The sequence below is a fragment of the Mytilus californianus genome, unplaced genomic scaffold (assembly GCF_021869535.1).
Source record: "Mytilus californianus isolate M0D057914Y unplaced genomic scaffold, xbMytCali1.0.p SCAF_6, whole genome shotgun sequence".
Classification (NCBI taxonomy): Eukaryota; Metazoa; Mollusca; class Bivalvia; order Mytilida; family Mytilidae; genus Mytilus; species Mytilus californianus.
In genome coordinates this window covers 81,887,374-81,959,462 of record NW_026262712.1, presented here as the reverse complement: position 1 = coordinate 81,959,462, position 72,089 = coordinate 81,887,374, and the positions used below count along the sequence as shown (strand labels likewise).

The following is a 72,089-nucleotide window of genomic DNA, read 5'->3' as shown; positions in this document are numbered from 1 at the left end:
TATAAGGTCAACTTTGTATAAAGAAATTGCTACCTAGGTATTGTTGATAATTTCAAATGCCATTTTTTAACCCTTGAAATAAAAATTCTAAAAGTTTTATGAATCTACCATATAACATTCTTTATGTAACATAGAAGATAACAATATGTCATAGTTTTGAATTCTGTTTCACATGGTTCCGTTATGGCATTTAAAACTTCTTGAACTTAGTTCAAAACTGCTAAGAACGGTCGAAATAATATTTTAATATGAGCAAAGCTCCGCCCCAAAAGATAGTATGCTTAAAAATATATTTTATAAACAATTTAATTTGTGTAAAATATCTTTTTAAATAAAACCTTTTCTCATTTCTATCTGGGACCAATAGATTAGAGGACATGCAACTAAATTAATTTTTTCGATTTTATTGTCCGGCAAAGTTTACCTATACATGTCTGTTTGGGGGGGCATTGCTCTGTATAAACATTCGCCAACAAATTTGCAGGCTCATCATATGACTGCCAATTGAAATTGATAAAAATATATGACATTGAAGATGAATGATTGTAGGATACTGAGAGCTATTTTGTATTTCCGTAATTCATCTATAAAGTTGTTATTATGGTGTCCAACATTGGAGATTTGTTCATTTTCGAAGCATTAAAATCACAAATCGCTCAAACGTGTCCGATTGCTACCTCGCCCAAACGTATCATCTTTAAGACACCAAAATGTTTCAAAACTTTTAGCGCTAATATATCCTCTCTGACGTCAATAATGTCTACGGCAAAGGGACTGGAGTGAAAACATCGATTTTTTGCTGGAGTCACAGAAAGATAGTCAAAGATACATACAATTGTATTTTTACAAGTAATCTTGACGTAGAGAAAATCAATTAGTGCTGGTCAAAAGAAGAAATAAAAGACCAAATTTTAAAAACCTACATATTGTATGTTATCACAAATCTTTTCTATAAAATTAAATTGTATTACATTTCTATATAATTTCTTCCTAGTTGTCATTATTTCATTCTGTTACCTGTCTTTCAACGTCCCTACTTATATTACGTAATATGAACTGTATTTGCAGACCTTGATATTATCTGGTATAGGTTTTGGTATATTACGAACGATAAAAATATTCTGTTCTCATTTACTTCAATTCCCGATAAAAGAATCGGCAAATTTTGACTGATCATGTTGTATTTTTCTAAATATAATGGTAAAGATTAATTCTGTAAGACCTCCAACGAATCACGATAGATTTACGGAGTTTTGATTGACTGTTGTTTACTTAACATCCAGTGGCAATCATTTCATGCATGTACAGGACGATCACGATAAAGATTTAATCAATTTGCCGCTAACAGTAGCCAAAAGACCTTTCGACAACTGACAACTGACGATAAAGAGTTTTCATACCCTCGCAACGTATCACATTTCATTACTTGATGTGCACGTTTGGGCATTTTAAAGTATGGCAGTAGCCACATACTCTTCTTCCTTTCCCTCGATAATGACATAACCGAGTCCAACTTTTCACTAAATAGAACTTTTTAACGTCTCCTTGCCGTTTTCATTTTAGGTGCGGTTTTTCTGTTATCAAAAGGCTACTCGCTGAGCCATGTGTTTGAAAATAAAATGAAGGGATTTGGTATAAATTCTAATGGGACAACTATCCAACAGACTTAACGGATTTAAGTAGCTACAGGTCACCATCCTGCCTTTCAACAATTAGCAAAACCCGTATGGTCATCCATAAAAAGCTCCAACATCACACCATTTGAATCTTTTTAAAAGAAGAAATCATTTATGGCATAATTTTTTTACAAAAAAAAATAAAGAAAAACAAATATGACAGACAGCAAACAACGACAACCTCTGAATTATAGCCTTTAGACTTGGGACAGGAACATATAGAATGTGGCGGGTTTAAACATGTTTGCGCGCGCTCTACACTTCCTTTTACCATGTAGAGTGGCGTAACAGGACCAAATAAGAACGAAATGTAAAAACAGTTGGAAATGCTTGACTCATCGGATCAACATGAAGCACAAAACCGATATAAGAGTACTCGCTGTTAATGTAAGCTTGTCCAAAACTAGAGATAGCTACTAAATAAATCATGTTCTCCCTGAATCAATCAGTACACATCCAACGGAGTTAGTGTAAATACGTCAAAACAGCCAAAGAAAAGCATGAAATTTTGCAAGGCCAAAATTTAAGTACATAATATCGATATAATATGTAGGACCATAAATTTTCATTTAGGCATTACGACATTTCTGTAAAAATTAGGATGTGATATCCCGTCTTTGAAATGATTCACAATCAAAACGTTTGTATCGATAAAGACAATAGTACAACATACCGTCTGATTTAGATTATTTATTCGCCCTGTTAAATCCCCATCACCCATCCATCCCCCAGCATATGTAGATAGAAAGATCTTATTACAGTGTTAATTTGATAACCTTTTTAAATAAGTGTTTTCATGATATCCCGTTTATAATAAGACAGTCAGAATACAAAATGAAATCTTTGTATCTATGAAAGAATTTAGTAGAAACGTTTTTTGTTGAAAACGTCACTGCAAACATGAGCACAGCGAACAATTTCGAAATATACATACCATTAGAAGGGCCACAGGAACATCATCATAAAAAAAAATCAAAATCAAAAATAGGGAATGATAAATCGTCTCTTTTGTCATAAATTTTTGTTTTTGTTTTCCCATACAACAAACTGAAATATTGAAACAAAGAAAAGGACAAGCTATTTACATGTCCGTCCACATTTTTATACATGATGCATTTCCATAACAACATAACATATAGAAATGACAGGCATATTCCATTCCTTATATCTCTCAGATATCGTTTTCTTCTGATTTATAACATGTTTGTAATCAATAAAAGACATTTGTGTTCAATAGTCGACAAGGAACAACTCATATGTTAACTTGATATCTCCGTCTCTTTTCATAACGATTTATACTGAGTCCATGTAATCAATGGCCGATTGTAATTACTGATGCTAAAACTTACGATACACAATGTTGTTATATAGTGCTTGTTTTACATAAACACAGTTCTGACTAATATCGTTTTTTCTCAAGAAGATGTCAGGAAGACTTACCACGTTTGAAAAAAAATTACACATACATTGTTAAAAATAAATTTTATGTTGAGACATTTCCGTTATTCTCTACACTTCTTTGTTGTTAGATATGTTGTAGTACAAAAACAAAATCCGAATACATTTTGCAAATCAAAAACGGCAATTGTTGGTAGAAATTGCACTATGCTTTAAATTTTTTAATAACATTTATTACATATTATGGTATAACAATGAGTTCCGACAACAATTTTTGTTATTTTTGCTTATGTTTTTGTCTTTTTTATTTTGGTCATGAGTTTGTCGGTTTTTATTGGACTTATGATTTCGGATTGTCCCCTTGTTTTTTTTCTCTCTCTTTCAAAACGTTGCATTACTGAATTAATATATAATTTAGGAAAACCAAGTCATCAAATTCTAAATTGCTTGCTGAAGGATCCTTTAATAATATTGAATTTCAAAATGACATGCTGTTTGTAATTCTAAATACAATGGAAACATGTCGTTATAAAGATATTTTTACAATCCCCTGTGGATAATGAATAACTCAATTACCTGTATTAGGAAGTATGTCATGTATTGGATGATGTGTTACAAATCATTACAGTCATTATTTCTTGGTTGAGGAAGAAACATTTAAAAACTTAAAATGGAATTGTCAAAGCAGAATGCGAATGAATTACTTGCAATATCATTACTTGTAAACTTGGATTCTGGTCCTCAGAAAATAAGCGTATAACTAAAATGGGTAGGTGTAATATTTGAAATATTGTCACATTAGAATATTTCGTTTCAAATGTTGTAGAGGAATCGTTTAGTCTGTGTCCGTTATTGCATGGCAATCTTCAATTACAGGCTTCTTTGTGATGTTATATGCCATGAAGGCTATTTGTTTATTCATTCATGGGCTCTTTGATGGTCCCACAGGCCGACACGAGGATGATTTCTTCAGAAGATAACAAGAACAGTATACACGTTTTATTAAAGAAACTTACTTTCTTATCACAAAATGTTTTGCTGACCATTAACGAACTTTGACATAAAAGTTTTCGTACGTTGTTATACGTAAAGCAGAAGGTGAAAACCTTAACTTTGCAGAAACATATATAATTAATCAGCACTATTCCATTTTGAAAGTACGGTATTGGGTTGAAACTGAAAGTTTTAAAATATTGTAAATCTTCTGTTATAAATGTCCTAGGCATCATTGATATTGGTAACAATGATGTCTTTAAAATATGTAATATAAATGCACTATACTGTTGAAAGGCGAATTAAACGTAATCGGGGGATATTTTAGATTTTTATGAAATTTTTATGCATTCATTTCAGCTGCATCTAGATATCTACAAAATGTATACGTGTAGCATTTATACCTCAGAGATACCATCAATAAAAATTACATTTACGGTACAAAGTTTGCTGCACAAGATGCCCATTTCGACAATTAATGTCTATTCAGTATGGCTTGAGGTCAAAATATTTGAAAGAATTAGGAAATAGTAGGAAAAAGTTAAAGAATATATTTAAAACAATTTTGTTCGAATATGACATGTTATTGCTGGCAATCCAACACAACAGTAGTTTACTGATTTATGAATTTCTTATATCCATTAAAAATATACCAATCAAGGTACAGACACAAACTGAAGGACTTCATCAGGAGCATGGCTGGGTGCGTCGACGGGATAAAAGTCAATCGTGAATAGAACAAATCAGTAGATTTATAAGTCAGACGTCTATTCTGCTATATAAAGATCTTAGACTGCAAAAAATGTAACTAGAGAATTGACACACAGACAAATCGTATCAATCAACCATTTCGTGACGGTTACATTTCCGTTCAAATAAGTAATGAAAATATAAAGGGGTCAATGAATACATTTTGTGTATTTTTGTAGGCGTAGGAATGCACACTTAAAATAATGATCACCATATATCTATACTACATAAGTTTAACACAATTGTGTTTTAGATTGTCTTTACATTACTTTAATTGCCTTAACCTTAGTTGCTTAATCTTAATAAGTTTTCTATGAATTGTGTTTTGCTGTTATGGTATTTTCGTCTAGTATTTGTTCTTTTTGTTGTCGGTTTTGATGATTTTGTGATTTTGGGTTGACCCCTTTGCATCTGATTTCTCTCTTTTTTTTTTATAAAGTTTAATAGTTCACAGTTGCAATTAACGAAAGCCTATAGAGTTAAGATCACGATACTACTAAGAGTGATAATTTCTGAATAAACATTTTTATAACGATGCCCACGTTTCATAAAACACTACATATGTTTAATGTTGCCTATTGTCATTGATTCCTTAATGCACATCAAAAGCGATTTCTTGGACTTTGAAGCATTACACAAAGGAGAATAGAGAACGAAAACGGGGAATGTGTCGAGGAGAAAGCAACTCTACCAAAGAGTAGAAAACAGCCTAATGCCAGCAATAGATCTTCAACGCAGCAAGAAATTCAGTTTGCGATATAACTTCATAAAGTAAAACACAATACCATTTGGATACTGTCAACGTGGAAAAATTCGCGAGGTGGTTTGTTTTCATCACACACAAAAATAGTCCCTGGGCAAATACTAAAAACAAACGCGAAATGTACACCCGTGAGAAAATGTATGCATTGCAATAAAAAAAATAACAATTAACGCAAATATCTACTTTTACAATAATTTTTCAACAGATAATTAGACTACATTTTCTCTCGTAAAAAACATAAAGATTTCGAAATACAGAAATAATAATCTCCTACCTGATTTTACTATTAAAATATCTTAAGAGATCGTTATCTTTTTATAGGCCTGGAAATTAAAAGTGTTCCCTTATAAAACGTATGACAAAGGGTCGACTGTTGCATCATACCGATACAGTTCTTCATTTAATGGTTATGTCCGTATTCTGACCACTAATTGTGTATTTAAGTTTTCCTCTCATTTGGTTGTTGTCTCATTGACGAATACATCACAATACCTTTTATTCGTATTTTTGAATAACAAACACAAAACTGAAGATTGTGCAATACGAGAGGGACGAAAGATACCAGAGGGACAGTCAGACTCATAGATCGAAAACAAACTGACAACGCCATGGCCAAAAATAAAAAGACAAACAGAAAAATAACAGTACAGATGACACAACATAGAAAACTAAAGACTAAGCAATACGAACCCCACCAAAAACTTGGGGTGATCTCAGGGGCTCCGGAAGGGTAAGCAGATCCTGCTCCATTTAGAACTTCGTTTTAGAACTTCATTCTAAAACGGCCGCTATATCAGGATTTCTGGAAGGTTGAACTTAATGTTCGTCTTTGCAGGTGACGCCTGTTGTTTAGGCAAGTGGTTACCATTGGTATAAATAAAGATTTAAGAATCACAATAATGTTAAAAACAAAGATTATATTTCTGCGATTAATTGTGATATACTGAATAACGATCGAACCCATTGACAACTTATGGGTATACATAGGTCTTTATTTGAATAAATAAGTCAGAGATCAGCAGTCCGAAAAGTGTCTGAATGCGATCAAGATGATTACTTGTCTAGTATCAATACTTGTAGAAAACTATTCAGATGGTAATTTCGATTTTCATATGTTCAACTTTTTATACGAATTGTATCTATAAACGCAATACATTAACAAAAGATGAATATGTGTGAAAGAAATTGTTTTTCACAACGAAACTAAATGTAATGTCAAGCAAATAATTACAGTGTGCATGGAACAGTAGTTTGTACTAAAATTTTATCTCAATCCATTATATAAACTTTCTTGATCAGTTAAAATGATATATGCACTTTGTTATATAGGCACCTACGTTTTAATATTGTATGTATATTGTGTCATAGATCAAACGTATTCGTTTCGTGTATCTCTACTTGTTTTTTGTTAAAATGTCTATTTGATCGAGTTAAGCCATTTCAATTGATATTTTATAGTGTGTCTTTTTAAGTTGTAATGTTACACTACTGTCTCAGGTTAGGGTAAAGGTTGGCGCCTGTTAAAACGTTTGATCCCTCTGCATTTTTATGCATCTGTCCTAAGTCAGAAGCCTGTTGTTCAGTGGTTGTCGTTTGTTTGTGTGGTTTATAGGTGTGTCTCGTTTCTTGTTTTTTATATAGATTGGACCGTTGGTTTTCCTGTTTGAATTGTTTTACAGTAGTCACTTTGGGGCCCGTTATCAAATATTATAAGTAATAACATCTACATTCATTTAGATGCTGTGAATACACATAAAGTATAGAATTTCATGGTACAAATCAGGTGTTTACGGAACATCAATTTTCTCTCCGAAATTGTGCTCATTGTCCCATATTTATTTCGATCATTGCCACAGTTATATTTTGTTCTTGACCTTTTGTGTCGGATTGGTTAACCTGTTTACTAATTCATTATTCAAAAACTAGAGCAAACAAGCACGTGTCTGAATTAGCTCTTTGTAGTTTTGTTGGATTAGATTAAAATATTTTGGTAAGTATTATAGACTATTCCTTAGTCTATAATTATGTCTCAGAAACGAACGTATATAAAAAATAAAATGTTTGAATAAAAAAAGATATAGTAGAAAAAAAAAACAACATGTGATTTGATACCAACATACTCAAAATTACATGATATGTTTTTTTTATACTCCATCAGATAATATCTGTATTTATATTCTTGTTCAAATATTTAATAAACATTAACGTGCTTTGTCTTACTATTTGAAATGCATTTATATTTGTGCAGAGTGAATAAGTTAACTGTCAAGAGATAATTAACATCATTTAATGAGTCGTCTTATATTTTATATCCTACCATCAAATGTTTAAATTTATTGTATGTTTATCAGTATGAAGTTTATTTAATAGAATACAAATCTTATTCCAAAAATGTTTAAAATAACTACAATCTATAAAATTATGTTGATCTATCAGGCAGGGTTTCTGGTACCCTACACACTGAACACACATTGGTGTTCTTATTTTTTCATATGAAAAGATGTGTACCTACAGGCAATATAAAATGTAATAACATCCATCGAAACATTTTTAATTTATCGTCCTCTAAGTAATTAAAAATGAAATTCAATGCGTATTTGATAATCTGTATTTAGTTCTTTCAGCCATCTTGTAAACTCTATAGGACTATCTTTAGTATATAAATATCTTTATTATTATGTTTTTGTAAATCAAGTATAATTGCACCTTGCTTTAAGGAAAATTGTTTTTTTACAGTTAACGATAATTTTTGATTAGTCTTCTTTTTGCAATATGTTTTTCCAACGATTTGGTATACTCTATCTTATTTGCATTAATTCAGCAATCCAATTTCTTTTACATTTTAACTTATTTAAGATTTTTTCTTTTGATATTCTACATTTGTTACCAATTATGTCATTTACATAGATTATATTATCTTGTATCCAATGATTTAAGATCAAACTTTGCCTGTTTATCTTTATATATTTATAACTCCTATTATTTGTTGTATGATGGTTCTTAGTGTTCTGCTTTGTTAGTTTGACCGCCGCCATAACTCACCCACGTTTAAAAGTATTCAAAAAAGAAATAAGGGATGTTGCTTTTTTTCGGTAATTAATGGATTTTAAATTATCCAGATTCATGTTTAATATTAGAAAATTTGATCCGTACTGATAAAAGTAAAATGTTGGAATAATTTTTACCTTCCATTAATCTTTTCACCCTTTTATTTTTTATTGAAACAATAAACTTATCAAAATCTACAATTCCAAGTCCTCCTTCCGTTTTTTCATATTTATTGAATTTCTTTTAATGTTTTCTTGTGTATGGTCTCAAATGACATCACAAAGCATTTTTTTTTTAAACTTATATAATGAGTCTTTGTCATGTTAAGAAACTGAATCTCAGTATGTAATATTGGGTATAACCAGAGATTTCACAACTGTTCCTTTCCTAAGTATTGTTGACTTTCTTTTCTTCCATGAGTTAAGATTTTTGTTCAGATTTTTGAAGTGGTTTTTCTATATTTAATTCATTCATTGAGATTTATTACGTCCAAAATAAATACCTAAGCTTTTAACAGTATCTTTGCTTCAGTTAAAATTTTCTAAACTTTCCTGAAGTCCTGATAAAGAACCAAATACCTTAACTATATTAAGCGATTGAATAATTTAATCTTAAGAGCAGAGAAAAAATTTAGTATCGTCGGCTAACTGACTTATTATAAGGCTGTGTTTGTCCATCTATCTTTTTGTTTATTCCTTTAAGATTATTGTCAGTTCTTATTCTACAAGCTAATATTTCAACTGCAAACACAAATAAAATGGCTCTTAAAGTACATCCTTGACAAATTCCTCTACAAATGTTCAGAGAGCTTAAAATCTTTCCATTATTTGAAATACATGCCTTAATATCTGCATACAATGTGTTAACCGATCTAAGAATAGAATTTTCAAAACCAAATTTTGTAAGTGATTGATACATGAATTCCAACTCTAGGAAATCAAAGGCATTGATCAAGTCTAGAAAAAGTATCGCTCCGTCTATTTTAATTTTTTCTGCATGGTCAATAATGTCTTGTATCTGACGTATATTAAAACCTATATAACGGTTTTTGATGTGTCCATTTTGGTCGGTGTGTATAATTTTTGACATTAGAGGTTTTAATCTTTGGGCTAATGTATATGCAATGTTTTTAACATCAACATTCAATAGAGAAATTGATCTGTAATTATTTTACTTAATGAGGTCTCCTTTTTTTAAATATTAGAGAAATAAGGCCTATATGTTTTGTGATTTAGATAACATTCCTTATTTATAGCAATAATTGAAGCTTCGAATTGCAAAATCTTTTAATTTGTGCCAAAATTCTCTGTAAATTTCTACTGAAAATCCATCCAAGCCAGGGGATTAATTCAATTTTATTTGAAAAAATTATTTTGTACATTCTTCTGTTGTAAAAAGACCGTTTAAAGAATTGCTTTCCTCTTTACTCAATGATTGTTTTATATTTGTATCTTTTATATATTCGTTCATAAATTTTTTATCTGGTTCAGTGTTAGTGTAAAGTTTTTCATAATATTTCTTTTCAAAATTAAGTATTTCTGATTGCTTTTTAAATATCTCCCCTTCTTTATTCTTTGATTTTATTATATTTTTTCTTGTTTGTCTACTCTTTTCTAATTATTGAAAAAATAGTGTTTTTCCCCAACTTTTATTCATTTTATCGTGGAACGTATCTGTGCACCTTTTGCTTTAAAAAGAGATTTTTTCTTACTTTCTATCAACTTGATTTCATTTTTTCTACCTCACTTTATGTTTCGTTATCATTTTGTTCATGTAATATTATAATTTTTTTATCTTCTAAATCCTGAATTTCATTTTCTGCAAGCTTAGCTCTATTTTTACAAAACTGTATTTTAATTCTTTTACCTCAATTTCAAACAAATCCCGTAATTGTGATAAATTTTCAGTGGAATTGCTCTTGAGTATAAAATAATCAACGACATTTTCTATTCTATCTTTATAAGATTTATCAGTTAGTCAACTATTGCTTATTTTAAAGAACCCTTTACCTTTATTGTCATTGGACATGTTAATTTCAGTGAAATTGCCTGATGGTCTGTACTAGAAATCAATTTATTCTACTTGCCTCAACATCCTTGTTTTTACGTTTCAATGTATACTGATTTAGTTTTGGATGTAATTGTCTCCATATAACCTCTAGTTTATTTGTTTTTAATAATGTTTTCAAACTATTTGTATTTTTTTGTTCTCTACCTTTTTTATTATTCCTTTTATCTGCACAATGCAATGTTTCATTCATCCTCCTACCACTAAAATGTCAATACTATGTTCTTCAATAACTTTATTTACCTTTTTAAAGAAGACATTTCTCTTTGTTGTTTCATTTGGCTCACATAAATTAACCAAAGAGAAAATATTGTTGTTTATTTCAACATTTACCAAAATTAATCGACCTTCTTGATTAGTAAAAGTATGAATTATTTTTGAGTTAAGTGTTTTTTTTTTTTATATAAATATAGCTACACCTCTTGATTGAGTGGAGCGAAACTGTGAAAAATATCTGCGGCATATTCATTACTTACTTTATTTTTTCTATGTCTACAACAAAATGGGTGTCTTGGGTAAAAAGTATATTTTAGATACAGTTTTTGGATACTTTAACCATGTATAAAGTCTATTTTTTATTTCTGTTTGACCTAGCCCTTGACAATTTAAGGAACAAATGTGTAAAGCTTTATTCATGAATCTTATATTTTTTGTAGCTTAAAGCAAGTGAATCTAAACCTAAACTTATTCTACTGTATTGTATTTTTGTTTAAACATTTTTTATAATTTGATGTGTACAACCATCCTTAATTTGAATAATAAACATGTAAAAGACAGAATAAATAATTGCTAGCATTTGACTCTTTAGATTGTTGTACAATACTAAATACATTGACAAACATATACACGAACAATAGTATGCATGGTTTAAAAATATACATACATACATTATAAACAACATTGAATTTAACATGATTATATTAACTATAAATATTATAGTGAAAATGTTAGAGATGCGATGGATAGGCGTTGATTCATGAAAACACAACGCTTATTCATTGGATCTATAATACATAATAGGATAAAGTTACTGGTTTTACATGAAGACTAAAGTATTTCGATTTAGCAGTACTGAAGAATTTTACTACAATATAGTTATTTGAGAGGATTGATATTGCCGGATTTTGACTAAGAATACTTTCCCAATATCTAAACATGTACATATATATATCTGTGACCATTTGTATTCTAATGCAAAGTATTGAAGCCAAAACTAAGTCGAAAGATTTTACAGTGCTGTATTATCCAATTATAAATATTGACTGTAGTTAAATGTTGATGAATTACAGTTTGATTCATAGAGTTCTCATACAAAATATATTTTCGTCCGCTGCATATGATTGGATATTTGGAATTATATGTTCAATTAATCTGTGGAAAAAAGGAACCGTTCTGCAAACTGTTTCTCAGACTATGATAATACATGTATATTTTTTTTTTACAAATTTGTCGAATATTATCAGATATGGTAAGAACAGAAGTATGTACATATTGATAAATGTTTTGTCTATTAAAGAAAGTTCTTTATTTAATAAAATTGAGAATGGAAATGGGGAATGTGTCAAAGAGACAACAACCCGACCATAGAGCAGACAACAGCCGAAGGCCACCAATGGGTCTTCAATGCAGCGAGAAACTCCCGCACCCGGAGGCGTCCTTCAGCTGGCCCCTAAACAAATATGTATACTTGTTCAGTGATAATGGACGTCATACTAAACTCAATTTTTCTACGTCCATGGGAACGGTTTTTTCAAACATTTTTAGAAACTATATCCAAAATGTTAACAGAATCGGTTCTTGATATATTACCAATTCCCATGATACTATCATTAAGACCGAGAGGGTAGACTGTCTGTAATTTTTTAATCCAATTTAATTCAATTATTTTCCGTAATCGTACAAACTTTGAATGAGATTCACCAGACTGCTTATTTACTACTTCTAAAGGTTGAACTGTTAAATATTTAATAGGATGATTGTGCTTTTTAAGATGTTGATAAATGATACTTTTGAATTTATTGGGTCTTTTAAAACGATACAAGTGTTCTTGCGTGCGTTTAGATAAATATCGTCCAGTTTCACCTACGTACTGAATACCGCATCCTGGTTTGTTTCATGTGAGTAAATAAATAATACTGTTTGTTTTTCAAGTTATATCAGTTTCAAAATTTAAAGAAAATGTGCGACCATTAACCGTAGACCTTACCGTATTGTTGTGGAAAGACGGGGACATGTAAGTCATTTTTTGGCATGACACTTATCGATAGAAGGGTAACCAAGATTTTTATTGTTAAAAATGTTAGCGATGGTAGTATTTTTAGATAAGCGATTTTGAAGATTGAGACGTGTAGATACCCTTTGAACGAGTTTCGTATTTAATATTTTTCCATTTCTAAGCTTCATATTTGTTTTTTGTTATGTTGATTTTATTAGAAAGGAGCAAAGACTGGCGTCCAGAATATGAACCAGCACACAATAAATTGAATTATGTGAATATGATAAAACTGTTCGGCTAAAGACGTCAAACGCTATCCGTCATAAATTACACGAAAAATAAAACAAAAGATAGGGTATATCAGGGTAGCGACTGACGTCTGACTAAATAGAAGAATGGGGCTGAATGTTGAAATACTACTTTTTGATAAATATTCCTAAAGTAATGAACATAGAAAGTTCTCGCTCGGACACACACTCCATAATCTAGTATATTATAAGAGCATAAACCTGAAGCACGGGGAGGCACTCTACTGTCTCCACACGGCACTAAAGACAAACTCTGTAAAAAATAAAATTGAGAATGGAAATGGGGAATGTGTCAAAGAGACAACAACCCGACCATAGAGCAGACAACAGCCGAAGGCCACCAATGGGTCTTCAATGCAGCGAGAAGTATGTATTTTTTAGTTTGATCTCAAAGACCAATAATGTTTCGTTTTTTATTAATCTTTGACATTATGTTATAAAAAACAACATTAAGGTTCATTTCTGTTTAACTTTCCTTTCTATTACTCATTGAAAGTATGAAATCTAATATTCCATCATATTCATCACTTCATGTATTTGTTTTACTAGTATTACTGTTTTTTTTCAAATTTACATAAAAAGCATCACCTTTGAGGTGATTATCTACCTTGGGGAATATGTTTGGCATACACATATGTATGAAAAATAGTAAAACTATATACAAACAGTCAGGGTTTCCCCTGGGTCAATTTTATTTTTCGCCACCTCTTTCGCAAAAATAAAATATTTTTCGCCACTTTCAATTTATTTCGCCAACTTACATCAACGTATTTTTTTTCTTAAAATTTTTCTTCTTTTTTATAAAAAGAAAATCAGTTTGCGGCATTGTTGTCTAATCTATTATAATTCTACATATCTAGAAACATTTACTTTTTTAAAGATACTGTAAAATTGCAAAATAAATTCTCTGTAAGTGTGTATAAATCATGAAATCATCATATTTGACTTCTGGGAACACAGGATTCATCTTTAATCAATTTAGCGGAAACTTCCAGTCTGGTTGAAGAATAAAGACTTAATTAGGAGATTCACTTACTTTTGAACATTTTTTTCTTTACAACAGTTATCTTTTCTGGACCATCGGTTAAAGAAAAGATCGCTAAAACGAGTGTGAACTACTCACGTCTTGAGACGCCTTTTAACACACAATTTCATTAAACAATAGAATCAACACCTTTAATAATTTGTTCATTGTTGCCGACAGTTATACAATGCAATCAGCTGATTATTCATTTTCTATCAAAATCGAACCGTGTGACGAGTTCAAGGTAAAATCACAGTATTGTCTGATCAGGGAAAAAGTTCGAGAAACCCCCCAAAAATAAACAAGATGGACGAAGTCAAAACCGTTATATTTCTTTCGCCAACAATGAATTTTAATCGTCAGAATTTTTATTTTTTTCGCAAAATGCAAAAAATGGCCACCGTCAGTGGAAACCATGCAAACAGTTTATTGTAAAAATATTGAGATGATCAACGAAAAGAAAAAGAAGTCAGCTACGTGATCGTTTATACATGTTTATTTCTCCTTTTTAACTTTTAGTTTTTTTTTTGGTTTGCCTGTTTGATTTTCTCTATCGATTAGGTCAGTTGTTGGTGTTGTTGCTGACCTTTTTGAAGCTTTATTTCCTGGGGTGGTTACACTAGCTTGTTTCTCAAATAGGAAGTGTTGCATTGAACTTTGTTTTCCATCTTTTGAATCATTTTGACCTGTTTGTTTTTTCTTTTTACTGGAATTGTTTTTAGCTTTTTTAAGACTTGATGTTGCAGCTTGTCCTGTATTTTCATCTTTTTTAGCATTGGTAATTGATTGAAGTAGAGATTGAGATTGTTGAGTAGGCACATCTTGTGATTGTTTAGTAAAAACGTCCTTCGGATCACGAGTGAGCACTTCCTGCAACTGCTGGTTAGTCATTTGCTACATTTGCTGGTTAGGCATTTCTTGCATTTGTTCAGTTTCATGTTGTTGAATATGCTCAATATCATCATAATTGTAATCAGTTTCTGAGTCTGTATTGTCATCATCTGTGTTTATTGATTCATTTTCATTCTTATTGTCTGAAAAGGGCTCTTTACATTCTAATTGTTTGTGTCCAAATGTTTTTCAGGTGTTACATTTCCAGTCATTTGGACAATTGCTGATGAAGTGGCTTATTTCGAAGCATTTTTTACAAACTATATTGTCTCTGTTTTTAGTGATCTGACCTTTATGAAAGATTGTAGCCCTATATCCTCCTTTTGTTACATGTCGAGGGAAAGGTTGTTCCACAGGATCGCAATAGAAGATTCGGTCTCCTGATTGGCATTTTGTTAAAAAGCTATCAACTCGTATGCGCTCTCTAAAGAATCTGTGTATTTTACACCCTGAATTCTCTATAAAATAGTTTATCTGACCATCATTGGCCGAGTATGGGATGTCTTTTACCCGAATTGTAACGTGATCTGAGTTTTTATACACTTTGAATCTAGGGTTTTGTGAATAAAAATTCACCACACGTTCTCTTATGACAATGCCTGATATAGGAAGCTTGCTGCGATCGTTTTCACTCTCTGTGTAGATCCGCCACATACCCCGAACTCTTTGGAGTCCTCTCAGATAGGAATCGGGTATGAGTTGATTAATCATTTTGTAAAATTCGTTGTGTAAAAGGATTTCTTTGTCAGAAGGCTTGGGACCAAATATGTTTGATTGCAATAAGAAAATTGGTTTTACACTCATGTCGTTATTTTCCCATTTCAGACTACCTTCGAAAATGTTTCCGCCATATTTCCTTTGTTTACAGTTGAGTTAAAAAAACGATGATTTTGTCATTCCAAACTAAAAAAAAAACCAAAGTGGTTGTGTCATATAATGGTTACTAATAGTTTTAGGCACTATTCTGTCAATAAGTTGAAAAATTATCGTTACCAATAATTCAGAAATCTAAATATCGTAAGAGCTCTGTAGGGTCCACTGGGCCGCTAAGCTGTTTCTTTTTTATGAAATTTATTTGCATTAACTCAAATTTTTAAACAAATTGTTTTGTATGATCTCTGTCATAAAGATCGTTTTGCACTGTGAATGGTTATATACTATAAGCTTGTTAATTAAATTTCATTTAAAACTTGATTTTACATTCATTTGCATATACAAAATCAAGATAGACGTTTAATGTAATGAAAATATCTTATTACCCACACATCAGCAAAACCTAGTCTTGGATTATAGATTATATGTGCGCCTAATTAATTCCCGTTAATACGTTACAATACAGTATACGTTATATAACTACCGAAGTCGTTCATTAGTTGTAAAATCAATGGCACGAGCTACGTCTAGGTAACCTTTAAATGACAGTTATTTGTGGCCTTGTTTTCACAGAAGCAGCATTAGTTGGTTCCCTGATGATTTGTAAATGAAACAGATTTGGACATATGCTTGAGCGTGTTTTAAAATGTAGAAAAAAATAATTCTGTTTTACATGTTATTAATAATTGATCCATTGATAATCTAGCTTCACGTGTTAAAACATCAGATGTAAATGTACAAAAGAATGTTAATACCAAAGGATATATTAGCATCATAATATATCAATTGTGTAAATAGGACAAACTGCAACAGCGTTACTGATTATTACAGTGATATATTTTGTAAAAAATTGACAACATTTTGTGACAGGAAACTATTAAAAGAAAAACAAAATACTGAAACAATTTGAAAGACGAAATGGCAGAAGATATTCTAAAAATTGTCAGTGTGTTTATATTGTGGATTTTTGTCATTGCCGGACATTTTATATGTGTCTTCAAAAACTTTACTATCTACAATGATATTATTCTGAAAACGATGATAAAAATGTTCCTGGTCTCTCAGTTGATTTGCAGTCTTTGGAATCTAACAGGATTTCTTATATCCACTATTGCAGGTAAACATTAAGCGTATTCATTTTATAAATAAAAATTGTTATAATACTGTACATGTATGCAAAGAAAGAAATGCTTCGATACGTTTAAATCATTTTTTTATACAACATTTTATGCATGTTTATACATTTCTGCAAATGTTAAACAATAATGACATTGCTAGGTATGTATCAGAAATCTGTGGCGTTTAAAAATGCATATTATCAGTAAGTATCTATTTGTTATTAGTTGGTTTTCATGTAACTGTATTGAGAATTCTTGCAAAAGGTTTGGTTTGAGACTTACTTTTGCTATTTCTTTTAAACAAGAATGTGAACTTTGATATATTATGCTAGTTACTTACCGACGGTTTTCTACAAACGAGAAACATAAAACAAAATACTAGTACATTGTAAAAACAAACAAATATGGCAAATGTCATGATATTACACAATGTACATATTATAAAAGAAATGCTTTTAAAACTCGATTCAAACAAACACTATTAAGTTCAGATTATAATTTGGAATCCAAACGTTGACAAACTTCACTTTCACTAATCCAATATTTGTCATGTACATTTCCTTATTATACTGCAGAACATACAGTATTACCAATTTACCAAGTTGTGCTGTAATTCTTATTCTCTCGTACGTCAATAATGTCAGTTTTTGAGTATTTAGAAAATACTCGTACCCATGTTTCCATGAAAATAAAATTCATTTCATGTTCTATTTAGATAGATGTCTCATATTTAAAGGGACGTAATGATTTAAAGTTACTTGATTTCCCTTTTGTTACATAAATTTAAATCCGTAGAAAATAAACCATTCAATCAGTTAAAATAAATTCAATTATCAAATAGTCTGTTTCTATGAATGTTGGCATTTGTTTTTGTAGCAGTTCAATGTTTATGTTGTTCGGTTGTTTTCCTCTTTTAGTTGATGTATTTCCCTCGGTTTTGGTTTGTGATCCGGATTTGTTTCAGTTAAATCGATGTATGACTATTGAACAGCGGCTAACTACTGCCTTTATTTATCTAAACTTTAAAGTACAATTTGTTTTTCGCTCAAAGGTATGGCATTTCCCCGCTAAACGCGAATAATTTAACAGGCAAATATGCGGAACTGCATTTTGTTTAATCATATAACGGAAATAAACTATGTTGCTATGTTCGAAATTCAGGACAAATGTAATGAGGAAAAATAAAACTGTAGTGGTACAATGCTTACTCAAATGCATTATTGTTAAACCGGTATAAATCTCCCACACGGTCTTTTAAAATGATATGTTAAATGATAAACAGTTATTATTTCTTCACAATATATTTTCTAACCCTCAATTTCTTTGGTTGCCATGTCATTTGCGTTCGAAAGATCTACTAACATTTGTTTGTGTTATCGCACGATGGTCCATTATTCCATACATTTTTAATAATTCAGTAGGATCTAGATCCTTCTCAGTACAAATTGGAATTCCTTTAAAATCAAAAAACCAATCAGAACTCTAATAGCTTAAATTGGGATATTGTGGCTGTCATCATCTTTTGGGTTACTTGGCGCTTTAGATGAAAGTGCCACCAGTAGGGATCCAAGATTATACTATCTACCATTATAAAACATTATCCAAGTAAAATCAAGGATCATACAAGCAACAATAACTAAAATAGTTATTATTACTTGTGTGATTTTGGATTGCACTTGAATAATGTTTAATCATCTTACTACGGAATGTCCCGGATGGGTATTATCTTATCTATTGCAATATTTACTTGCATTTTGTAAGGCAAATAATTGTGGCTTTATATCTTAATTAACAAATGGTGCAGCTTTATCTGCACAGTTGCAACTTACAATTATCACCGTAAGTTTCAGATTTTTTGCAAGAGAGGTCTTTAAGCAAACTCCAATGTCCTTTTACTTATGTTTTTACAAGAGATCATCTTGTCTCTAGCAAACGTATATGTCCTTTTCACTAGGAGTTGATTTAGCAATGGATGTCTTAGCAAACTAACCTATCATTGTCATTAAGTGTTGTTTTCATAAAGTATTTGTTGGCACAGTATTTGCATTTAGCTCCATCTTATATTTTAACACCTATATATAATATACTTTTGAGCGCCAAAACGGATAACACCATTTACCTTTGTCAAACTGTTTCTGCTGCTTTTGTTCGTTATTTTGATAAAACCGGAGATCACCCCTTGTTTTTGGTGGGGTTCGTGTTGCTTGGACTTCCTTTTCTGTGTTGTGTTTTGTATACTGGTACTTGTGTGTTGATTTTTCTTTTCTTGCCACGACATTGTCAGTTCGTTTTCAATTGATGAATTTGAATATTCTCTTGGTATAATAGTATAACAGAAATTTTCAAACTTCAAGGCTAATTAAAAAAAAAAAGGAATTCCAACAAAACTAAGAAAACTTAAACGCTATTCATCAACGGAATGATATCTTTCTGATAACAAACGAGAACTTATATGACTATAACGTCGGGGGCTTGAAGGCTGCCTAAGTGATAAATTAAAATAAAACAAAATTGGATTTCAGACAAGCTTAGGTTATAATTTTATTTCATTATGAAGTAATTCAAAATTATTTTTTGTATTATGTATTGTGTCCTAGTACAGCATACCAGATATGAACCACCGAATTTGTACTAAAGCTAATTTCCTAATGCTTTTGACTTGTAAAATTTGAACTAGGTAGTAGATATAAAAAATCTGATTTGTAAAAAATGTGGTATTCACAATCATACTTGATTGAAATTTGTGCTATGACATATATTTGTTACCCGGATTTGTTTTTGCTTAATCAAATTATAACTATTGAACAGCAGTATACTACTGTTGCCTTTATATACATTTTTTGAAGTATAGAAAAATAGAATGAACACTACTTAAAAATCGTTGATTTATAGTTTCGTTTAATTCATTCACATTCGATGTTCTGGACCATTAAAAGCTTGACATATTGTACAGACACCTGCTCATCTCTTAATATCTTTTTGTTATTGGTGTCGTTGTGTTGGTGTCTCATTGACTTAGAATCCACAAATTATTTTATTCAAATTTAGGAAAAAGATGTTTCCTTTAATTCGCCTTCTTTTAATTTCAATATACGATCTGATTTCCAATCAAACTATTCGTATGATGAATGAATTATTATAGGATTGTCATATAATTAATTTCTTCGAGTTTCTATCTAGTTAGTTTTAGCTTCAACAGGAATTTGGTAAATAGGCTGTAGCACATTGTGATTCTTTTCTCTTAAAACAAACTCTAACAAAAGATAGGAATATATCACACATATATATGTTTGGAATAATATAACATGATTGATTGATTAACGCAACTTTCAACACTATTGTGCCATTCCGTAGCGGTCAGGTTTTATTGTTGGAGGAAGCTGGGGTACCCGGTGAGAAACACCGACCTTCAGTAGGAAAACTTATAATCCTAGTCAATTAAGATTTTAGTCGAGCGCACCTGCCACGACCAGTATTTTCCAAATCATAAGAAGTTCAAAATAAATTCAAAAACCATCAAAATATTGAACTAGTTCTGATTCCAGAGTTAGACAATAGTTACTTTGTTTCCATTTCAAACGTTACAAAGAATTATTTTAAGAATAGTTTGCTAATAATATGAAAAAAAGAAGTTGTTGTAGGATTGCCAATGGGACACCTATCTGCCAAAAACACCAGGAATAACAACAAGTCACGTGGCAACATTCTACATTGATAAACATCAATTCCGGATAGTAAGCTATATATGGTCGTTAGAAAACAAAATGTGAAACAATTCAAAAGTAAAAAATCAATGGCTTGATTTATCAAATGAATAATAACCGAAAAATGATTAAAATGGCAGTCAACAACCAAAAACTTTCATTGTACTAAAGGTTCTAGGCTTGGAACAAGCAAACAAATACAGAATGGTTTTAACATGTTGTATACATTTTCATTCTACCAACTGGAATGCGTGATTGATTGAATCTGTTCAGCTGCTAAGTACAAATTTAAGTACTACATTGTAAACCGATATTAATGTTTTGTGTTTAAAGAAATATACATGACAGTTTCTTCACCTAAGTATAAATCTGATAAGCTTCAACATTTTGTAATGTTAACTGGCAAAGCAAATAATGTAAAAATGGCAAGTTGTTATTGTGAATATGTATTAAGAGGAAATACGGATAAGCGATAAAAAACTCAAACCAAAAACAAATAAGAAAAAAAAACAGTATACAAACACACAAGGGAAAACATATGAAGTATTGGCCTTTGAGTTGTTCCAGTAACAATAACATTCTAGCTTGAAGCCATATAATGCATATCTTTAATGAATTCGAAACAACTTAACAAAATATACGACAGGATATAAATATACATCCTGTTTAGTTTGCTGTTATCAGAATATGAAGTTATTTATTTGACTTCCTGTTGCAGAAGAGGATGTTAATGTAGTTAGAACACGTTCAACAGAATAATCTAATTGAGAGAATTCCATCACTATATATATGATATCATACTTGTTTTTTTTTGTTTCTGCGGGAAACAACATAAAATATATAGGCCTCAAATCTCGTTGTCAAATAAAGACAACTGGAAAAAGACATTTTCATTAATATTGAATATTTGTTTTGCAAATGATAAGAGTCCAAACATCCTGAATGATAAGAATCCAAACATCCTGATGTACAGTTTAAAAAGAGAAACGAAAGATGACTAAAGGATATTCAAACTCATAAATAAAAAACAAACTGACAACGCCATTGAAAGGAACGAAAAACGATGACAAGACAAACAACAGTATACAAAACACAACATAGAAAACTATTAAATGAGCAACACGAACCACACCGAAAACTGGGGATGATCCGGAAGGGTAAGTATATCCTGCTACACTAGTGGCATCAGTAGTGTTGCTCATGTAAAAGTCAAATAACAAAAAAACCGAACTCCAAGGAAAATTTAAAACGGAAAGTCCCTGATCAAATGTCAAAATCAAAAGCTTAAAGACATCAAACGAATGGAAAACAACTGTCATATTCCTGACTTGGTACAGACATTTCCTTATGTAGAAACTGGTGGATTAAACCTGGTTATATAGCTAACTAAACCTCTCACATGTATGACAGTCAGATAAAATTTCATTTTATTGATAACAATGTGTGAACAAAATAAACAGACATAATAGGTAAAAATGTCAAAAATAGGGTACAGCATTCAACATTGTTTCATTATCTTAATCACATAAAAACAAACAAATATGTCAACAAAGAAAAAAACTGGTGATACATCTTATTCGGTAGGTCACATTCGAGTAAAAAAAGACGGGATTGTGGTTTTGTCGTCAATTGAAACACATCCGTCGTCATTTGTGAAACAGATGTTTCATAACGGACAACCAGCTCGTTAAGGATTCCGTAAAATTTTCGAAAAAATGTCTGGTTATAATATCATCAGAGGGAGAAAACGAAAATTAACCTAGCCCTGTTACAGTACTTGCAACCTTAGGCGTTACTGTTTGACGTGAACTTGACTGATCGGTGAATGATCGGTGACGGATGTTTGACTGATCGATGACTGATCGGTGATCGATGACCCATAGAATCCGTCAGATACGTCAAATAGGCTATGTGAGAGTTACTGTGACAACGGTCAGCGATCGATCAGTAAATTAATTGTATGCACGGATCGGACGGATACATATATAATTAAAATTCTTATGTAAAACGAACTTGACAGTATCTACAGTCGATAAACGCGGACCTCTACGAAGACACCTTTACTCGTTAATTATGTACCACTAAAAAGCGATAAAATGTTATCATTTAAAATAAGTACTCTATTTGTTGTCGTTAGATGAAGAAAATAAAAATAGTATAACAGTAAAGATACATACAGCTTTGTTTGGATTAATTAATTTAGAGTGTTGTTTTAATGTTTGTTCTAGATTACCAATATTTCTTCTTCTTATCACACATAATGCAATGTTATTTCTGATTAGTTATTTAAAAGGCCTCAAGAAAAGTTTCTTTGATAGAATTTAAATAAAATGAATATTAAAATACTTAAACTTTAATTTGTGTTGATTAAAGATGCAATCATTTCATTATTTTGTTCTTTTTTGTACATCAGGATTGGTCGTTTTTCATAAAATATGCTGAATTTTAGGAAAAAGATACTAACTTTTTGTTCGAGTTGCTTAAAAATGCAAATATTTCTTCTTTTATATTAGAAGTAATGCATGTCAATTGCAATCAGTCATAACTAATGCATTCAGATAATTAATTTTGTATAAGATATGAATAATTTAAGGATAAATATACATACACTTTTGTTTTTATTAAATAGGAATTCAATAATTTCTCTTTTTTAATGGAAATTATTGGAACGCCTATCGTTTTTTGTACTTTTTATGGTTCAGGATTGTTTGTTTTTTTATAAAATCAAAATAATATCTGAGAAAATATACTAAAATGTTGTTTGCATTATTTAGAATTACAAATTTTTCTTCTTTTGATAAAAAATAATGCAATGTTATTTGTTACAAGTTATTTTAAAGTTCTCCAATAAGATTTTTTTTGTAAGAATTTTGATAATGGAAGGAGAATTTTACTTAATCTTTTGTTTTGTGTTGAATACAAATTAAATAATTTCTTTATTTTGATAGAAATTATGAACCGTCATTTAATTTCGTTACATTTTATACATCAGGATTAGTTGTTTTGCATAAAATATGCTGAATTGCAGGGAAAAGATACTAAATTTTTGTTCGCGTTGCTTAAATTTGCAAATATTTAGTCTTTTATATTAGAAATAATGCAACTTCAATTGCAATCAGTCATAGTTAATGCATTCAGATAAGTACTTTTGTATAAGATATGAATAATTTAAGGATAAATATACATAAACTTCTGTTTTCGTTAAATAAGAATTCAATAATTTCTCTATTTTAATGGAAATTATTGACCTCCTATGGCTTTTTGTACTTTTTATGGTTCAGGATTGGTTGTTTTTTTTCAAATCCAAATAATATCTGAGAAAATATACCTAAATGTTGTTTCCTTGATTAAAACAACCAATTTTTCTTTTCTTCTTTTGATAAAAAAATATGCAATGTTATTTGTAACTAATAATTTTAAAGTCCTCCAATAAGATTTTGTTTATTTGTGAGAATTTTGATAATGTAAGGAGAATAATACTTAAACTTTTGTTTTGTGTTGAATACGAATGCAATAATTTCTTTATTTTGACATAAATTATGAACCGTCATTTGATTTAGGTACTTTTTGTACATCATGATTGGTTGTTTTTTATAAAATATGCTGAATTTCAAGGAAAAGATACTAAATTTTTGTTCGCATTGCTTAAAAATGCAAATATTTCTTCTTTGATATCAGAAAAAATGCAACACCAATTGCTATCAGTCATTATAAATGCCTTTAGATAAGTAATTTTGTATAAAATGTGAATAATTGAAGGATAAATATGCATAAACTTTTGTTTTTGTTAGATAAGAAAGCAATAATTTCTTAATTTTGATAGAAATTATGAACCATCATTTGTTTTTGGTTCTTTTTGTACATCAGGATTGGTTGTTTTTCATAAAATATTCTGAATTTCAGGGAAAAGATACTAAATTTTTGTTCATGTTGCTTGAAAATGTAAATATGTCTTCTTTTGTATCAGAGATAATTCAACGTCAATTGTAATCAGTCATAATTAATGCATTAAGATAAGTCCTTTTGTATAAGATATGAATAATTTACTGATAAAAATGATAAATATACATAAACTTTTGTTTTTGTTTGATAAAAATTCAAAATTCCTCTATTTCAATTTTAAATTATTGACTTTTTGTACTTTTCATGGTTCAGGATTGGCTGTTTTTTATAAAATCAAAATAATATCTGAGAAAATATACTAAAATGTTGTTCGCAATCTTTAAAATTACCAATTTTTCTTCTTTTGATAAAAAATAATGCAATGTTATTTGTAACTTGTTATTACAAAGTCCTCAAATTAGATTTTTTTTGTAAGAATTTTGATAATGTTAGTAGAATTTTACTTAAACTTTTGTTTTGTGTTGAATACGAATGCAATAATTTCTTTATATTGATAGAAATTATGAACGGTCATTTGTTTCGGTACATTTTGTACATCAGGATTGGTTCCTTTCATAAAATATGCTGAATTTCAGGGAAAAGATACTAAATTTTTGTTTGCATTGCTTAAATATGCAAATATTTCTTCTTTTATATCAGAAATAATGCAACTTTAATTGCAATCAGTCATTATAAATGCCTTTAGATAAGTAATTTTGTATAAAATGTGAATCATTGAAGGATAAATATGCATAAACTTTTGTTTTTGTTTGATAAGAATGCAATAATTTCTTTATTTTGATAGAAATTATGAACCGTCATTTGATTTTGGTTCTTTTTGTACATCAGGATTGTTTTTTTTTCATAAAATATGCTGAATTGCAGGGAAAAGATACTAAATTTATGTTCGTGTTGCTTAAAAATGCAAATATTTCTTCTTTTATATCAGAAATAATACAACGTCAATTGCAATCAGTCATAAGTAATGCATTCAGATAAGTACTTTTATATAAGATATGAATAATTTAAGGATAAATATACATAAACTTTTGTTTTTTTTAAATAAGAATTCAATAATTTCTCTTTTTTAATGGAAATTATTGAACGCCTATGGTTTTTTGTACTTTTTATTATTCAGGATTTGTTGTATTTCATAAAATATGTTGAATTTAAGGGAAAATATTCTAAATGTAATGTTCGCATTGCTTAAAAATACAAATATTTCTTCTTTTATATCAGAAATAATGCAACGTCAATTGCTATCAGTCATTATAAATGCCTTTATATAAATTTTTTTTTAATTAAATGTGAATAAATGAAGGATAAATATGCATTAACTTTTGTTTTTGTTGAACAAGAATGCAATAATTTCTTTATTTGAATGGAAATTATTGACTGTCATTAGATGTTTGTACTTTTCATAGTTTAGTATTGGTTTTTTTTCATAAAAGTAAAAGAAGATCATAGAAATTATCCTTAAATGTTGTTTGCATTGTTAAAAATTACCAATTTCTCTTGTTTTGTTAAAAAATAATGCATTGTTATTTGTAACTAGTTATTTCAAAGGCTTCAAGATTTTTTTTTTATAAGAATTTTAATATTGTAAGTAGAATAAGGCTTAAACTTTTGTTGGTGTTCAAAATGAATGCAATAATATCTTCATTTTGAGAGAAATAATGGATCACCATTTTATTTCAGTACTTTTTGTACATCAGGATTGGTTGCATTTCATAAAATATGTTGAATTTAAGGAATCAGATACTTAATTTAATATTCGCATTGCATAAAAATACAAATATTTCTTCTTTTATATCAGAAATAGTGCAATGCAATTGCTATCAGTCATTATAAATACCTTTAGATAAGTAATTTTTAATAAAATATGAATAAAGAAGGATAAATATGCATAAACTTTTGTTTTTGTTGAAATAGAATGCAATAATTCCTTTATTTGAAAGGAAATTATTGAACGTCATTGGATTTTTGTACTTTTTATAGCTTAGGATTGCTTATTTTTTATTAAGTTAAGAGACTATCAGAAAAAATATATTATTATGTTTTTCTCCTTGTTTAAAATTACCAATATTTTTTATTTTTAAGAGAATTTGCAGCATTTTTATTTTTATTTGTGATTTGTTATTTTAATGGCCTCGAGATAAGTTTGTTTAAAGAATTATATAAGATTATAAGGATAAAATACTTAAAAATATTTAAAAATAATACATCGAAATTTGGAATAAATGATCATTTCATTTTATTTTCAAGATCATTTTCGGAAAATAATAAAATCACTGAAAATCGCGATAAACACCGTTTTAGAAATGTCCGGGTTTAAAGAAATATAACCTAAATTAAAACGAAAATGGCCATTCTTTAATAGTTATATTTAAATTAAGTTTTATATGCATATTTCTTTTCTTTTTAAATTCTTAAAACTGTGCTAAATAATTAATAAAAAAAGATGCTGATCATTTGTACTTGAATGTTTCGTATTTTCCATGTCGCCATTTTAATCAAATGAAACGAAACTAAGATTTCGTAATTTGTATTAGTTAATCATGTGACGTAGTAAGGTTCAATCCGTCAGAAAGGTCGATCGGTCCTATCCGTCCGATCCGTCAAATACTTTTACTATAAGTCTGACGGATTGGTGACGTGAGTTTGACGCGAACTTGACTGATCGGTGACTGATCGATGACCGCTGATTGATCGCTAAAACAGTAACGCCTAAGGTTGCAAGTACTGTACAAGTACGCGACATAGTCAGTTATTGCTTTATGTCAAATATTAAAGTCTTTTTGTTATGTCAATAATTTTAGTCCTGATGGCAGATGTTTGATAGTTTCTTTTTAATTTTTCAGTTTTTTTATAAAGACATTTGACTTGTTTTGCAGATTGCATTTAACACTCTAAATAATGTTGTTTAATTTTATCGTTGGGTTGCCGCCTGATTGAAAAATAATCAACATCGTCCTTTATTCATATAAAACCAGATGGAAACTGGAATAGTTCAGGAATGAAAAATTGAATATATCTTAAATAAAAGACATATTCAAACTTATTCAAATACATGTATGCCATTCACATAATAAAGCAAAAACAAAAACACAAAACAAAAATAAACTATACAATACAATACCAAGTATGAAATTGGGAAGAAACTGTTGTATTGTTTATCAAAACTTATTTTGTTTTCATTCAGGGAATTTGTTACCAATATTTAACCATTTTATTACTTGAAACCCTTGGTAAATCTTAAAATTGTGTACATTTAAATCTGATATGCAGTTTTGGCTAAATTTGTTTAAAGCTATCAAGAAATAAACACTTAAAGAACAATTCATATAAAAATAAGAAGATGTGGTATAGTTGCCAACGAGACAACTCTCCACAAGAGACCAAAATGACACAGAAATTAACAAACATAGGTCACCGTACGGCCTACGGCCTTCAACAATGAGCAAAACCCATACTGCATAGTCAGCTATAAAAGGCCCCAAAATGACAAATGTGAAAACAAATCAAACGAGAAAACTAACGGCCCAATTTATGTATAAAATAATAAACAAAAAACAAATATGATACACAGAAACAAACAACAACCACTGACAGGCACATACAGAATGTGGCGGGGTTAAACATGTTAGCGGGCGCCCAACCCTCCCCTTACCTGGGACAGTGGTGTAACAGTACAACATAAGAACAAACTATAAAAATCAGTTGTTTATAATTATATTTTCTATAAATGAACATTTGCATTACTGGAATTTCAAACACAAAGGTCTCCTAACTCAGTGTTGATTGAGCAGTCAATAGAATTACCAACCTTGTGACATGGAAAAAGGAATACATTTTCTCAATCAGATAAAGAAAATCTGATGAGAGAAAAGTCACGCTGTATCGTTTTTATAAAAGGAAAGTGAGATGTCCCAATAAGAAAAATCATTAACGAGACATGTCATTACATTTACACAAAGGTATGGAAAAAATAATCACAGACTACGGTTTTGTGCACTGTTTAAGACCGTACAGTGCCCAATAGTTGTTTTCATTTGGCCTCTGGTAAAAAGTTTTCTTATTGGTATTCATACACTATCTCCTTATTTCTATATTTGAATATATAATGATATAAGTTGTAAGCAACACTCACAGAAGAGTATGAAACAGTTGTTATATTACCTTTAGTCAAACCCTATTTGGGTCGTGTAAGGGCATAAATCGCGAAACAAATATAAAGCAATGAGGAAAAGAGGTCTAAAACCATTTATTGCAACTCATTCTCTAATAAATCGTAATGACGAATGTAATTTTATAGTAATAATGTGAATTTTGGCTAAATGTAGATTTATGGTTTATGGTTTTCCCGTTTGAATGGGTTTACACTAGTAATTTTTGGGGCCCTTTATAGCTTACTGCTCGGTGTGAGCCAAGGCTCCGTGTTGAAGACCGTACTTTGACCTATAATGGTTTACTTTTATAAATTTTGACTTGGATGGAGAGTTGTCTCATTGGCACTCATGCCACATCTTCTTATATCTATTTGCGGCATTCAACGTGCAAAGAAATTACTGTTAGTGGACACTTAGTGTTTAAGAATCGGAATAACTATGAATACACTATCCACAAGTGATATACACATGTAAGCTGTGCAACATATGGTTATAGCAAAGATCATATATTCTTCCTAGAAAAAAAATAGAATGAATTTCATAACAGTGTGGACATGGACACCTGACATTTAAATGATATCGTGTCGGTCACTGGCTGTCTACAACAAAGACTTCACGCAATTACAGTATGTCGGGGCATCTCAATGGGGATATACATAATTCCTATTCTACACATGTCCATTCATAAAATATTTATTTTTGCATGAAAGTTTATAGGAATTTATATACTCACAGCAACAAGTTTCTTTTGAAAGAATAAGTATATTCAGAGGTGATATTACCGAGTAATCGAGAAAAAAAAGTAAGAAGATTTTTTCTGGCAATAAGTGAAAAATTAAGTACTGTGTCAGTTATAGACAAGTAGTCCATCATGCATTGCAAATCATTCAGTGGATAGGTCAATCGCCAACATAAAAAATGCTTTATTTGTAAACCAACACTAATACATGCATTGACGGGGGCATAAGTATGCTAAATAATACATGTCCGTATTAGGAAATGTGCCCGACCTGATAAATGCAGCTGTTCTGTTATATAGATACAATGGATAAGCGTGGATTCTTGAAAAAGAAACCATGAGCCCGGAGGACGAATGGTTTGTTTTTCATGAATCCACGCTTATCCATTGTATCTATAACTTAAACAATTGTGTTAATTTCTTTTCAAAATTAAAGCCTTTTCTTAATTAGAAGATATTGTAAGTGAGTTTAAATAACCATGTTATCGTCTCCAACGATGCATTGATAATTCTCAGATCACAATTAATTGGTTAACAAAATACAAATATAACACTTCTACCTTTAAAGATCTTTATATTATCAGGCATCTGAAAATTATCTCTTTTTACAAAATACGACATATTCGAACTTATTTCTAATAAAATTGAGAACGGAAATGGGGAACGTGTCAAAGAGACAACAACCCGACCAAAGAGCATATATAAGGTATATATAATAAGTATGTTACCGAAATTTCTAGCACTCTAGGCACATCACGATTTTCTAGCATAGGAATTTGCGAACAAATATTTGTAAAATTATGTAGTTAAACAGATGAAATCATACTATATTTATACAACAAAAATTGACAAATAGAATGTAATCATTTTTGTTTCAAACATGTGAAATAGCCAATAATAATCCAAAAAATAAACGGTAAAACACGCTATTATTACAAAAATATCCACTATAACATGCAAAATTATAAAAAAAAATAGAATTGGGACAACAGAGATAATACAAGGATTCGAACCTAAACCGACAAATCCCTATCTTTTAACTCGTTTATTTTAAGCATGCTAACCTCGCGGCTACCAACTTAAACTATACGACTGCCCATTGTGTATATATAAAGGTACAACCCCTGTGTGTCCGATGTTCATTTATATATATAAGATAGACATCTAAGTTGTAACCCATTGGTAGCCGAGAGGTTTCGTCGATGTGTTGATGTCAGTCATTCATAACAGATTTCAAGGAAGGGTTCGATTCCCAGTGAAGGCATATACAAATTACTAAAATTAAAGTTAAGTTTTTAAATTAATTCCATTAGTGAACAGAAATCAGCAAATTAGCCAATTCAAACTTAATGAAATTAGACACACAAAGGAAACAATTGAATATAATTTGGTGAGTCCATTTTAGCGGCAGATTTAGGAAGCGTTAATTCTAGAAAAAGAATCCACGGTAAATGAATAGGCTGACGTCACCACAATGGTTTAAGTTGATTTGAAAAACTAATGGACGGATCACAGCACTTAAATTTAGAAGTGTACTTATCTTTTTTAATTTGTGTTTCAGTATCTATCCATGAATTAAATATGTTCACAATACCTTTTATACTAGAATATTAAACGAGTGCGCCCAGTTTAAAGGTTATTTAATAATAACCTGTACGTTATGTCGTGTTACAGTTGATCAGTTTAGTCTTGTGCACATGATTTATTATTCTAAAACAGATGTATTGTAAACATATCATTAAATTCATGGATATATATTGAAACACAGAAACCGAAAAAGAAGTGAGTACAATTTCAAATTGTAAGGGGGCGACCATTCCTGATTCAGTTAAAATAAGGAAGGCGTGGCTATGCAAGAGGCTTTTGAAATCAGCATGAATAAAATTGCAAATAAACATTTATGCAGAATTGTCTCAAATGTGCGTATTCAAATAACAAATAAAAAACAAAAATTTGAGTAAGTCCAAATTCATTGATATTACCTACTTATTGTGTAGTAAAAGAAAATATAGATCCCGTAACTTTTGTTATAGTGTTCAGGTATAACAAAATCTAAAATAAATACATGTATCAATGTTTTCACAAAAGCTAGTCTGACTCCAATCAACGTAAATTATGCACACAAGACCGGATTTATATGCTTCTTGATATTTTCACGAGTTATTTTTTGTTAGAATGACATTTAAATGTTCACGAAAATCTGATCGTTGGAGTCTTCGATGGGAATTCAAATTTGTTCCGTGCAAACAATTATGCAGCCCAGAGGACTAAAATGATTTTTGATGAAGATCTGGGATTCTTATTACCAACAAAAATAATCTTAGTATGAAAGTTGTTCGTAAGTTACTCTACATTAACTCGTACGAATAAATGTTTTCTTATTTTTTAAAGGAGCCACAGAACGTTTGTGCAAGAAAAAAAACATTACGTATTTTTTTCTCGGTTACTTGGATACCACCTCTAAATGTACTCATTCTATCAGAAATAACTTTTATTTTATGAATGGATTTGTGTAAAGATAGTAATTATTTAGTGATAAAGGAAATACTGTTGTTACTGTTACTGTAGTATCACTAAAATTAACTTTTACCTTTAACTTAAATGTCGGTTATCTCCTATCATATATACAAGTAAAGCTGTAGATAAAGGAATATTTTGATTTTTGTGTAATGGTCCCTGGATGAATTTTGCTTTTGGATAAGCAGATATTTTTAGGACGTTGTAGGAAGGCACGTATGCGAATTTGAAGTAGGACATTGTCATCGTCATCTCACATTGGTCTTTGTGGATACCACGTCTCCTTAGTTTTCCATTCGCAGCATCAATGGCGGTTTTTCATTTAAAGCCCTTTTCAAGATGAAGAATCGAATAGTTCTCAACATTTTGGCCTTATGCATAAGTATTCTTATACACCGTGTTGTTTGTCATGCCGCTTGAACCTTTTGAAGTTTTATAAGCAATCAAAACTCTACTTTAAGCTTAAGGTTATTCGTAAAAAGCTTATCATAGATAACGGGGAATGAAATTGTGTACGCCAGAACGCGTTTATATTTACATAAGACTCACCAGTGACAATATTATTCCATCGTGACGCCATGGTTATTGTCTCATATCTTGTATATGTACAATATGTTTCCGATCACGTCGAAGACTTGCAATCTTAGTATTGAGAATGTAATAATGATATTACTGTACTCTGTTTTCGTTTAGGACAGTATTGTTTTAATGTTATTTTTGCACTGAAACTAATCAAGCGTTCGTGAACTCCGATGAAATATAAAATTACAATATTACTTTAGAAAATCAATTTGATTTAATCTATAATCAGCATGTCTTATTATTAGAATGTAATTACTTCACAACGAATGATAAAATGAGCAGCAATAAGACGCGATCGTTTCCATAAATATGTTCTTAATCAATCTAATTTCCTTCATTAAATCAAGTTGTAGAAAAAAAACTCGAAAAAAACCCTGCAAAGGTTCTTCTCATCTTTATTATAAGATTGACAATGAATAACTGAATCTTAAATATTTAGATATCAACGCAATAAGTTATTAAAGGCGATTTCAAAATGCCGGCACGAGGTATTGACATCTCACAATGGTATTTTGAAAGACCTGTATAAAAAAAAGCATCAAAAACTGTAAATGTTTTCCACAGCAGGATTGTACATGTGGTTGAATCATCTGTGAAATTAAAACAAAGATGTTAAACAAGCCACTGCCATTGCTACTGTGAAGCGTCTGATATGCTAAGATTGGTACCTGCTACAAGTAACAATGACACCGGACATCATCGTTCACCAGAGCACGAATTTGGTGGTGAATTTTCAAACCAAAATAGGTTAATATTGCATACGAAGTGCTTAAGCAAGAAAACTACCCGTGACCAAGATCGATACACTCGGAAGTTCCATCTACATCATCAAACAGACACTGCTGTTATGTTTTGAATTGTATAGTTTGCTTTGTTATAAGGTTATGGTGATTCTAAAGAAAATACTTCTATACTGATCAATATTCTACTCATTTATAAAAATAACATAGTAACAATATTGTAACGCGACGTCAAACAGCTAGTGACGGCGACACATTTAGTAACGCTATCCTGGACAACTGCTACAACCACTGCTGATAGTATCTTATGTAAGTGTTTGCTCAGACAGTCCGTAATATGGCTAAGAAGACATTATATTCTACCAGTTTTGACTCCAGAGCACCGACGTTCCCCTAATCAATGGTGTCACATATATGTTTTTGACTTTGAGGAACTGGCGCCGAATTTGATGCACGTTTTCTTCTCCAAAGGTGTGATGGACGAAACCCAGTAGGTGGGTGTGGAAATATACGTATTGACCCTGCCTGCGTACAGAACGTTAACAGAGTCTAATGATATTGATCTGCTCAACGTTTTAGAAACGATAATTCAAAGCCAAATAGGGTTAATGTTATTTACCGACGGAGGGAGATGAATCAGCAGGACAAAGTTTGATCCCATACAGCAAAGGAAATTATAGATTTCCTAACTCAGAACAACATTTCATATACTGACATGGCCCTCAAAGTCGCTGGATTTGAACCTCTTAGAAGATCTTTCGGACCATTTTGACATGTTTGATAGAAGCGTCCTCCAGTGCAAACCCTCACCCCCATCATTGGACCAACTCAGTCCAGCGTTGTAACAAAAACGGCAAAAGATACCACAGGTCCGAATACACAACTTGTTTCGATCTATGCCAAGGAGATGCGAAAGTCTTATCCGCACATTGTGGTCAAATAAAATATTGACTTTACTGTAATATTAAATTGACACAGTTTATCGTTAGCGGCTGTTCTTTTCCGAAATTTGCTCAGTATCCTGTATAACATTGAATTTCGTTAAATTAAATTTATTATTATAAAGCATTGCTGTGAAGACTTGAAGTACATTAAAAAAATAGAAATAAGCAGTATGTTCTAAATTCACCTGTTCAAATGAACATAAAATATGTATGTGCACCACGCTACTTAATTTCTGAAACCTACTACAATCCAAACTGTAATTTCCATCATTGATAATAATAAACATTTCTAATTTTGTCCGACACCGTGACCATATCATTTTATTAACATACAACAAATTAAGAATTGAAACATCATTTACTTTCCACAAAAATCATCATCTGATTAAGTGTACGCACGCAAAATCGTTTACTAAATAGAACATTTATTACTGTACACTGACCTTAAAGAATATCTAAAATTAAACAAATATCTTAATAAGTACACAATTACATGTATGCTGTTGATTCTTATATTTTGGTATTGCATATGGTTTCGTTTTTTAAGACTATTTGCGGCGTCTTGACATGAATGTATACTTATTGATATTTCAGTCGGTGAGAACATGATCATGATGATTTGTTTTAATAGTTTCAATTTGCTTGGAACTAGCTTTAATTTCAATTACTGAAAGTACTCTTCAATCAAAACTTTTATCTTTTGTCTCCTTTTGCTTTTTGCGCTTTGTGCCTATTTTTTCTACAGTTTCTTCTAATGGTGTGCCGTAATACCACTGTCCTAGGTTAGAGTGACGATTGAACTCTCGCATACATATTTAAACCCGACATATTCTTTACATACCTGTTCCTAGTCAGGAGACTGTAATTTCTTTTCTAGTTTCATATTTTGTCATGCCTTTCTTAGCTGATTATACAGTATGAGCTATGTTCATTGTTTTTTTTCACGAAAAGTAATATGATAATTCAAGCAATTCCTGATACATGTATATAAATACCTAAGTAGCCGAGGTTACATAGTTGGGGGCCCCGGTATTTTTAATAGCCTTACTTGACCAGGATAAATCCAAAGAGTTTGAATGACCAGCATGTAATACGTATTATCAAAACATCATTATATATAATACATCATTACAGTTCATCAGCTTCACTGACAACCATGTATTTATTTAACATTGAAAATTCTTTATACAATTGACACAAATAAGATTTATAATCTGGAATATACCCATGCATGGATTATAAAAAGAAAAAGAACATGTGGTAAGTCCTAATACATGTAGTATGAAGAATGATGTTTATGTGGTAATTTACTTACATACATAATACCGTACGTATGCATCGTCATAAAGTCAAATACCGATTAGAAAAAAAGAAAATGGAAGTTTTCTTTCGGTCAAAAATATTTAAATATTTTACACAAAGTATACCCTAAGATCAATAAATCAAGGTTATTACATATGGAATCGAACACACCTATTAGCTTAGAACAATAAAACTAAGTATCTTTAACTATATATAATCCACAGAGAGATCAACTTTCGATCTGCATATATATACTTTATATCCTAGAGCAAAAGTTTTAATTCGTTTTTTGAGTGCAATTTCAGCAAAACCCGTACATACTGCCTAGTCAGTGGAATTTTATCGAATTTGCATTTTATTATCAATTTTCAAAATAGCCCTTTTTAAAGAAGGTATTATTGCGTTTAAAATTATATAATTAGGATTATATGTAAAGGTTTCTAATAGATTATCTTTTTCAACAAGTGTACCGTTATTTATTACGTAACTCAATAGTAAACTTCTAACAAATGTTTCTATCAATGTTTTAATGTGTTACATTGATAAAATAAATGTTCAAGAGTTTCAACATCTGTGTGACATTTTCCGTTCGCAATGCTCAATGTTGAAGGCTGAACCTATAAATGAATGATGACCTATTTTGACATCCACGTCAATTGACAATCAAATCTACTTTTTGTTTTAGTATATATGGTATCAGGAAAAAAATGTATTAAATATTTAATTATGGAAGATATATGAAATTAACATGTAGACTAGCATAACCATGTTGTTTGAAATAATGCGACAGAACTTAATGACATCCACTCGATCTTTCCAGTCACTGCCTACTTAAACAATAATGAACACTTTTCGGGAGTGGTCTTGCTATCTACAGCCATATACTTGAATATCAAAGAATAGTAAGCACTTTAAACATTTTGAAAGGAGAAGCTTGTCCTTGTACAGCCATACACTTGTGTTAACAAAAAATTAAACAGGCTTTTCAATCCTCTTGGCTTATCATTTATATGGATGTTCTATTCTCTGTCATTTCAAGGTAATTGTCCTTATAAATTGTCCTGTTTAAATGTTTACCTTTTCTTATTTATAGCTTTAGATTGAATAGATTTTTGAAAAATAAATACATAAAGCTACAACTTTAGGAATTGCGGAAAATTGTATTTGGTTAAAACTTTTGAATTGTGGAAAAATGGTCGTTGACGGGAAAATTGAGTTATATTAAAGATGTTAGTTTTGCCTTATAAGTCCAAAGGACATAATATATAATCATCAAACAGAGTTTTGTATACATGTTATGCATGTTATAGCTCTAATTTACCGTTGTACTTATGAACGCAACACTCTTGATCCTCTGGAAAAAAGGATTCAAATAGACCACCTAAATCATTGCAATCGATAGATTCATTTAGATATACTGGCTTGTCTGCTCCCGACAATGTTGTTATATGAAATCATGTTTTATTATCAGATGTTCCTGGGCTTGTCGGTTTGAATTCACTAATCTTTGTCGCTTACAAAAAAAGAATAAAACCCTCATATAGAAATAAACTATTTAATGTTTACGAGATCTGTCTAAATATAAACCATATAAAACACAGGCAATGATCTCCTTCTACTCAATGTACAATTACATGCTTTTATTTATATTGAAAAGTCTTTTTGTGATTCAGTAAATTATTTATGTGTTCTATTAACAGGTGGATGGATTCTTGGGGATTTTATGTGCCAAACTTTTGGTTTCCTGAATCTTATTCTAACTTCTGGTAATATATGGGTCATGGCGATTGTATCCATTGAGAGGTATTATTTTGTATCTGTATTCTACATGAATTCTTAAATAATAACTCTGTGAACGCATCAATAATTTATAGGGAAAAAATCAAACCAAATGTACATAACGTGAAGGGAACAAAAAGACACAATAAAAAAACAGACATACGAAAACGAACGTTAAAAACCAAAGCTTTTGGAGAAACTAACTTCCATTTTAACGGAAATAATATTACGTGTACAAGAAAGATAAACATATGATATCGTGCTTCTCATGCAACAATATTTATATTGTGAAATGGTAAAAGCAATTAATGATTCATAATCGGTAAAAGTATATTAATAAATTTATTTGGAATATGTATTCAAAATTGATACAAAACAAAAACAAGAACGAAAACGAAAAGCGACCAAACACAGCAACAAAGGAGTAGAATATATAAATATTTGACTGAGATAAACTGTACAATAGTCTTAGCAGACATTAATAGCTAATCTACTTTTCACATGTACCAGAGAAATCTGTCATATTGTGTAAAAAAAGGTCATCGAATTATAAATGTGGACGATCAAATCACTACCAATGTGATTAACGGTAGTCCATTATTGTGGATAGAAATGAAAATATAGATATGCTACTAATATACTTGTAATTCATTAATCTGTTGAAATATTTCATGTAAAACAAATATTTCTAGATACCACAGATTCCTTGCTGTACTTGACCACCCATCAACATTTTCTCCAAGAAACGTTAATATAATAGTATGTGGCATTTACATCCTTGTCGTATTGTTGTCCTCCGGACCACTTTATGGACTTGGTGAATATTCGTATTTCAGAGGTAAGTTATAAATGTAAAGTGTTACATTATATAATTGTAAAGAATTTTCATAGATATCGGCAATATCATTTTCTTTTAAAAAGGTATTTAATTCGTAGAGATTTTATACATATTTTTTAGACAAAACTTGACTCCACAGCTACAATATTGTGACTTATTATAATAGATTACAAGAATAAAAAATCCTTTAATTACACATGCAAAATCACTATAAACGAATTTCCGCAAAAAAAAAAGGCACATATTTTACACATACTTTTTGTATCAGTCTTGTTACTGTATAACCACAAATATAGTTATATCCAAAAACTGACTCTAAAGGGGTTTGATTAAAAGGTTTAATTGAAAAATAGACCGAACTTAGTGAAATTTAAAGTTCTGTATTTTTGTTATTTTACCATTTAAATTAAAAGTGACGACATAATAAATAAACGACTTTGTTCAAAAACGAGGGACGAAAGATACCAGAGGGACAGTCAAACTCATTGATCGAAAACAAACTGACAACACCATGGCCAAAAATAAAAGAGACACATAGACAAATAATAGTACAGATGACACAACATTTTCACATAAAATTTAGCGTTAAAGTCGTATTTATCCAACAGCATGCATTGCAGTTGAGTACACCTTTGTTACAATATTAAAATTTTACATGTTTTAAAGAAGATTCCAAAGAACACCTTATCGAGAATGTTTAAAGGACAAATGCATAACATAATTTAATAGAATTTTAGGTTTGGTGACGAAGGTTTTTGTTAAATCCAGTAAGATTTTTACTTTTGAGTTATTTTTATCAACTAATAACACATTTTATAATAAAATATTTTTGAGTCAGAACCTTTGTTATTTTGAATTGTATTGAATACTGAAATGCTTTTTGTAATGATTTAGCGTGAAAATTAGACAAAGCGAAATTGACCTTGCCATTTTCGTACTGTTTGGTTGCAGTTTGATTCAGTCGCTTCTATTGGCAACAATATGAGACGAACATCATAACATGATTTCTGCATTAATGCAGAACAAAGTAAACACAGAAATGTACTTAGATTTATCCGTCCATTAGTTGATAAATAGAAATTTAATAAGCCGTGTATTGCAAAAACAAGATTATATTATATTAACGTTTTGAATACCAGGACTAACGCTCTTTCATATTTAAATTAATACGTCGTATTACATTATAGATTTTCATTACCTTTACATAACAAAACCGAACATGGCAAAGAATTAGTATATTTACTGCATTTGGTTAATAGTGGGTAAAACACATAAAAATTCAATCAAATGCATTTACAAACAAAACATAAGAAACATAAACAATGGTCAAAAATAACAATACTTGTTGAGTTAAGTGCTTTTGGTCACGTTAAAGGCAATAATCAATATGGCCTTACTTAGAATACTCTGTTCCGCAATACTTTGGAATGCAAATAAAATGAAATGTGGGTATACGTTAATGTGACTTGAGCCCAACGACACAATGAAGTTATTTCAACCTAAGCCCATGGTTTTCAACAACAGACGGACGTCTATTCAATATGACAAGCTCTGAATACTCTAAAATCTAAAAAAGAAAGCAAATAATTAACAGACTATCAAATGCCACTTTCAACACATACAATTATCCCATAATGATTAAAAAAAATCAGAATATAATGAAAGACAACCATAAAAAAAAAAATATTTGCACGAAATAAAATATGGTAGTATTTTTTATAATAGTTTTATTTATCTATTTGTTACATGTGCGAAGTTTCGATTCCTTAATGCCAAGTAAACTATTTCATTACCTCGATCAAATAATGAGGAGGATGGAAGACTACTATCATGACAGACAAAATAAGGACACACATCTATACTCGAAATACAAACACAGATAATAAAACGATGAATAAAACGAATACGTTCAACATCAAGAACTGAGTTCAAATTAATAACTCAAGAATTGTGAAAGTGAAATATATTTATATATTGATAGATTTATAGACCAAAAGTACATTCGATGTTTAGAATTCCTTTTTTATTTCCAGGCCATATCAATCTTACAGTGACAATTAACATGTATTCTAACAATCAAACAGCTGTTGCATCAAATCCAGACCTGACGTCATACTATCTGTCAACTTTCCAAGAAGCTGTGAAGCAAGGAAAAGAACATGATCCAAAAACATTAATATCAAATCATTTTCTTTCTGACATTGGAGTATCAGCCCGTGTAATTGTGTCATCAGTCATCAGTATCATTGTCCGGGCGTTTAACACTGAAAGCATCCAAGCATTTTGGACAAACTATAAGGATGGATCGGTAAAACAATTGCTGTATTCACTGTTATGGAAACCATATTTAGGTCATACCATCGGTGCGACAAATATGGAAATTAACACGAATGCGGACGAAAATCAATATTATCTATATACCAATGTGTATCTTGAATCTCAAGGTGAGTATGGTTGTGCACATATTATGCAAATATGGATTATACATTGCTGGATTTCATGGTATGTCAATCAAATATCAAAAAGGAAATGACGAACTTTGTGTTTGTGTTGTTTTACTGATATACCGTTCTATTAGAAGCTTATTAGACATAACATGGCTCTATAAAGTCAAAGTCAAAATTTAACGTCTAGCACACCATAATTGGTTTGACCGGAGCATTGGGCAAACGTCCACAATATAACCCCATAAAAGTTCGACTATTTTAAGTACAAATTTCAATAGGAACATGTAACCATTATTATTTTCAAAATAATGTTATTGAAAGAATGTAATACATCACAAACATTTGATAATGGAATAAAACAAATAATACATTTAATCGATCAGTAATTTAACATCACAAACATTTGATAATGGAATCAAACAAATTATACATTTAACTGATCAGTAATTTTACATCACAAACATTTGATAGTGTAATCAAACAAATTATACATTTGACTGATCAGTAATTTTACATCAGAAACATTTGATAGTGGAATCAACCAAATTATACATTTAACTGATCAGTAATTTAATAACGTTTTCTTTGCACAACAATCCAAAGAGACTGCATCATGCAGAGATGCGAAGATGTTAAGGGAATAGCAAGCAATGATATTTATTTAAAAATGGATTCTTTCGGTTTACAACTTCATATATTGTTTATAACTTTATCTTTTTCTCTCTTATTTCAGAAATAGGAATGTGTAGTGTTGATTTTACTTCATATAACAGTCATGCCATCATATGGTCTGGGTACCAGTTAGTGATTTCAACGTTTATTCCATACGTGATTATTTTTGTATGTTACGTGACAGTTTATGCTAAAAACCCACGTTCTGCTATGGTTCTTGATAAAAATGTAAACGAAGACGATCTTTTTGTCCTGAACTGGTTTAGTTCAGCATCTATTTTGTGTCTTGTAGTTACGTTCATTTACTATTTAGTAATTCTGATCAACGCAAATGGAATATTTGTTTCATCAGATGCTTTATTTGCAATAAGTTTTATCTTTTATGGGAATGGATTATTTTGTTTAATAAGTCTTTTCATAACGAACAGATGTCACTGTCACAGAATTCAGACTAAATGTAGACTTTTTTGTTATTGTTCTGATGAGGGATCTGCATATGAATTATCAGATTTATCCCTGAGAAATGAAACAATGGAAATACTGTCACAGAGTTCTGCGAGGCATCCAAGCTATGTTTAGATTACCATATGATTACACTACAGACATCGAACTTTAACCGTGTCCCGTTTCATCTAATAACATTCTGCATTAATATCCAAAGGATGTCAATGTTCATATGTAACATTTTCAGAGTACTAAATTTGGACTCTTCAAAGCTTAAATATCCTTGTCGAAGTTTACATAAAAAAACACTGGCAAGCCAATTTTGATCTGAAACGACGATTTTGACAACTTTTAAAAGACTGAAAAATAAATTATTAAGACATTTTCGTCTTCAAGTCAATTTTCAGACTTATCCACTGCGGTAAATTCAGTACTGTTTAGACAATTCGCTTGAAATCAATTAAGATATGTTTGGTCTATGTTCAGACTGTTCAGTAGTTCTCATTTAATTGCCTTTCCATACCATCATTGTCATGAAAATTGTTTGGACGAATATTGAGAAAAATATTGTATAACGTTCGAGATTGTTCGAGATTGATGGTTGGTTACGTAAGCGCGTCACTGTTTTTGATATCCTATGGTGTTTTTCTTTGATGGAATATATTCGTTGTTGTTCTGTGGTTTGCATGTTGTGTCGACTATTATATTATTTGTTTGTGAGTTTCTCTGTTATGAATGTTCTTGCGTGTGTTTGTTCTGTATTTCTGTCACGTAGTTTTTTAGCGATATTTTTTTAACATTGACTTAAAGCGGGAAGTTTGGCATGCCATGAAACCATGTTCAACCTACCATTTTTTCTTTAAAATGTCCTGTAACAAGTCAGGAATATGGCAGTGGTTATCAAATAGTTCGTTTTTTATTTGTGTTGGCGTTTGTTTTTGTTGCACTTCGGTGTTCCTGTTGTTCCTTTGTTTTCCTCTTATAGTTGATGTGTTTCCCTCGGTTTTGGTTTGTAATCCGGATTTGTTTTCTCTCAATCGATTTATGACTTTTGAACACCGACACTACTGTTGCCTTTATTAATCCTGGTATCCATGATGAGTTTATTTACATGTACACATCAACATCATACTGAATTGTCTGAAAAGCTACTGAATTTACCACAAGTCTGAAAATTGACTGACAGACAGTCACTGTAGATGACTGAATACTTTATTGTTTAGACTTTTCAGATGAATGAATTTAAGATCAACATTCATTTACTAGTCAAATATGTTAGTACAACTGTTATATGTACGCAGTGATGATGAAACACATATTTGTAGAGCACAATTAAGTTTGAAATTTGATTTTTATAACAAGTACAATTAAAAAATATCTACGTTCTGTAATGTTTTCTTCATAATTGTCCTTTCTGGTAGACATGTGTGTTTACTTTCTATATGTCTATAAGTGGCTGCATCTTTTAAATGTACTATACACACGGTAACTGCACACTATTGAACACCATATCGTAATTTACCGACCGCAAAATCATTTTCTGTTCAGATGATAAATGCTTTCCATTTTTTTTCTGTGTTCCCCTGTGCAAGGCATGGATGAGAAAAACGGCCATTTCTACTACTGGACTCATTATGAGTAATATCAGGTCTTGCGGTCATAAACGTTTCGAGCACGATTATTGTACTCAGACTCAGAAATCAACCAATCAAAATACAGGATTAAGTGTTTCGAGCACAAATTTTGTACTCCGAGTACGAGTAAAGTTTTATGAGCGAGAACCCTGGTGCTTGAATTGCATAGCTGCATTAAGAAAAATATTGCATACATAGACAGTTTTAACTTTGATAAATTGTAGGTATTAATTCAAATTCCTGCTGAACTATTTACTTCCTAATACAAAGACACGGTATGAGAGATTAGTAAATTCTTCTTAGATGTATTCTAAAGTGCCTTTAATATTTCTAGAATAAATTTATGGATGTTCTAGCAAATTATTCCCTGCCTTTAGGGCGACATCACGAAGAAGCCAAATGATTGCTAAAAAATTATGAAATATGTGGCTAGTAATCAACATTATTAAAATAGTTTTTACAAAATTAAATGCAATCAAGTCTTTGGGCCATCATTCTCCGTTTAATGAATTATAAAGATGGATGGATTCAACAAAAATTCGTGTTTAGTGTTCTACAAAATTGGTCATATGTTTCCTGTTTAGTATTTATTATAATAATCTGAGGCACTTGTAGAAATGCTTAAATAATTCTTATTATAATATAAGAGGATTTTCCCATCATATTCGTAGAGGCATATACAATATAAACTTCATAGTTTATACTAAGGATGTCAACGAGTACTGCATTACTCGAGTATCGCCCGCAAGTACTGAGTATTGAATACAAATGATTCCCGCCTAATCGGTTTCTGTTAGGACATTGTCCTTGTCTTTGAAAAAAAAAAATGATTTTCGTATGAATGCACATTGACGAATCAAAAAGTAATTGTTGATTAATCATAGTTATAATACATCTCGAATGGTTGTGCTAAATTGTCTGTTATTTATATTAAAAAGCACTTGAAACCTTCCGTTTGAAAGTACTAACGAAGTCCAGAGATATATCCTTTACAATGGTGGACTACAAGCAATAGCAGTTTTCCAAGTTGCACGCTGTTGGCTACACGTTCCATTGCAACTTCCGCCATATTTATTCTGTCAGAGTGAATAATCTGGTTTGCACGATTGCAAATTTTTGATTACTACACTAGTACATGCTTAGAAAAAGTAAAATAGCACAACCGTCGCCCAAAAAGATATTGTAACAGTCAGTATATTTTGTGTGTATCAATTCACTGGAAACAAATTATTGTGGGCAACGCTTGCAAAAACATAGAACTAGGTTTAATCCACCGTTATCTACATAAGGAAATGTCTCTACCAAGTCAGGAATATGACAGTTGTTTTCCATTCGTTTGATGTGTTTAAGACTTTGATTTTGCCATTTGATAAGGCACTTTCAGTTTTGAAATTTTCCTTGGAGTTCGGTATTTTTGTTATCTTACTTTTTTCCTACATTAAGGATATGTTTCCATAAAATCTCATAAATCACGTTTATATCCACTTTATAGACAAAACCAATGCTTTGATAATATTCAAATACCTAAATAGCCCTTTTTTAAATGACAACAAACAATGTTTTATTCGGTAAATTTACAGAGTTAAATAAGCCAAAACTGTACATTGTCTTCATTATAATTGCGACTTAATAGTTGCTTTTACGTTGAATTTTGAATTTCATTTCAAAATAAAAAGGTACTAAGCGAGCAATCAAATCAAGGAAGGACAAAAAACATAAGCCAAGAAAAAAACCCTTATAAAATAAAATGCAGATGTTTTGAAAATTGAATACTAGTATAAGATCAGCATTTGAATTTATCTAATGTTGATTGTAAATGAAAAGAGACTGTTTGAATATGAATTCAACGTTGGAAAACTATGTATATTTTGCTTTCGATGAAGATATCTTTATGAGTATTTACCAATGATATAAAAACAAGGAGATGTGGCATTATTGCTGATTAGATCATTATCCACCAGCGTTCAAATGAAGTCGAAATATGAAGATTTTTATACAGGTTGTTAGAAGAGCAGACAGTAATGTATACTTTGTACGAAGGGATGCAATCAGTTTGTTTTTTATAACCAAAGTTACCAGCACAGAATTAAAACACAAGAATATTACAGCTTTACATTGACTATATGTCGGATAATACCGTCGAGGATTATCAGTTTACAAGCAGTAGAATGGCTATGGGCATATGGTAAATGTACTTGAAATCACTAGTAGATTAGTAAACACGCAGACTTATTCACGGAGGTAAATTCAGAACTGATCAGTAGCTGTTCAGACAATTCAAAATGATGTTGATATGTATCGGTAAATAACAACTACTTATACTGAACAGTCTGAACATACAGGTAGACTAAACATATCTTTATTGACTGTAGGCGGATTGTCTGAGAGTACTGAATTTGCCGAAAAGGATAAGTCTGGTTATTAACTGAAAGACTTAAATTGATTTAATAATGTATTGATCAGTCTTTAAAAAACTGTTCAGATCAAAATGATCGGTTTAGATCAACTTTTGTTTACTAGTGAATACGGACATAGGTTGATTTGAAGAAAATTTAGATATTTTTCAGAAAAATAGAGCCAATATTTCTATTAAATATATAACAGGAAAAGAGTTTAAAAATACATCAAGTACAAAACCCATGTAAGTACATAGCACTTTCCTACACACACATATTAGAACTGAATATCTTTATGAAGCATTACAAACTTTACAGCAATCAGGAATAAGACACTATCAGGCATAGGACAGATAAAAAGATTATTCAGTTATTTTCTGTTATAAGAAGATCTTAGACTGCGAAAACATGTCGCTACTGAGTTAAGACACGTATCCAATTCGTGTTTGTGACTGTACAATTTATGTTGTGTCGAATTAACAACTCAGTGGAAGCACTTATTATTGTCAGGAGCCCTGTTAATGAAATCCGCATGGTAGGAGCACACACGAGTGTAACATATTAACTGAGATATGTAAACGCTATACGATAGAGCAGAGTGTTTGTTACTGCTGGGGAATAGGAAGTTAACGATTGTAAAGTTGAAATCATCAGGTTTGTCATAGATTCTAGTTTGAAGTCGTCTACTGTGTCATTAATCGAGGAAAAGATCAAGCAAACCTTCTACTATCGGTAGTATCCTTACTTTCAAGGTCACAGCGATATAAACACTAATTTAAATGTGGGTTATTCAGTTACAGAACATCATCAATACATCTGAAAGTAAAATAATAAAAAAGCGGATGATTAAATGGAAAATTCAAGACTTATTAAGTCGAAGAAAAACTGACAAAGCCAAGGCAAAAAAACGAAAACGACGAAATGGCGAACAAGTTCACAAAACACTATATAGAAAACTAAAGATTATGGATGCAAACCCTTCCAAAACTTGGGGTGATCTCAGGTGCTCCTTAGCAATAAGCAGTTTTTACTCCACATGTGACAACCGTCGTGTTGATCGTCCAGGTATCAATCCAGTAAAAATCTCAATCGATAATGTTACAATCGAGGAACAGAGGACGGTATTGTAGTAACGACAGTTAAAACATGTCTTTGGTCATCTGTGACTCAGATATCCCATAACGATCAATAAACTCGTAATGGCATCCGTAAAACGTTCACTTTAACTTCACAATTTGAAACTCATGGTTCAACAACTTCCTTGTAAGCAGCAACCCTCTATCATGATAGGAAACGCAAGCTCTAGAATATCGTATCAACTAGGAGATATATACTCCATATATAGCTAATGGCGCTGCTGGAATGTTGCTACAAAGAACATAGCTAGTAGATTGTTATGTTCATCTTTGAGAAGTTTCTGTATGAATTCCGCTTCATATGAGTACAAAAAACAAGTCGACCAGTAGTGGTGCATAATTTGTATCCATTGGAATACCGACTCAACAAATATGTTGTAAAGCAAAAATACCAACATTTTGATGATAATATGTTCGGTGTATTTTTTTGTGGGAATTAGTGTTGTATATAAAGACGGTAGATTTTCATCATCCTTTTTTATGTTTATATTAAAGGAGAGAAAGACAGATTTGTGATTTTCTAAAATTTCCTTTTGTTGTGTTGCAAAACGGTATTATAACATTGATTTTACGTTCCATCAACGTTCCATAATGACCATACCATAGCAAAAATCATCATTTTACTTTTGAAATTACTAAGGAGACGTACTTAATGAATACTTTGCTAATAAATTACATAAAAACGGTATGACAATAACAATTTCTATAAGGAATCTTTTATCTTTTTACTCAGTTAATCATAAATGTAACTTTACAACAGTGTATTTCAAAGTCAGGCAAAGAAGTTAAAATAACGTCTAGAATTGTAAGGCACTACTACAAAATGTTTTAAGGATGTTCGCTCCTCTGTTTCAAAATAACAAACGTCTCAAATGACTGTTATAATTTGATAGTATATAAATAACGGAACTTAAAAAGTAAAAAAAAAAGAAAGGTTTGTGTCTTTGTTTTTGAGATATAAATATTTGATAATTTGGCGGGAAATGCTTTTCTGTAGATTTTTCTTTCGATTAACTCTGACACCTTTTTTCTTACATAAAATTATTCTATATATCTGACAAACAGTCAAAACCAAGAGTAGCGAACATCCTTAACTAGTCAAGTTTTCAAAATATTTGTTCATTTGCTACATTTGACGGAAACGTCATATAATCTTTCAAAGCTCCAAAACAGTGGTGACGTTTTTTTTTTTGCCATGGCACTGTCGTTTTTTTTTTCGACTTATGAGTTTGAATATCCCTTTGGTATCTTTCGCCTCATGCAGACATAAAGATGATACCGAACTAAATATTTGAAGAACTGAATGCAAATTATAAATACAGAGGGCAATACATGAATCACTTTACACAATAACACATTTTTAATATTTTAATTCAGGTATATGGCTATATCATCCAAATGCAGATGTAATCCTTATCTAAAATTTATTTTGTATGCAAGATTATTTTTAGCAGCATGTGTTATAAGCTAACAATATCAAAACAGCATGAAATGTTTCATTGAAATTAGCGAATAAGGAAATCATCAATCAAATTCCTTGTATTGGCAATATTGTTGTTAAGAACTACTTGCTCTCTGTTTACTTGAGGTAAAATTGTGAAATTATTTAAATGAATTGTAAGCTGACTTTCAGCACAAGAATGCCAACTAGCACATAATTACTTTCAATGTTACAAAGTAAAAATTAAAGCCTTGTCACTTATTCAGCAAGCGTAAACATTTGTTCTTTCTTGCATCAGTGTAACTGAAATCATTTCCTTATCAGTTGATAATAATAACAGTTAATATAAACCTCGTTTGATTTTAACTAAATTGAAATCATAAATTAAACATGTTAGCCAACAAGGAGTAAAAGTACCATTGAACTGGTAAGACTAAAAGTGCATAAAATCATTGACTTGATTTATAACACAAGTACAAACCCATACTGTGTGTTTGAATTTGATTGAACCTACATGTAATCTAGATAGATGCTTCAGTGGTCAATACAAGTAGCAATAAACATTTATAGACGGTTATATCAGATGTTTAGAAGTTGTATTGCATTTTATTCATACAACTGCATGTAATACTACATACACTATATACTTCGATTGTCATTATGAAATGTATGTTATGTGGTTTTCAGTTTAAACATCATCTAAATGAAATAATCAGATCTAATACTTAATAGTCAAATATGAACTACAGACAATATTTCTCTCAAATAAATAAATAATTATTATTGTTGATTTGGTATTATCAATTGTATATGTATACACAACGTAATGAAATGCATGGTACACTATAGAGTTATATATTCGATTAAAAATTAAATTGAGAATTGAAATGGGGAATGTGTCAAAGAGACAACAACCCGACCAAAGAGCAGAAAACATCCCAAGGCCACTAATGGGTCTTCAACACAGCGAGAAAATCCCGCACCTGGAGGCGGGATTCAGCTGGCCTCTAAATAAAAATGTGTCCTAGTTAAGTGAAAATGGACGTCAAACTAAACTCAGAAACATGTAAATGAACTAAAATGTTAAAAAAACATGCAAGACTAACAAAAGCCAGAGGCTCCTGACTTGAGACAGGTGCAAAAATGTCTACCACTTCCTAAACAGCTCTTCAAACAGACTAGATATTGTATTGATGACTGTCACAACTAACATAAAAGACCTACAGGCCATGATTAAGTACGGGGTATTATTCACAGTATCTGAAGGATTCGAGATAAACAAATATAAAGTTGATGAAAAAGTTCCGGGCTTATGGTTTTTGAGGTATTTTTATACCAATCAAAGCTTTTCCAGAACGAAATATTTCAAATAAAGTTCGTACATATAGATCATTATAACTTGCTCACAATACTTTGTAGTACGTGGTCATACGGTATCATTGATTTATAATAGACGTTGGGAGATTGTTTTAATGAGATAGATCGGTCACAAAAATATATATGATGTGATTCATCAATGTCAGCAGGAAAAATAAGTATATTTATTAATCAGTAAATCTAATAGAGTTTTGTCCTGTATCTTACATTTTTAACATCGTAATAGATGGTCTTCTTGTAATTACTTGGTTTATAATAAACTCATATTTTAACACATCAGTCACCATTTGCTATCAATAGATCAATAGTCATTAGTCGAATATTTATCTAATGAGGGTACGGTCTGCTCACTTCTACAACAATAGAGTCATTTAAGTTGTATAACTGCAAGAATAAAACTGTTTGTAGCTTTATATGAAAAGAGAAGGTATGATTACCCCTTTTTTGAACTTTGTATTCTTAGTCAAAAAGTATAACAAAACCACCAATTAACTTGCTTCAGTTTTTCAGTCTGCCAGAATCCTGACAGCCCATATATCTTTGAATTTTGTTTAAAACAAACACTTGTTGCTAACTGCATACACACTTCTTCCATTTAGAGAAAAACAGACAAAATGATATTATGTTGTAATCTTGTCATTACTTATTAGATATGAGCCATGCTTTGTAAATGAACTTTACAACGATGTTAGAGTTTGTGAATTATTAATTTGGGTACATTTGTAAAGCATTGGTTCATATCTATTTTGTAAAATTAACTATCTGTAAGTATGTGCCACTTTAGGTCATAAATGTCAATTTGGACATGTTTATGACGTCATTGTGACATCACAGGTAGCTTTTCTACACTTAAATGTCCAGGTTATATCAAACTGTTCATTTATCAAATACCGTTTTCATTAATTTGAATTATTTGTATCTGATTATGTCTCCTCCTTTCAAAGAATAAATCAAAAACCTTGTCAACGCTTTTGTTTCGTCTAAAAAATACTTATTAGTTCTGCTCGAATTAAAAAAGTTAAAAGGCCAAATGACGTACGCAGTGGAAGAAAATTCAGGACCACAAATCACGAAAGGTTTGCCAAATACAGCTAAGTTAATCTATTACTGAGGTTGAATATCTGAAGATTTTTTGATTGACTGCAAGTGGATTGTATGAACAGTACTGAATTTACCACAGTGAATAAGTTTGAAAATTGACTTAAAGACTGAAAATACCTTAATAATGTATTGTTTAGTATTCTAAGAGTTGTTCAGATCAAAATTACCGTTTCAGTTAAAAATTTGTTTAAAACTAATGTCAGATATATAGGTGTGAATAATAAACACAAATAAATATATGTGTGTTCGAAAATTGCGAAATAAGACTTACATCATCTTTGTACAACCATCATCTGTACACACATCAGCAAATCTGACATTGCGATCAAATGTATTATTAAAAGGTTGAATTCGATTTATTCCGATGATATTTATTATTAAATATAGAATTTGTTTAGTTTTGTTTTGCTATCAATATGCTTGTAAGTATTCTATTTGTTTTGAATCCGCTTTAAGACATCGTAGTTCATCATGCATATCGACAAAGTCTAACTTGTCTTCCCCCCAAGGATGACTGGGGAATAGACATATGGTCACTACAGGTCTTCTTCCGACCGTCATTAAAACTCTTGCCAAAGTAGGGGTCAGTTTGACTGTGCGGGATGTGTCAAGTACGCAGCCACGTCCGGTCAGAATGGGGACGTCAAATCCAATTCCTCGTGTAGAGAGAGTGCCACGCTCCCTGCACGACGATAAGAACCCTTGCAACAACTCTTTGAGGGGTCCGTAGGTGGCCTTTTGCAAGATAAAATTTCTGTCCCTATAAAATTTACCCTTATTTTCTAGTGGCAGTCGAAATTTCCCCGACCTTATCCCGGACGGCCTCAATTACAAGACCAACCTTTTATATTTATTTTTAATTTGTTCTCGTCCTGAACATGCATGAAATAAGTCATTAAAGAGGATTGGCATTTTTTTTTTGCATCGGAAATAAACACATTCATTCTAAAACCAGTTGTTGGCATGATACGCGTTATGTTCTTCTCGTATAAGTTATGATGGCATGATACTAAACCACTTACGGGAGGGATTGTGCTTGATTTTCATATGATGAAGACATAATCTCTCGGTCAGTCAATTTGAGGTCTGGAGCTGACATGTCAATAACTGCTAGTAGTCCTTTGTCAATTTATATTGATCATTGTCATTTTGCTTAGTTTCGTCTGTTACCTATTCAAACATCTGACTCAGTCTTCTTTTAAACTGAGTTTTACTCTACGTATTGCTGTGTGACATGTTTGTTTATTCCACATTGGCTAGAGGTATAGGTAGAGGGTTGAGATCTCACAAAACATGTTTAACCCCGCTACATTTATGCGCCTGTCCCAGGTCAGGAACATCTAGACTTTGTTAGACTTGTGTGTTTTTTTAATTTTGATTCATTTATATGTTTCGGAGTTTTGTGTGGCGTCCATTTTGCTGACTAGAATACACGATTGTTCAGATGCTAGCTGAAGCCTGCATCCGGGTGCGGGATTTTCTCGCTGCGTTGAAGACCCATTGGTAGCCTTGGGCTGTTTTCTGCTGTTTGGTCGGGTAGGTGTCTCTTTGACAAAATCCCCGTTTTCCTCCTCAATTCTATTTAAGATATTTGTCAGAAACGAAAGTGAAGTATAAGTCCAGTCTCTTTTTGGAAGCACCAACTTTGAAGGGAAACTACTATAGACAAAGATCTGCAGTTATTCGGTTAAATGTTCGATTAAAATTGAATATTCAAATGTCGCCTTATGCGTTCATAAAAAACGTCCCCTTGAAGTAAAACATTAAACAAATAAAGATTTCTACTTCAATGCTGATGACTACATCTTTATAATACCATTATACAGAATAATAAGAAATGTGTTATGACGGCACAAATATCAGAAGATGAGTAAACATGTACAGATCATAATGCGATCTTCAACGATCAGCAATAATGGATTTTGACAGAAGTAATAAAACTGATGTGACTAAAGGAGCAGGAAATGCTTATCTTCCCGGAACACTTGAGTGTCCTTTTAAAAATGAATTTCGTTGTTTCTATAAGATGCGTATATAGACACAATATAAAACACTTCAAGAGGAAATGATGTCAAATAAAAAGAGTAAATAGAAAAGAAGACAATTTTGGAGAACTATCGACTCCTGGAATATACCGGCTTGATAAATATGAGGCGTTATTAGAAATGTTCAGAAGCAGGTGAACGTGAACGACCATTCGAACAAACTGAAAGTTTTTACTGACTACGATTAACGTTAGTAATGTTGCCAACATTGCACTGCTCTGAGCATCTATAGCAATTTAAAATTCGAAATACTTGACTGATTTTTCATTTGGTTTCTCATTGTTGTTGTTGATAACAAGGGTTTTCTACATCTTATGTCAATTGGCATGTTCTTTATTAGTGAGTTTATCCTAATACACCAAACTTCTTTTATCAAAAGACTAAGATAAACTTCGTTGCTTTTTGCCTTTTTTCGTTTTTTACAATGAAGTTGTCAGTTTATTTTCGACTTATACTTTTGGAAGTCCCTTTGGTCTCTTTCTGCTCTCTTCTTGTTATGCCACGTTACAATCTTAAAACTTTTCCTATAATTATTGAAGTTTTCATGTTGCCTTTTGTATACGCGAAGACGATCATTACAAATTACTTAACTTTCCTGTACATGGTAAAAAGGTTACATTGATTTATAATCGACGTTGGCGTGTTTTTAATCAGAAAGAACGTTCATATAAAAGATATATTGTCATACATCACTGTCAACACATAAAATAAGTATGTTCATTAACCCGCAGCTGTAACAGAGTTCTGTCCTATGTCTTATATTATATCGCAGAATAGATGGTATCTTATTTTCCATATATGTCAGAAATGTAACTTTACACGTCAGGCATCATTTAACGTCAGCGGTGATTGGTTGTTTTGGCTTTATCTGGTACAGTTGCTGTCTGACAACTGTGCTAGAAGTATTTGCTTGATTTTTATTACTGTCAAATTCTATATGACATTTTGTTTTTCTTTGTTGAAATAGTTATTTGTTTTCATAGTGATTAAGATTATATTATAATGTTGACTGCTGTACTCTAATTTTTAACATTTTTACTTATTATGACTGTTTGTTTTGCTCACACATTGTTGTCAGTATGATGGAATTCTATGATACTATCATACAAGTGAGAGGTTTAGCTAGCTATAAAACCATGTTTAATCCACCATTTTCTACATCAGGAAATGTCTGTATTAAGTTAGTAATTATATGAGATTTGTTTTCCATTCGTTTGATATGTTTGAGCTTTTGATTTTGCCATTTTATAAAGGACTTTCCGCTTTGAATTTCTATTTGAGTTCGGTATTTTTGTTATTTTACTTTTCATTATAAATATGTGTATAGCTTCATTGGGACATTATAAAGACTTTGACAATACCTTTGATATTAAAGTGTGAATTCATATGAGACTTATTTTGTCCATGTTATTTACGCATATTCCTACTCATCAATAGCGATTTCATGTCAATAGTCATTGTCAAATCTAATTATTTTGTGATGTGTATGTGTCCATCGTAGTATTGAATACACTAATTAGTTTGTTAATAGGAAAGAAAGTTTAAATCATTATACATTATTATGAACATGTTTAAGACTTCTACAATAACTTATTATTTGAGTTTTTAGTAAAGATTTTTAACAAGTTGTTATCCTCGAAAAAAAACCTCTGCAAACCTTTGGTTTCGCGTCGGTTGACAAAGTTTTCTCGATATAACAATCTGCACTATCACCCTTTCAGCTATATGTTATTTAAATACTGTCTATCTTATGTAAGACAAACGGTCTAGGATCTTTAAATGCGGGTGTTCTTTGGGCTAATAATCTTCAAATTGTACATCTCCGAAAGCTGTGCAGATTCTTAAAGTAATATTGCAGAGATAAAAGCTTTAATCGTTACTTGATGTTATGATAACTGTTTTTTGGAAATAATAGCATTGGTTTTAGGTCATAATTGTTGAATTTTTCAAGAATATATCAGTCACCTACGTTAATAATGTTGGCTCGTTCATATCGTATATTTTCTTGATTATACAGTTAAGGAGTGTAATTTTCAAGGAAACAGAAATTAAATAATTATATATAGTAAACCATTCCAAGTTCATCATCAGCACAAACTTGTGATGATACAATATGTATATGAATATATATAATGTTTAATGCGTGCTAATCATATACCTTCTTGGTATCGTGAATATATTTCTTGTGTTAACATTTATTAACGCATTATAGACAGCAACCTACCAACAAAAAATTACCCAAAATAACCATACTGTACAAAAACATGTCTATTGTTTTAAAACCGTTAGTTGATATCTATACATACTTTTGTTTTTGATGTATTTGGGGTGAGGTCTCGTTTGTAGTATTGAATGCTTGTTGGTGTTTATTATACAAATAAGGAGATGTCTTATGATTGCCAATGAGTCAACTATCCATCGCCACTTCCAGCGCTCCTGACCAAATCGTGGTGGCGTGGCAAGATTTTTATTGGTGCAGAAAGGTTGAATGCTAGGAAGGAACTACCGATATTTGGCAGGGAAACAGGCAATCTTAATCAGTTAATAATATTGGTATCAAACGCACTTGTCACGAGCGAGGTTCGAACTCACATCAGTGCTGACATGCTAGTGATAACTGTAGATAAACAACATAGACCACTCGGTCACCGACGCCCTTTTGTTTGTATTGAATCATTGTCTCTTTGAATTCATATATCAAGTCGTTGGTTTTACATGTAGTCAATGTACACTGATATTTGTATTTACGTCGTTGTCGTGTTTTGTCATAATTTTGTGGGTTTTTCTTCGACATATCAGTTTTAATTTTGCCGTTGGTATCTCCCGGCTCTTTTTTTTTTTAATGTAATCACATTGTTTCAGACGATAAACTTATTATGAATTTAATTATTATATATTGCAAATTACCTTTAACACTTCTATATAACCATAACGCCTTGTATCAATGTGATAATACGCAGCGATCTTATTTATTCCGAATCCATTAAAGCATTTTCCCTCAGTCTTACTTTAAGTTAGTTTGAACGTAGGGATTGAAAGTATTTTGTAAACTAAAATAGTACATATTTATACTTACTTACAACATAGAGAGTGTATTTTTACAAACTGTAGATGATGATCTTTAGTGCTTTCGACATGGATAATACAGAAATCAGTTGCCTTTTCAGTTAATAATTTCATAAGTTCAATGATGTATATCACATTTTGCAAGAGAAAACATAATACACGTCTATATCGGCATCCTACAAAGATGTAAATTATATCTACGTTTTTTAAAATGTGCTTAACGCAATTTTCAGAGAGGTACTAGTATTTGGATGTAAATTTTAAGGTTTTTGATAAGACATAAACATTCTTTTTCTTTTCAAATTTTATCATTTCACATGTATATTTTTGATATTTCCTGTGATACTTATTGACAACTTGGACAAACTGTTATGCAAGTTAGAGCTTTGTTTATTTTATAGAAACTTGTCTATTGAAACCCGAAGTTTTGCCTCTACGTGGTCATTTCATTTAAGTGATCATGTTGTTGACGCATTGACGTATAACTTGACACTGTTCTATTTAAATTTGGCTAATTTTCCGGCCAACATGTAAAAACATTTTTTTTTTTAGATTGTTGTTTTACTCCGTGTCATAATATAAAAACTAAGTTTATTTGATCAATGTATCCAAATCTCAAACAAGTATCTGTTGAAAACAAAATCAACTGCTCCTATACAAGAAATAGTAGAGAAAAACAGCATATCTCAAACAAATCCAAACGGAAGAAAGGCAAAATAAACGAAAAGCAAAAGGCAAAACAAAAAAAAAGAAATTAAAAAAAAAAAGCACCCACCGCCTCTCCCACCCCCAAAAAATGGAAAGACAGTAATGCTTCAAAGATATGAGAATCAAAGCAAGTCAAGAACAGTCGTGAGTAAAAATAATGAAATCGTGCGAAACTCCGATCGAGTAACTATACACTAAACAAAGCGAATAGTCAGTGACTCGTTTAACAAATCGCTAATAGCAGACATTATTTCTTATGTTTTCTTTTATCACTAAATTTGCACAAAATAAACGTACTTGTTAATTGTAAATGCCCCATGTTGACATGGTCTTATGTGTCGTTCGGTTGATAATACATATGAGCTGCGTCGGATAGGAATCGACCTAATGCAAGTTCACGTATATACATGTACATTTTGATTAATTTCAGAACATTCAAATACGAAATACAAGATGAATTTTGGTCTATTTTGAAGGGTTCTTATAACAACTCAATTTTCAAACAGTTACATAAGTCTGTAGAAATTTGTTCAACCCGAAATCAGTTAACAGATGTATTGATATTCATTTGCATAAGGTCGATTTCTATCCGACGCAGTTCATATCATATCTATCCCTTTTTTATATTCTAACCGTAGAGCATGATTCGTAGCAGAAAATCACTTTGTCTCCTCTTGGACTCAAAACCGAGAAGTACTTCCCTTGCTCAACTGCGAACGGTTGTCTTAGTATCTACTACATGAAGAGAAGCAATTCGTCACACTCCCCCCACTTCAGAGTCTTCATACCATTATGAATCTCATAACAACAACAACAATACTTTATTTTAAAAGGGTTACACAGCTAGCTATATAACTAATCTTCCCTGAGGCCCTCATCATAGAAAAAGCATAGACAAAATATGCAAACATATAGTACATGGCAAACATTAGTATGAAAGTCAAGTATAATGATAATGTTCAATACAACTGCAAAAAATGTTATGAAAAAATAAAATAAACATGATAAAATAATTATAATATTCAATATTTTTTCAACTGGTTGATTTCAATAATTGATCTGTTATTTTGTATTTGAAAGAGTTAACATTTGTAATATTTCGTAACGATATTGGCAAATTGTTCCACAAAAATGGTCGAGAATACATAAAAGATGTCTTGAACAATTCTATTTTGGTTTAGGGAGTATGAGGTTTCCTTGAACAGCATTTCTCAAGGGGTATGGATTTCTGTCTGAAACATAATGAAACTTTCTGGTAAGATATGATGGGGCATCATTTTTGATGCACTTAAATGTCATCACAAACTTGTGATATTTTATTCTCTTTTCAACTGTCATCCAGCTTAAGTGTTTGAATAAGGGCTCAGAAGGAGCAAAAGGGTCTGTTTCTAGTATTATTCTAGCAGCTCTCTTTTGTAATTTTAATATCCTACTATTTAAACCCTCACTGCTACAACTACTCCACACTATACAACAATAATCAATTAGTGGTAAGATATAACCATTATAGAATAATTTTCTGCAGTCTTAATCTTTAATAGTAGATATAGCCTAGATGAAATTTTTGAGCCGATCATATTAATTTGGTTTGTCCGTGTGAGGGAAGGGTCATTTTTTTAAAATGCCTAAGAGACTTTCGCATGTGGAAGATTGTACCATTGATTGTTAATAGTTAAACAACTTTCACTGGCATTGCTTTCTGCTTTGTTCCATTGATCATATATTTTGTTTTATTTTTATTGATGAACATATTGTTATCATTACACCATTCCTCAACACCATGCAAATCGTCTTGTAGCTTTGACTGTAGAGTTTGATAACAACTACCAGAAAGTTGTAAAGTTGAATTATCAGCATATAAATCAGTGCAACAATTTTTCATATAGATAGGAAGGTTATTTATGTATAAATAAACAGATGGAGCCTTGGGGGACACCATACTTGATATAAAGTTTTTCAGAATTAGCATTACCAATTAGTATTTGTTCAGTTCTTTCATTCAAATAGGATTTGAAAAAAAAAACAGCAGCATTATCAAATCCATAAATTTCAAGCTTTTTACAGAGAATATCATGATCTACTACATCAAAGGCTTTCTTAAAATCCAACAGGACTGCTAAGTTCATATTACCGTCATTCATATCCTGTACCTATTTATCTATGATATTGATAAGGGCAGTTTGGCACGAGTGTTCATGTCTAAACCCAGACTGTGCTGGGTGTAAACAGATTAATAAAATTGAGAATGGAAATGGGGAATGTGTCAAAGAGACAACAGCCCGACCAAAGAGCAGAAAACAGCCGAAGGCCACCAATGAGTCTTCAACACAGCGAGAAAATCCCGCACCCGGAGGCGGGCTTCAGCTAGCTCCTTAACAAAATGTGTACTAGTTCAATAAAAATGGACGTCACACCAAACTCCAAAACTTATCAATGAACTAAAATTAAAAAACATACAAGACTAACAAAGGCCAGAGGCTCCTGACTTGGGACAGGCGCAAAAATGCGGCGGGGTTAAACATGTTTTGTGAGATCTCAACCCCTATACCTCTAGCCAATGTAGAACAAACAAACACACAGCAATACGCACAGTAAAACTCAGTTTAAAAGAAGTCCGAGTCCGATGTCAGAATAGGTAAAGGTAAAAAAAGAAACTTAGCATAATGACGTAAAGTAACAAAGGACTACTAGCAGTTACTGACATGCCAGCTTCAGACCTCAATTTAACTGATTGAAAGATTATGTCTTCATCATATGAAAATCAAGCACAATCCCACCCACCCGTTAGGGGTTTAGTATTATACCATCATGAAATATATGAGAAGAACATAACCCGTATTATAAGTCTGTTTAAATACTCGTACAAATGTTTTGAAATATGCTTTTCTAAAAGTTTTGATAAAACAGGAAGAACAGAAATTGGTCTATAATTTGTTGCCATGAATTTTCCCCAGCTTTAAAAACAGGGTTTACCCTTGCATTCTTTAGAACAGTGGGCAAGGTACTTGTATCTATCATTCTGTTAAAAATGTAAGTTAAAGATGAGTTATGAAAGAAGCATTTCTTTTTAAAATTTCTGGTTCTGTACTATCAGATCCGGTGGATTTATTAATGTCAAGTTTGATAACCTCATTAAATAGATTATTTATTGTGACTGGTGGAATTGAGAATTTATACTAAGTAAATTTCTTTTGGACACATTGAGTTAATCTTGCATAATCATAAAACAAACCTTGGCTAGAAATCCTCTCTAACGACCGTGGGTTTTTTAGTTGAGCGGTAAATGTAACGGGAGAGCATGATTCTCAATACAAAATCACTTTGTCTCCTACGGGACTTGAAACCGTAACCTCTGTGTTACAAGGCTACGCTAAGACCGCCTGACCTAAAGAGGTACTTTCTTAGTTCAACCGCTTTATGTTCGCTAAGTATCTACTACATGTACTAAGGGAAGCAATCCCGTCACACTATCATAAGGTCAGTATACCGATTTCTTTCATTCACAGCCGATGTATACTCTACGCGACAGGTAGATTAGTAACAAAAAGTCTACGTGTTGATCATTTAATCTCAGTTATTTTCTGGTAATAATGCGTAAAATTGTCTTGCTTTCCTCTGAATTTCCTATTACGACGTCAAGAAAAAAGGCGATCCAATGGGACAACTATCAACCAGATTTCAAATGACATGGATTTAAGCAACTACAGGTCACCGAATAGCCTTAAAAAATACAGAACCCATACCCTAAACTCGATATAACAAAAATGTGAAACAAATCAAACGAATAAAAACGTCTTCATCAATGACAAAACAATAAATGAAAGAACATGTCTGATTTCGTCCCATTATAAGAACACATATTTTAGCAGATTATTTAAAGATAATGTTTTTGTAAATTCTGATGATATTTTTTTCGGGATGAGAACGAAATAATAACTCATAATACGCATTATCTCAACTTTAATAGCATTCAATTATACTTCTTTCGATATATTTACACATAGATTATGCCAATGATTCTGAGTGAACATACTAAATATCAAATACTCAGTCAAATAACGCCATACAAAAAACATTGTTACGAGTTGAAGGTTGATGTTTAATGGTTTCGACATAGACAATTCAACAAACTGTTACCTTTTCAGTCCACAATTTTAACAAGTGTAAACAAGTACATCAAGTATTGCAAGTGAATAGAGAATGCCTCTGTCCATATCGCTTACCCCTCCTCCCTCCCCCCCCCCCCCCCCAAAAAAAAGACATAAATGTTATTAGTTTAATATACATTTTCAAGCATTTTCTATTTTATCAAATGTGTCAATCTTGATTTGTCAATATGAATATCGCCATATATTCGGTTATAGGTATTACTAAATGAACATTTGAGCCAGGTGAGCTAAACATAGTGCTAACTTAAAAATTCTTGGTTTCTTTCATTCCCTTTGCACTTACCCAGTCCTTACGGTCAAGTGTCTTGGCCATGACGAGTTTCAACTCAAATGCGTGTCAATTAATAATTTTATCTGATGAAACAAAACACCATACAGATCGTCAAATAATAATAAAACATACGATTTACTAGTTTTTATGAAAGTAGGGTACAAATGGCCAAAATTAACATGCGGTCCACCTATTTATTGTCAACGCCAATACAAATTTGTTGGCCCTTGGACAGTTTTTCGTAAATGCGAAAAATGAATCTAATAACTATTGAATGGGAAACCGGCTAACAAGGTCGTAAGTTTTCTCGTTTGAATTGTTTCATATTTTGTCATGTCGGGGCCTGTTATAGCTGACTATACGGTATGGGTCTTGCTCTTGTTAAGGGCCGTGCAGTGACCAATAATTGCTAACATCCACGTCATTTGGACTCTGGTGGATAGTTGTCTAATTAGCAATCATACAACACATTCTTATTTTTTCTAACAAACAAGTATTCAAAAGAACGAATTACCTTATAGTGTACGGTTTACTTACCGAAGGTCGTTAGTTCTCTCCAGCAATAAATAATGTCCGTCACGAAATAGCACAAAAGTGCTGAAAGTGGCGTTAAACACCAATCAATCAAACAATCAATCAATCATAGTGTACGAGATAAATTATATGTACCAAATGATCATAAGAACGAACATTCTATTATTAGACATATACATGTCTTATTAATACAAAAAAGGGGAGATGTGGTATGTTTGCCAATAAGACAACTTCCAAATTTCACATGAAGTGGATGTAAGTAATTATAGGCAACCGTACGGCCTTCAACAATGAGAAAAAACCCATACCGTATGGTCGGCTATAAAAGGCCCCGACATGACAAATATGAAACAATTCAATTGAGAAAACTAACGGCCTTATTTATAACAAAACATTTCACGAAAAACAAATATGGCAGACATGAACCAACCACAACCACTGAACTACAGGCCCCTACTTGGGACAGGCACATAAAGAATGTGGCGGGGTTAAACATGTTTGTGAGCGCTCAACTCATTAACCAGGGACAGTGGTGTAACAGTACAACATAAGAACAAACTATAAAAATCGGTTGAAAAAGGCTTAACTCATCAGATGGATACAAATAGAAATACATCTAACAAAAACACAGAGTGAACGTGGACGGGTACTTATGCATCCCCACCACAAAAAGACACTAAGTATACAGATTTGAGTTTTCACTCCTTTTGGCACACGCTTTTATTGCCTCTTGCTATCTTCTTATTTTGCTATGATGATGCGAGTAATTGATTTTATTGAAACGATTAAACGTATTTTCTTTCAATTTCAATGAAATATATTTGAAACATTATATTTTACTTGTTCAATTTGAAATTATGATATTATATCGATGAACTGTAAAGTTCAAGGTAATAAAGAATTTGAATATTCACAAACACAGGAAGTAACGCTAAAAAAAATAATAAAACTCATCAACAATGTACACGTGTAAATTTATATTCTGTTCTTATCAATATAAATAAATCATATTGGAATTATTTACGAATAAAAGCAGAAAGTAAAGCCCAAAACATCTAAAACCCTTTATTTTTACCATTGATCAGCGCATTAATTTGTTTCCAAAAGTCCCCATATAATAGCCATATAACCTTCTTTTGCAGAAAATAATGTTTCGAGTGCAAGGACATTTACGTCATTGATTCCTACTAACACTTTTACATTAATAGTGACTCCAGTATATCTCCTCTTCAAAGTTTTCTTTCGAATTGAATATCAAGATTCGCTTCCATTAAAGGAAAGCAATAATTAATATTAAAAGTACACTAAGATTAAACTAGACTGTGGTAAACATCAAGATTTGAAATCAATTTTAAAGGAGTATAGCAATAATGGTCTAAAGTAGCCATTTGGAAATTAAAGTAGTCTGTAACAAACAAAGTAACATTTGTTTTCCTTTTCGAAATGAGTGATTCTACAATCTTATCAGGAAAAATATAATGTTCGATTTCCTTGAAGAGTCGTTTGCATTAAATAACAGTTTAAGAGCAATAAATCTCAAATGTTTTATCGTTTCAAAACAATCAATTACTCATCAATCTAAAACTTTTAATCGTTTCAATACAATCAATTACTCGCATCATCATAAAAAAATAAAAAGATAGCAAGATGCAATAAAAGCATGTGCTAAAAGGAGTGAAAACCCAGACGAAAAGGCAAACAAACAGTTTTAAACAAGTACATAGAGCAGCTTGAACCAACCAAAAAAAAAAAAAAAAAAAAAAGAATACTGAATTAACGCTGCTGCATTTTATAAAGTGATTCATCAAAAACTCTACCTAGGGATTCAGGTAAAAGATACACAAAGGGAACACAAGGAATTAACAATAACGCGGCAGAAAATGAACATATACACATTGTGACTTGGATGGAGAGTTGTCTCATTGGCACTCATACCACATCTTCTTATTTCTATATACAAGTATCTAACGGTAATCAACAATTCACAGTTTTCTTCGCCTTATATTAAGCTTTATAATTTTTTTCAACAACTGCTGCAAAACAAAAAGAGAAGACACCGAGTTGGCAATTATAAACCGTAAGTCCAATAACAACAGACAAACACATTGCCAAAAGAAAACGAAGAAAAGACTTACAACATTGACAAAACATAGCACAGAGAACTAAAGATTTAGCAACACGAACCCCACCTAAAACAGGGGTGCACTCAGGTGCTCCGGAATGGTTAGCAGACCCTTCCTCACATGTGCGTCCCATCTTGTTATTCTTAGAAAAAACCCATTGCTAATTCATATCCAATAATTAGGCATCTTACAACAGCAGCTTGTTAAAAGTACCTTTTCTTTCCCTTATGCATCGTCAAATACAAAAACCATCGGTACATGTTAATTTTCTAACAACAAGACTTGACCCAATGTAAAAGTTTGAAATGAAAACAAATTGTTCGAAGAAAAGGATGAACTAGACGTTTACCGATAGACAAAACAGAAACGGAAGAAAATGCAAAAGAGTAAAAAAAGTTAAAATAAGAGTAATACATGTACATCATTATATTTATAAATGATAAAGGTAAGTTACAACAACAACAACAACAATGTCATATGAGATTGATTGGAAACTTTTATCAAAAGTACAAACCTTGATTGGATATGTAATCTGATTTCCCGTTAGTTATCACCAACATAATAGGAAACATTTAAATAAAAATATAATTTCTTTGGAATTGCTTTGACCTTTCCATGTCCACATTATCAATAATATTTTCTATACTTAGTTTTCTTTTTCAAAACAGGAATAATAATAGAATACTTCATTCATTACCGACTAACGCAAATTCAATAATAAGTATTATTTGCCATGTTTAATGCAATAACGTGATTCCATAAAGAAATAAAGCTGTTGTTAGAAGTACAAACGTATGAAGCATCTTTCTATTTATGAAGTAATTCGATTAGAGAAACGTATACGAATATATCCAAAACTGTTAATATTTTTTAAGCGATATAGTAATGTATAGAAATGTAAAATTCCGAAAGACGATACAGTTACTGTTTTTGTAGCCATCACATATATTCTCTTAAAAAATATCTTATGGGAGACCATAAATCTATAACAGTCTATGAACCAATCCAACCAGGGATCTTGGATAGGAAACATTAGACATAATTATATTTAAATTCCTGAATTTTGACTATCTATTTGCAAACCAATCCAACATTTAACAAAACCATATATTAAAAAAGTTAAAAACTCTCTAACGGTAAAATTTAAAGAAAGTTTTGAAGTTAGTCAAGAAAGCAATTCTGGAAAGAGTACCAAATATACAGTCGGACAATACATAAAGAACTTACAGAAAATTAAAAAAAAATATTTTTATGTTTGAACCATATTTAAGAATATATTATAAAGAGACAGGCAAAAATTACAAGATTTAAAACTAGCTGTCATGACCTTGAAATTAAAAGAGGTATATTGATATGAAAGCTGAAGACAGAGAGTGTAAGCTATGTAAGAACGCAGTTGAAGATGAACTATATTTTCTTTTAAAATGTCCTATACAGAAAGATACGAGTTCTCAACATCATTCTGTATAATTTAGATTCTAGATTCAAAAATTTTGCAAAGTTACCTGATGAGAAATTTATTTGGATTTTTTCATCTGAAGATGTGTTTGTTACTTCAAACTTATCTAAAGTATTGTACTTTCTATTTGAAGAACGAAAGAAACTTCTAGAAAATCAATGGAGTTGTTTCCCATAGACCTAGGTCTATAAATTGAATTCGAAAACATATTTTCTCCAAGTCACAGTGGCTTCCAAAAGACTTAATGTTTTGTCAATGACATTGTTTATATATTACTTTGTTTAAATGTGTTTACTATGATGATGCGAGTAATTGATTGTATTGAAACGATTAAACTTATTTTCTTTCAATTTCAATAAAATATAGTTGAAACATTTATATTTTACTTGTTCAATTAGAAATTTTAATATTGATATCGATAAACTGTAAAGTTCAAGGTAATAAAGAATTTGAATATTCACAAGCACGGAAAGTAACGGGCAAGAAAATAATAAAACTCATCAACAATGTACACGTGTAAATGTATATTCTGTTCTATCGATATAAATAAAATATATTGGAATTATTTACGAATAAAAGCAGAAAGTAAAGCCAAAAACATCTGAAACCTTTTATTTTTATCATCGATCAGCGCATTAGTTTGTTTCCAAAAGACCCCATATAATAGCCGTATAATCTTTTTTTGCAGAAAATAATGTATCGAGTGCACTAAGAAGATTGAATCCAACTAAAACTTAAACATTAATATTGACTCCAGTATATCTCCTCTCCAAAGTTTTCTTTCGAATTGAATATCAGGATTCGCTTCCATTAAAGGAAAGCAATAATAAATATTAAAAGTACATTAAGATTAAACTAGACTGTAGTAAACATAAAGATTTGAAACCAATTTTAAAGGAGTATAGCAATAATGGTCTAAAATAGCCATTTGGAAATTAAAGTAGTCTGTAACAAACAAAGTAACATGTGTTTTACTTTTCGAAATGAGTGATTCTACAATCTTATCAGGAAAAATATAACGTTCGATTTCCTGGAAGAGTCGTTTGCATTAAATAACAGTTTAAAAGCAATAAATCTCAAATGGTTTATCGTTTCAAAACAATCAACTACTCATCAATCTAAAACGTTAAATCGTTTCAATACAATCAATTACTTGCATCATCATAACAAAATAACAAGATAGCAAGAGGCAATAAAAGCATGTGCCAAAAGCAGTAAAACTCAGACGAAAAGGAAAACAAACAGTTTTTAAACAAGTACATAGAGCAGCTTGAACCAACCAAAAAAAAAAAGAAACCTAAATTAACGATGATGCATTTTATACAATGATTCATCAAAAACTTTACCTAGGGATTCAGATAAAAGATACACAAAGCGAGCACAAAGGAATATACAATAACGAGGCAGTAACCTAACATAAAAAAGTTCACTGAAAATGAACATATACACATTGTGACTTGGATAGAGAGTTGTCTCATTGGCACTCATACCACATCTTCTTATTTCTATACACTCTATCACTTAAGTGCTCCGGAATAGTCCGGAATTGTGAGCAGTCCCTTCCTCACATGTGCCACCCATCGTGTTAAAAAAAACCATTGCTTATTCATATCCATAAATTAGGCATCTTACAATAGCGACTTGATAAAAGTACCTTTTCTTTCCCTTATGCATCGTCAAATACAAAAAAAATCGATACATTATCACTGAACTAGTATATATATTTGTTTAGGGGCCAGCTGAAGGACGCCTCCGGGTGCGGGAATTTCTCGCTGCATTGAAGACCTGTTGGTGACCTTCTGCTGTTGTCTGTTCTATGGTCGGGTTGTTGTCTCTTTGACACATTCCCCATTTCCATTCTCAATTTTATGTTAATTTTCTAATAACAAGACTTGACCGAATGTAAAAGTTTGAAATGAAAACAAATTGTTCGAAGAAAAGGATAAACTAGACGTTTACCGATAGACAAAACAGAAACTGAAGAAAATGCAAAAGAGTTAAAAAAAATAGTTAAAATGAGGGTAATACATGTACATCATTATATTTAAAAATGATAAAAGTAAGTTACAACAACAACAATGTTATATGAGATTGATTGGAAACTTTTATCAAAAGTACAAACCTTGATTGGATATGTAATCTGATTTCCCGTTAGTTATCACCAACATAATAGGAAACATTTAAATAAAAATATAATTTCTTTGGAATTGCTTCGACCTTTCCATGTCCACATTATCATTAATATTTTCAATACTTAGTTTTCTTTTTCAAAACAGGAATAATAATAGAATACTTCATTCATTACCGACTAACGCAAATTCAATAATAAGTATTATTTGCCATGTTTAATGCAATAACGTGATTCCATAAAGAAATAAAGCTGTTGTTAGAAATACAAACGTATGAAGCATCTTTCTATTTATGAAGTAATTCGATTAGAGAAACGTATACGAATATATTCAAAACTGTTAATCTGTTTTAAGCGATATAGTAATGTATAGAAATGTAAAATGCCGAAAGACGATACAGTTACTGTTTTTGTAGCTATCACATATATGCTCTTAAATATTATCTAATGAGAGACCATAAATCTATAACAGTCTATGAACCAATCTAACCAGGAATCTTGGGTAGGAAACATTAGACATAATTATATTTAAATTGCTGGATTTTGACTATCCTTTTGCAAACCAGTCTAACTTTAAACAAAACCCTTTATTAAAACAAGTTAAAAAAAAAAAACTCTCTAACGGTAAAATTTAAAGAAATTTGTGAAGCTATTCTAGAAAGCAATTCTGGGAGGAGTACCAAAATACAGTCGGGCAATAAATTAAGAACTTACAGAAATTTTTTTAAATATTTTTATGTTTTAATCATATTTAAGAATATATTCAAAAAGAAACAGGCAAAAATTACAAGATTTAAAACTAGCTGTCATGACCTTGAAATTGAAAGAGGGAGGTATATTTGTATAAAAGCTGAAGACAGAAAGTGTAAGCTTTTTAAGAACGCAGGTGAAGATGAACTACATTTTCTTTTAAAATGTCCTATTCAGAAAGATAAGAGTTCTCAACATTATTTTGTCTAATTCAGATTCTAAATTCAAAATTTGCAGTTTCCTGTTGAGATGAAATTTGTTTGGATTCTTTCATCTGAAGATGTGTTTGTTACTTCAAACTTATCTAAAGTATTGCACTCCCTATTTGAGAATAGGCCTATAAATTGAATTCGAAAACATATTTTCTCCGAGTCACAGTGGCTTCCAAAAGACTGAATGTTTGGCAATTACATTGTGTATATATTACTTTGTTCAAATGTGTTTACATTTTTTGTTTAAATGTACTTCAATCACTGTAATCATTCTTTGTGTAATAATTCATTTGATTGTATCGCTTATATTTTGGGCAACATGATTTGTAAATAAAAATGTGTTATATACGAAAACAAACGTTACGCTTAAATCCAGTTTGTTTTAACAGTTATATTTGAAATTTAAAACTTAAGTTGGACTTTCTATTTTGGCAATTATCTAAATTTTTTTTTCACTGGTCAGTCTTTTAAATGACAATTTTTTATCCCCCAAGTTCTATCAACTTACAATTCACATTTCATTAATTAGACTACAGTTGATATAACATTTCACGTCGAATTTCCTGTCAACCACTGTTTCGCAAGCATCCATAGTTCGCAATACTATAATTTTTTTTTTTTTTTGGTAATAAATTTTATATTTCTTTCATATTTGTCAGTTTTGCTCTGTTGAAATTATTCGTTTTCAGTCAGACATTTTGTTTTTGTTATAGCACCACCAGCCACTTTATTACAGACAGCGTATATCAACTTTGCCGAGTTTATTAAGATCAATTACGAGTGTATACCAGTTGCAACCTTCAGACGATAATCAATGTGTTCTAAAATATGTCACAATGTTATTTACGTATACCTTCTTGGAGAAACTGAGTGGTTATAAATCAACGAGTGTTTATAATTTCATACTTTGTAGTTTTATCTGTTGCTCTTTGGCATGGCTTACATTTGTAGCACTCAACATTAAAAAAAAACTGGTTGTCGTTTTTCGATTTAAGAAAATGTGTTTAATTCAGTTTTCTTCCGCATTAACACAGTCTTTACACACTTGACACATAAAGAAATTCGTAACAATGAGAAATGTAAGCCATTAAGAGTTGCCATTATGAGCTTAACATTCATGTCTGAAAGATATATATTTGTGGAAATTAAATAAGAATCTGAAATGCTATTCAAAGGAAAAGCAATTATTATAGGATATACATAATTTTGATATAAATTAAGCATCTTATTTAAGAGATTCAATTCTAGTTGTTATTTCATTTCCATTAAGGAGTAAAAGGGAAGTGGTGGGGCTGACGTTGTGATGTTATCTGGCAAACTTTCTCACATACGGTTGCAAGTCAAGCGAACCTTTTTGTCATTCACGAAGCCGATTTTGAACAATTTACAAGCCAAGGGTTACGATGCGGCCCCTCCTCTTCACCCTTTGGAGATTAAGACAGAATTTCTGTATACAGATTTGTGTCATCTAGTGTCAGCCCTCTTCAAATAATTATCTTGAATAATGACAGCACTTGTATAATCCACTGTTTTAAAGCAGAAACCTCATATATACGTTGGTCTTTCTAACTTAACAAGAGGAACATACATAAGATTAAAAACTGTTTAAACTGTCACTCAGCATCGTCCTTTGTTTTGAGGGTAGATTCGTGCACTATCTGCACGTGGCAGTTGTTTATTTACATTTTCTGCATTTACAAGTAATCATATATATATATATATATATATATATATAAGGGCACATTTTTTATTGGGTGCAGGCAGTAACAACTGCGACCAATGGAAATCCTTACCTCATGGATCCGAAATTCTGACTAAACCTGCCAAGGGTAAAGAGGAAGGGTCGGATCGTAACCATTGGCTAGCGAAGATAGTTTCGTACTGAAACGGTACTATTTTTAAAACATTATTTTTTTTTAAATCTAGCTCTGAATTAATAAATGTACTACTAGTAGTTTTATTTAGTAGGTTAGATCTCAAAATGCCTTTTTAACCATTTAAACACGAATATAAAATGATGCATACTACCACAGATCTTTTATGGAGTTTATGGGCACATAGAAAGAGTTTTCTATAGATATAAGAAGATGTGGTATGAGTGCCAATGAGACAACTCTCCATCCAAGTCACAATTCAAGCTTATTTTGTGTTTTAAACATCCCATCTAAATAAAATTAGTTGGTTTTGAAAGTTCTGTCGTACTATGTGTGTCTTTTTTGTGTTTTTCAAATGGCACTGACATTTATCAGATCGATTAGTAAAAAAACGGTTTCTTTATAATTCTTGAACTTTAAAACAGAGCTCAAATTCTTTTTAATGGAGATCAGAAGAATTAGCTCCCGTCTGTTTATAATACTTCTATACTACTAAAGGAAGAGACCGATTTTATTGAGCCGCAACTCCTCTGTAACCATACAAAGTAGGAAATATTTGTGATATGACGTATAAATGTAGTGTTTTGTGTTCTTCTTCTCTGAGTTATTTCCTCCGTTCTAGGAGCACATGTGTAACGCCGAGACAGAATCTACTAATTTGACATTCAATCTCCTATGGAAGAAGAACTGACCAACTAATAAAAACATAATGCATCAGTGCATGAAAACAGTTTGAGAAACACGAACCCAAGCTGTGCATCACCATAAACATTTCAAGTAGTCTTCAAGCTTCAAGTTTTTTCTAGTAGTTCTAATGTTAACCTCTATCATTTTTCTTTCCGTTGTCATTTATCTTGGATGAGCATCAAATATTAACCCCCGACACTGTAACCAAAATTTTTTTCTGTGGCTACGCCGTGGAATAAATAAATCCTATTAGGAGTTGTTTTTTCACATTTAAAAGTTCGTTTACAGCACTAAAATGACTTGAATGTATTTGTTTTGCTTGTAGGAAGCTTATACGTTACATATGATGCTTGTCATATTTTTGCTTTTGATAGATCATATATATTGAATCTTTAGCAACAAGTATCAGCCCACGTCGTACAGTAAATTAAAAAATGCCATACAGAAAACGGGAAAATTCTGAGAAATCATCCCATTCAAAGTTTTAAAGAAAATATAATTTATTATCAGGTTAATTATAATTAAAGTAAATAGTAACACAGAAATGGCGAAGTCGTTAAAATGTAGGGGAATTATTATTATAATACTTTATTAGCCATGGCAGAAAAATGTGACAGTATCTGATTGAGTGATTGAGAATGTATTTAGTTACTTTTAATGCAAATCAAATAATATTATAATGCCAACTAGAAACAAAAATAATCATCAATGACATGACATATACAATTTAATGATTAACTCTTATTGTCTATTCCCTTTAATTCGAATTTGAATTTTATTTTATCCCTTTTATTTCGACCGATCTCATATTTGAATTACATATGTAGTAAGCGATTTTTGTATGTGGTGTTAACGTATAAAAAACATTTAGCTCAGTTTGAATTGTTTACATTTTGTTTGTTTTACACAATTACGACGCGTGTTTTTACTTTCGAAAACCTACAAGACAAAACAAGACCGAGGCAAAATGATGTTACCAGAACTCGCAAGTAATTGTTATGCCCCGACACAAATTGGTCGAGGCCATATAGTGTTACCCTTGTCCGTCATTCCGCAACGAACAGTTGTATGGACTTTTTTTCTAAACGCCTTCAC

At 31.2% G+C, this 72,089-nt stretch overlaps 1 protein-coding gene across 1 annotated transcript; it reads left to right on the top strand.

The window, feature by feature from the left end:
- The first annotated feature begins 16,696 nt into the window (after window positions 1-16,696).
- LOC127705846 (uncharacterized) lies at window positions 16,697-43,225 on the top strand. The gene is made up of 5 exons (XM_052210198.1): window positions 16,697-17,123; window positions 37,404-37,506; window positions 38,175-38,320; window positions 40,354-40,764; window positions 41,501-43,225. The coding sequence occupies exons 1-5, from the start codon at window positions 16,925-16,927 to the stop codon at window positions 42,016-42,018; spliced, it is 1,377 nt and encodes a 458-aa protein (XP_052066158.1). The 5' UTR covers window positions 16,697-16,924; the 3' UTR covers window positions 42,019-43,225.
- The last annotated feature ends 28,864 nt before the right edge of the window (window positions 43,226-72,089 follow it).

What these genes read in the sequence shown, in the direction of transcription:
- LOC127705846 (XM_052210198.1), top strand. Translation starts at nt 16,925, where the DNA reads ATGGCAGAAGATATTCTAAAAATTGTCAGTGTGTTTATATTGTGGATT. An exon ending in TGAATATTCGTATTTCAGAG is followed by an intron (nt 38,321 to 40,353) that starts GTAAGTTATAAA and finishes TTTTATTTCCAG; the next exon opens with GCCATATCAATCTTACAGTG. An exon ending in TGTGTATCTTGAATCTCAAG is followed by an intron (nt 40,765 to 41,500) that starts GTGAGTATGGTT and finishes CTCTTATTTCAG; the next exon opens with AAATAGGAATGTGTAGTGTT.